At 36.4% G+C, this 72,089-nt stretch overlaps 1 long non-coding RNA gene across 1 annotated transcript; it reads right to left on the reverse strand.

Moving 5' to 3' along the window:
* Positions 1–1,825: 1,825 nt before the first annotated feature.
* LOC112626339 lies at positions 1,826–21,209 on the reverse strand. Its single transcript, XR_003119868.1, has 4 exons — positions 20,765–21,209; positions 18,139–18,202; positions 2,631–2,812; positions 1,826–2,040 (listed from the first exon to the last, which is right to left on the reverse strand). It is a non-coding gene; the product is annotated as an uncharacterized LOC112626339 (long non-coding RNA).
* Between the last annotated feature and the right edge of the window lie 50,880 nt (positions 21,210–72,089).

Here is a 72,089-nt window from a genome sequence, read left to right on the forward strand (position 1 = left end):
TCCCCAATAATCTGAGAGAATGTAGATATAGATTTGTCAATATATGAACAGAATCTTATAGAAATAACAAAATTTCCAGAAATAATTATAATCTGCTTAAAAATAAGAACCACCTCCTTATAAAAGTTCTCCCCACCCCATGAGAGATGGATTGAAGGAATGAAGGAGTCATGCTTTCATTCTGTAATTCTTCATTGATTATCTTTTTTGTCTCCACATCCCGGACAAGGTGGTGGGAATCAAAGATAAGCAATCCCTAGAGGCTCTCAATGTTTCCTAGGTGAGCTGGATACGCATGCCTAATTAAAGCATGTCTCTCCCCGTAACTCTAAGAAGAGGTGCGCCTCCCGGGATCTGCTAGGAATTGCCTATATTCTTCTCCGAATGTGGTCAACACTTATGGCTGTACCTTATAATTTAGCACTTAATGAAATATCTTGTCCAGTGTCTAGATGCATTGTTCTTTATTCTCAATTCATATTTTGTAAGGTGCAACCATGATTTATTAGTATTTTTTTATTTCTTTAAAATGCCCAGTATGATAAAAGACTGACAGTGGACACCAATCAAACAAAAAGATCATGATATATACAATCTAGGTCATAGTACAGGGGAGTCACCCTTTATATTAGAATATCAAAGGAAGAATTCTATATCATATCATCTTTGAGCACGTACTTAAAATCAAATATCAGAATTCCAGATTTCTTTTAAAAGAGAAAAGTTCTCTACATTGCTTATCATTACCAAGTTCTTACTTTACTTATTCATTTTGTTTATTGAAATCTTCCCTCATAGAATGTAAGCTCCATGGGACAGGGATTTTTCTCCAGTTTATTTACTGTCCTATCCCAAAGTACTAAAAAGGTGCCTGGCACATAGAAGGGACTCAATAAACATCTGTAGAATGAATAAAGGAAGAAATAATTCCTATTTTCAAAACAAGCCAGAAGAACGTTATTGATGTAGTCTACATTATACATATGGAGAGATGCACACATAGGAAATACATATATATAGAGGATACATAGGGAAATATGTAAATGGGAGATATATATATATAATATATATGCAAATGAAAGAACAAACTCTTATAAGGTCAATAAATGAACAAAGCTTAATGATGATATCATAGGTCAATGGAATGTCCTGACATACTTCCTCAGTACTAACATGTGTATAAAATAGCCTAGTATTTTGGAAATCAGACTGCATTTTTAAATTCATTTGTACATGTAATTTAATGGCACTCTAATTGTTTTTCTCCCTATCTAAAGGCTATTAGTCATTTTACGGCCCGTGTGTCCCAATTGATGCTTTATTAGAATTGAGGACGTATGTTCATTTGCTGTGTATTGATAATCAGTATCATGTTATTATCATGCTATAACCATGATAAGCATCCCTGACACTGGCAATATGAATAGGTATGATGTCCAGAGGAAGGTACTTTCTTTGTAGAATTTTCTCAACAATTCAGATAGCTGCCCCTGGGTAGCTACTATATGTTGTTGTATAATGTAGTCCTGGGAGGTAGTTATTTTTACATAATATTAGCTAAATAGGAAAGACTCGACTCAAATTTTATTAATTTTATTGCAACACTTTAAAAAAAAAAAAGCATAAAAATGCTAACTAAATAGCAGAAGGGCAGTAATTTTCTTTCATATGACCATGCTAAATTTAAGTAAAACACCAGTAGGATAGCAAACAAAAGAAACAGAAATATCCAGGTTCAAACTACTTTCTGCTTTGATGGATACTCAATGTGTTATGATGTTAGATGGTGAACACAGTATTTGTTGAACACTCACTATATGGTGGGTTCTTTGAAAGGTGCTATTCATTTATTGTGATCCCTGCTTTGTGGATGAGGAGACTGAGACTGAGAGAAGTAACTCATCCAGGGTCATACTTACAGTCAGCAGTGGAGCCAGGATTGGAATTAAGATGCCCCTTCATTCAGCTTTAGGGTACTTGCTCTCTTCTTTACAGTGCTGGTTTAATTTGAAAGCAGCCTAAGGCCAGTCCAGGAGCTACCTGCAGGAGCAAGATTCATAGACATGCAACCTGTATAGACTCACTTAGAACCCCCCACACCGCCGATATCCGCTCCTATCCTCATTGCATTCCCCTCCCCCAACCTAGTTTAAGGCTCTGCTATCACTGTTTTGACAATTTGAAATTCTTAATAACTTTGAATAAGCAAACTTGCATTTTCATTTTGCACTGAACTTTTTAAATTAAATAACTGATTCTATTCAGTATAGAAATTTCACAGAATACTTTCACCTCGGTTATTGTTATTGAATTATTTTCCTTTTGAAAAGATATCCAAGCAGACTAAATTTTCCTCCGTATATGGGTATAAATTAGCAATTTGTTCCTGTAATTCCATTTCTAATCTACATAATTTCAAACTGACTCTACTAGGCATAGACTCTTTGGTCAGTTTTTTTGGGGGTCTTCAGTCCCTCCTAAGGTTGGCCTATGGATTAACCCTTTTATTTTTCTCCTTTTTAGAAGGTTTATCACAGAGTTCTTTCCTTCTTCAACTAATTTCCTCCCTCAGATTGTGACTGAGGCTATTAATTCAATTATTTATTAAAAAGTAATGAAAAAAATCTTACTGCAAAGGTTGCACACTGTCACCAGCACGCTCTTCAAAGAGCAGTTGCAAATTGACCTTTTGATCAAAAGAAATGCACCAACCTGATGCTGCACTTGCTCTTGCAGTTGTTCCTGTTATATTATTTATTTCATCTCTTTTTGGCCAGCTGGAGTTATAATATGCTTTGAGTCGCTAAAGGGGCTTTTAAGAAAGCAAGATAAATGCATTTATGTCATATGGAGGTTGCGTGCTAATTACTAATCTGACAGGGTGTAATAACAATACAAAAGCATCAGTGAAGAGAAAAAAATGAGCAGAATATGCAATTATTTTATGAAAGAGTTTCTTTCCTGGAGGGAGAAATCTGCACGTTTACCATCTGTAACAGAGGAGATGTTGAACTACATAAGTGAATTACCCCAGCTCTGAGTTCATGTGTATATGTAATGGGATGAACTCGAAATGACATTAAGTAATTTCATTATTGTCCAAAATACAAATAAAGAACACTAAAAGGCATGACTAACATAGTGAACTCCAAAGATGGATTTTCAAAGTTTTGCAAAGGGCTACAGTAATTTATATGAGAAATCAAATGTGATATAAAGTAATATACATTTTCCCAGATTACAAAAATATATATTGCATAAAGCTATCATTATTTTTCATAACGCATGTGAACAGAATATCCACAATATGCTGTAAGGAAAAGGAATCAGTCCATTAACACCGCAGCGTAAGAGTCAGAAGTTTCATTTCTCATAGCACATTTAGTAACAGAGTTAAATAATCTGGAAAATGGCTCTGGTTAATATTTAGAAAGAGTCTTACTTTAAATGACCATAGTGCAAAAGGGTTTTCATGCCAGCCTCAGACATAGCACTGAAGTGTTTACCTCAGTCTCTGTAAGTCTCTTTCAAGGACTTTCCAAAAAAATAAAAATAGTTACTCTTCCCTAAAAAGTTGCCATGTTAATGGAGAATAGAAATATTACTTCAACCATACCATGTAATACTTCTCCATCCTTAAAAGTACAAATTTTTGTCTTTCTGTTTTTAACATTCAGGGTGCTAAATAATCCATATGGCTATATGTTTACTCTTATAATGGGAACAAATGCACTTTAAAGATATGGAGACCCACACATGTATTAATCTTAACTGGCCTGTGAATCCTAACAGCCAGTAGTATCACGTCTCTCTTTTGGGAGGTCAGAACAACTCTACCTCTGTCCTCTTAGCATTCCGATTGGGTCTGAGAATGAAATTTACAAAAATTAGATTAACAGGAGAAAAGCAAAATGTAAGTTTTATATGGCATGGGAGCCCTCATTAAAAAAAAACAAAAAACTGAAGAGCTAAAGAAGCAGTTAGAATCTATTACTTATACAGAGTGAGTAAGACAAAGAGTAGTAAAAGTGAAGAAGCAACTAAATTATATATGGAGACTTCTGAGTTATATCAGCAGTGTCTGCATAGAATTCTCTCAGTTTCGACTTCCCGTCCTTGAGGATAAGGACGTTGCCTCTTTCTAATATAGGAAGAGCACCTTTCACATGGGAATTTCTTGTTCTGCTTTTGAGAAACAGCACAAGGTCAATGTGATCTTTTCACATCTGCTATTTTTCAAGTGTCTTTAACTTAAATAGTCAATATGCAGGAATAGCACATTTTAACCCCTTCACCATCCACCTAGAGCACTCAGACAGCTGCAGAGAACTGTTGAAAAGATTATGCTTTAGCTTGGGCTACATGCCAGAACTATGATTAAAAGATGGGAAGACAAGCATGTTTAGGAAAAAGAAGTGCCTTCAATTACCTATGCTGTTGTCGCCTTTACTCTTTCTTTCTCCTGAGATTATTTCATGACTTCAGGTATGCCTTGCATACTTATTTAATTTTGTGATATTTTTGTTTTGTAATTTTTAAAAAAACTTTTGAAAAAGAGTCAAATATTAATTGTATTTAGTAGATGTCTCTGATCTCTAATGTAAATGACTTGTGGCGCCTCAGAGGAGCATTCTTCCCTTACGGACTCTCCATACATGACATCAATTTATTAGGTTGGGGCAAATGTAATTGGGGTCGGACTGTGAATTTTAAATCATTACAACTAGGCTCAAACACGTCTTTATTAGTCAAAATAGCAACCATTACAATCAACACATTTTTGCCAGTGAGATTCTTGTAGCGTAAAAATAATGCTTCGGGATTTGACAAACTCTTGGAAAACATGTTCTGAATCCTGCTGGTTGTGGAAGCATTTTTCACAGTTGTCGAGATACCTGAAGACGTGGTAGTCAGTTGGCGAGAGGTCATGTGAATATGGCAGATGAGGCAAAACTGTGTAACCCAATTCATTCAACTTTTGAAGCATTGGTTGTGCACTGAACGTGTGGTCGGGCATTGCCATAGAGAAGAGATGAGCCCTGTTGACCAATGCTGGCTGCAGGCATTGCAGTTTTCAGTGCGTTTCATCAATCTGTTGTGCATACTTTTCAGATATAGTGGTTTCTCCGGGATTCAGAAACTGTAGTGGATCAGACTGGCAGCAGACCAACAAACAGTGACTATGACCTCTTCTTGGGGCAAGTTTGGCTTTGAGACGTGCTTTGGAGACTCTTCCTGGTCTAACCACTGAGCCGATCATTGTGGTTGTCGTATAAAATCCGCTTTTCATCAAGTCACAATTTTTTTTTTTTTAGTTTTTCCTTTCTTTTTTTCTTTTGAGACAGTGTCGCGTTCTGTCACCCAGGCTGGAGTGCAGTGGCCTGATCTTGGCTCCCTGCAACCTCCACCTCCTGGGTTCAAGCAATTCTCCTGTCTCAGTCTCCTGAGTAGCTGGGAGGGACTACATACGCAAGCGACCCCACCAGGCTAATTTTTGTATTGTTAGTAGAGACGGGGTTTCGCCTATTGGTCAGGCTGGTCTCGAACTGCTGACGTCAGGTGATCCAGTCACGTTGGCCTCCCAAAGTGTTGGGATTACAGGCATAAGCCACCATGCCCAGCCACGCATGTCACATCTGATCAAGAAATGCTTAATTGTTGTTGCATAGAATAAGAGAAGACAACACTTTAAGACAATGATTCCTTTGACTTTCTCTCAACTCATGAAGCATCCAATTACGGAGCTTTTTCACCTTTCCAGTTTGTTTCAAATGCTGAATGATCATAGAATGTTCGACGCTGAATTCTTCAGCAACTCCTTGTGTAGCTGTAAGAGGATCCCCTTCAACGATTGCTCTCAACTGGTTGTTGTCAACTTCCAATGACCTGCCACTACACTCCTCATTTTCAAAGCTCTCCTCCGTTTCAAAACTTCTTGACCCACCACTACAGTTTATGTTCCTTAGCAGTTCCTGGGCTAAATGTGTTGTTGACGTTGTGAATTGTCTCCGCTGCTTTATGACCCATTTTGAACTTGAATAAGAAAACCGTGGCTGGACGCGGTGGCTCACGCCTGTAATCCCAGCACTTTGGGAGGCCGAGGAGGGTGGAACCTGAGGTCAGGAGGTTGAAACCATCTTGGCCAACATGGTGAAACCTGTCTCTACTGAAAATACAAAATTAGCTGGGCGTGGAGGCGGGCACCTGTAGTCCCAGCTACTCAGGAGGCTGAGGCAGGAGAATTGCTTGAACCAGAGAGTTGGAGGTTGCAGTGAGCCAAGATCACACCACTGCACTCCAGCCTGGCGACATAGCAAGACTCTGTCTCAAAGAAAAAAAAAAAAAAGGGAAAATCACTTAGATTTGCTTTTTTTCTAACATCATTTCCATAGGCTAAAATAAATATGAAATAAACAAGTAATAAGTCATTAGTAGAAAAACATAAAGTGAGAAATGCACATTAAAATGATGTAACCATAACCACATTTATTTAAGAATGTGTTCCAATATCAAACAGCAAATTTCAGCAATGCAAAAACCACAATTACTCTTGCACCAACCTGCACCGTCTGCATTTTCCACAGTAAATATTTCTGAGAAGAAAACAAAAATAATAATATCTGAAAATAATTTATAAAGCAGTTTTTAAATTGTAATTCCATCTTTGGGTATTTTTCTTTGTGCTGATGTATAAGACATATGTCTAATTCTTATTCTAATATGACTGTACAATTCATAATTTGAAAAATTACTTAAATATATGCATTTACTCTAATAGCCCTGTAAGTTGAAAAAAAAAAGAAGTACGCCATATAGTTTATGCAACATGACATAAGTTTTATAAAAAGTACATGTAAACATGCATAAAGAAATCCAGAAACATGTATTATATATAAAAATATGTGATGTACCCAGTGGAGCTTAATCCTACCAGTGTTATCACCATTTGTAAACATTTGAAAGACTGGGATCCAATCTGCTTAACTAGATTTTTTAAGTGAGTAGGACGGATCACTGCTTATTAAGCACACAATATAAAAAAGGCACGTTTGTCTTGCTTGGTTGTTTTCATGCTCGTAGAGTAAGCAAAAAGGAAATGTACTATCAGACAGGTGAACAGTACCCCTCATATGTGAACCTTTTGAGAACTGGATGAGTTTTTAGTTATCCCGTACGTATTATGTTAGTCTCATGTTTCTTTACTTTTTTTTTTTTTTTTTTTTATTGAGTCTGGTTTCCTGAAAGCTTCTCTCTGAATATATTTAAGGATGAACTCGTTGACCTTTTTTTCTTCCATTCATCTGGATTATTCAACATCTTGGAAATAATGACAGGAAATAAGTGTGACTCTAATTTCAATATTGCTTTATTTAAAACTTCAAATTCATTTTATTGATGACAATGGATATTTCAAGAAGATGTACATGAGTCATCCCCTAGCCCAGTGATAAAGTGGGAGAAGGTGAAAATGCAATAATTTCCTTCCTCCTTTCCTTCTGCACCAATTCCCAATCCCCTTAGAATTCTCTTGTGCTATGTAAAAAAGGACACATAGGGCTTCACATAGGTGAGGCATAATTTCTTTTCTGAATTTTTGAACATTTGAAGTGTTTCATTCCCCAGAGTATTCACCGTGGCATCACTTTTAAGTCCCTAGCTGTCTCACATTGTGATGTTCCTTGCCCAAGCTCAAGTTTTGTATTATGCCTTATTTTCCTGTGATCATCTTCATATGAATGTTTCAAGGAGGTTTACAATTACATCAGAAATATGGGCTGAATATTATCACTCCTTCAGTCAAAACTATTTTTGAGCATCAAAAAAACTTGATTTATATCATGTATTAGTGTATTTATTTTGAACAATGGAACTGCTTAAATCTGAGAAATAGCTTTTTGTGTAGTATAAGCCACATTTCTGGTCATCATATTCTATTACTATAACATGATTTTTTGGTAAGAAATTACTTATTAAACATAATCGAAAGTCCATTACTGAGAGTTGTGACATAGAACAGTATTATTATTCTGCTCAGTATACTGCCACCTATTTTGTTGTAGGTGAAATTCATTAAGAGAATTAGAGAACTTCAACTGTCATGTCAGAAGAGAGGTAAAATTTTTTTCAGCTAAGACCTGATTTCCTTAAACATTTGCTATCTTTAAAATATCATGGTCTATCTCTGTAGATTGTGACACACATTCTGTAGACTCAGAATTTATCTTCCTTTTCAAATTTGAGTAATGCCAAAATGTTTTCCAATGAAAAGCAAGGTATTTAATAAGATTGTTGGTTAAGAACTGAGTAGTAATATATTCTAAAAGTCTTTTTAGAACTCTATTTAGAATTTTAGAAATAATGTAGTCAAAAGATTCTTTGCCTACATTATTTCATTTTATTTCCAATGGAATTCCATAGCAACTGTATTATTCTCCCCATTTCACAAGAAATGCAGATTCATATATAGTAAAAAGTAGGGCCAAAACAAAAGTATATGCACATCTTACAATTGTGTGATTATTAATGAGCAACATAATTGGTGATGCATACTTTATTTATGGTACTTTTTGTTTTCAATATAATGGAAGACATGTTACTCCAAATAAAATTGATCACAGCTTAGTTTAATGTTTCTCTCATGAGATCTTCCCTTCTATTTTTATCTTATCTATTCACTTTTCTAAAAACCCTTCTATATTCTCTACCCCACCTCAGGGCTCATCTCTACATCATAGTTTTCCAGGTACATTGCCCACTTAAAATATGTTCATGTTGTTATTAATTCTGAGTTCATATTCTCAAGAGAAGAAAGTTGATAGACTATATTCATATTTTAGTGTGATATCAGAACATAATGGCACTGGTTGATCTATTTATTTTGTTGTGGCCTCTGAGTTACATTTGTTTCTGGTACAATCAGCTTAGGTTGAATATAAAGGATCATGCGGCAAGCATTGTTACCTAAAATTTACCCCCTTCACTAGGTATCTATAGGACAATCATGGACACCTGAAATAAGCAATGGGAAAGAGGGGGTGAGGTGAACAGATGACGGGTGAATATTTTTCTTGATATTTAAAATGATAAAACTTAATCAGGAATGTCATATTTTAAAATGATAAACTGCATTAGAAGACATAGCACTGCTAGGAATGACAAATGGCAAATGCTTCATTCAAGGCTCAATTTTTATTTGATACTGAGAGCTCATACTGCCACTAGATAAGCTCAGTACAGAAAACTTTCAAAATGGAATCCTTTGTAATCCCTGGAAATTCCCTGGGAGGACCTCTGGATGAGGATACTCTACTGTTACCTAAGCCTTCTTCCATCTCTTCAATTTATATTCTTAGTTGCATTTCTTTAAGATTTTGTACTACAGAACACTTTAAAGTATAACCACAGCATTTTTGCTGTTCTAATACAAACTTGACTTTTTTATCTAAAGAGCAGAAATCGAGAAATGTAAGCAGTTTGTAAAAGGTCATCTAACCAAAGAGAGCTATGAATTCAAACACCTGTCTTATCAGATCGGTTAGTGTTCCTTAAACCACCCTTCTTCTGTCCAAAGGTAAATTTAAAAATATTCTAAATAATTGGACACACTTGTTATTCAATTTCTTTGGAAACAAGTGAACTAACTGAATACTCTGATTTCTGAAGATATTTTATATATCAACTCTTTGGATAGTTAATTTTCAATATTGAGGAAACAGTAAGCTATATTATAATGAAAACCAAAACTTGTTTGAAATCTTTCTTCAATTCATAAGGAACTCCGGTGACACTTTTATGAACATTTTTGCTGTGTTCAGAGTGCTGCTTCTTCCCTAATTTGTAAATTGAAGCCTAATCTCTGATGTGGCAGTATTAAGAGGTAGGGCCTTTAGGAGGTGATTAGGTCATGAAGGCTCTGCCCTCATAAAGGGGGTAGTGTTCTTATAAAAGAGGCTTGAGGGAGACCTTTTGCCCTTCCGTCATGTGCGAACACAGCTATAAGGCACCGTCTAGGAGAAGCAGACCCTTACCAGAGTCTGAATCTGCTGATACTTTGATTTGGACTTTCCAGTCTTCAGAACTGCGAGCAGTAAGTTTCTATTGTTTATAAATTACCGAGTCGAAGGTATTTTGCTATAACAGTCAAAACGGACTAAGACAGAAATTGGTGCAAAGAAATGGGGGTACTGTATTTGCTCTAAGAAATACCTTAAAATGTGGAGTGGCCTTGGAACTGGTTAATTGGTAGAGGCTGGAGGTACATACTAGAAAAAGCCTACATCATCATGAATGGACCATTAAGGGCGATTTGCGGGAGGGCTCAGAAGAGAGCTATAGAGAAAGTCTCAGTCTTCTTAAGAGATTGCCTGAGTGGTCGTGTGATCATGTTGATAGGAATATGGATAGTGAAGACCATTCTGGTGAAGTTTCAGCTGCAACTAAGCTACATGTTATTGGAAACTGAAGGAGAGGCCATCCTCTTTATAAAGTGGCGAAGAACTTGGATGAATTGTGTTAGTGTTCTAGCGCTTTGTAGAAGGAGAAACTTACAAGTGATGAAATTGGATATTTAGCAGAATAAATATCTAAGCAAGGTGTTGAGAGGTTGAGGGTATGGCGTGGTCTCTCTTGACTATTTACAGTAAAATGGAAGAAGAGAAAACAAATTAAAAATGGAATTTATAATCAAAAGGAAGCAGTATTTAAGATTTGAAAAATTCTTAGCCTGACCATGTTTAAAGTATGAAAAAGACAGTTTCAGAGAGAACACCAAGGATGTGGCCAAGCAAACCTTGCAAGCAACTCTTGAACAAGGAGATTTGTATGAGTAGAAAGAATCTAGGTGCTGCTCCTCAAGACAAAAAAAAAGAATGACCCTGGGCCAGGCACGGTGGCTCACACCTTTAATTCCAGCACTTTAGGAGGCTGAGGCAGGCAGATGACTTGAGGCCAGGAGTTCAAGACCAGCCTGGCCAACATGGTAGACCCTGACTCTACTAAAAATACAAAAAATTAGCCAGGTGTGGTGGCACCTGCCTGTGGTCCCAGTTACTCATGAGGCTGAAGCATGAGAATCACTTGAACCTGGGAGGCGGAGGTTGCAGAGAGCCAAGATTGTGAATTCTGTTACTGCATTCCAGCCTGGGCTACAGAGCGAGACTCTGTCTCAAAAAACAAAAAACAAAAAACAAAAATAAACACACACACACACACACACAGAATGACCCTGAAGGCATTTCAGAGGCAGGACTGCCTTTCCCATCATAGGCCCAGAATTCCAGGGTCTTCAGAGGCAGAGTGATTTGAAGGATCTACCCAACCTGTGACTCCAGCAGGTAGAAGAGCACTTCCAGCTGCCCCTCCAGAGGGCATAGTGTTTGAAAGGTGCTATTTCTGCTGGCATGCAGAGTACACAAGCTCTAGGCACATAGTTATCTCCACTTCAGTTTCAAAGAATACTCCAGAGAGACTTGAAGCTTAAAAATAATCTCTGGCTTGATGTCTTAACCTTCCAAACAAACTGGGGTGGTAAATGAGTCCGCAAGGCTCCAGGAAGCCATGGCCCCATGGTTTTGCTGGGCACAGCTCATGCAGCAGCTCTGATACATGGAAGTCACACTCCTGCATCTCTCCTAGGCAAGAGTTGCACACTGGTAGCTCTACTGGTCTCTTGTCTTGGGAATATCCTTCCCTCTAGAGTTCTCCTGGGCCTGTTGTTTGCCCTGTTGGATTTTGGACTTTCTTGGGACCAGGTACCTCTTGCTTTCTTACTATTTCTCACTTTTGAAATGGGAATGTCTGTGTCTGTTTCACCATTGTATTTTGGAAACACATCACTTGTTTGATTTCCCAAGCTCACAGCTGGGAAGAAATTTGCTTCAGAATGAATTATAACCTTAAGTTTCACTCATATCTTATTTAGATGATATTTAGATGTACCTTTGGACTTAGACTTTAAAGTTGATGCTGGAATAAGATAAGACTTTTGGAGTATTTGAATGAAGTAAATGTATTTTGCAAATGAGAAGGACGTTAACTTTGGGGGGCCAGGGACAGAATGCTGTGATTTTAATGCTTGTCCCCTAAAATTTATAGATTAACACTTAATCCTCAAGTGACAGTATTAATAAATGAAGCGTTTAGGAGGTGATTAGGTCAGGAGGGCTCTTCCCTCCTGAATATGATTTCTGCCCTAATAAAAGAGGTTTGAGGGAGACCTTTTGCCCTTCTGCCATGTGAGGTGCTGTTTAGAGCAACTGACTCTCACCAAACACTAAATCTGCTGGTGACTTGATCTTGGACTTCCCAGCCTCCAGAACAGTGAATAATAAATATCTATTTTTTTTGGAAATTACCCAGTCTAAGGAATTTTGTTATAGCACCCCACACAGTCTAAGACAATCTTTGAATCCAGAAAACTGGATTCAATCAATCTATGCATGATCCAGAAGCAGTTTCGGTTTTCAGTGAATACTTAAATACTTAAGTTTTCTCACTTGTCATTCATCCTTTTTGCATACAAGTGAAGTGCAGAAATTTTCAGTTGCATAGCCCCTGTATATCTGTTCAACTAGCTGGTTCTTAAGGATCACATAGGGAACAAAATGAAAGAATACAGAAGTGTGTGCCATCAGCTGTGCAAGTTTTCACTTTCCTGATTCTGGAATCTGCAGTAGGTTCCATGGGTCCCTGGAAAAGTTCTTGGTCACATCTGGGCCAGTAAATTGCTTCAATGAGTTATACCCTTCTTTGTTGACTTTGCATTTTTATGTCTCAAAGACAAGAGGTATATTAATTTTAAAAATTGTACTAGCACTGTCCAAAAGTAATATAACGGTGCCACAAATGCAGTCATCAATTTTCTAGTAGCAACATTTCAAAAATAAATCCAATTAAATTAAAGATGAAGATAATTTTTTAAAATATATTTTATTTTCCTAGTGTTCAAAAATATATTCATTTCAAATAAAATCAATATGACATGATTAATGAGATATTTTATATTCCTTTCCTTCATACTGAGTCATTGAAATCCAATGTGTATTTTACTCTTATAACACTATTCAGTTCGAACCTGCAGCATTTCACATTCCCAAATACCACAAGTGGCTCCTGGCCACCATATTGGATGCTACAGGTCTAAACTGTCACTTCTAATCATTTTGTGAGGCAAAGAAGTAGGGATGATTTTGCTATGACCAATTAATACATTATAGAAAAACTTTACAATGATCATTTTCACATACTGTAGTTTTATATGTTAAGATATGTGGAAATCTTTTATGTAAATGTGTATTACTAAATTATAGGAAATGAAAAAAATTGACTATAGGGACTAAAGTAAGTGGAAGTATATTCATAATACTAAATTATCCAAATGATATTATAAGCAAACATGAGTATATAAATATAGTCCTTATATTATTAATTGAAAAAAAAGATGACATCTGCATTTTCCATAGTAAATATTTCTGAGAATAAAACAAAAATCATATTAACTGAAAATAATTTATAAAGCAGTTTTTAAGTTGTAATTCCATCTGTGGGTATTAATTATTTTTGTGCTGACATATGTCTTATTCTAATTCCACATACGTCTAATACTTATTCTAGTATTGCTGTGCTATTCATAATTTGAAAAATTAACTAAATGTATGCATTTACTATAATAACCCCTTAAGGTGGAAAAAAAAGCAGTGTGCAGGATAGTTTATGTAATATGATCTAAGTTTTATAAAAAGTATATGTAAACATGCATAAAGAAATCCAGAAACATGTATCATGTTATTAGCAACTGTTTTCTCTTAGTATTAGAATTGGAAGATCAGAAAAGAAATAACACCACTTTTCTTCTGGTGTGTACTTTCTTTTTAGTGAGAAATTTATGGAAGATTTTTAAGTTTTTGTTTTCATATCTTTCCAATTAAATAAAAATGTAAAAGGAAAGCTATCTAAAGTAGATACTTACTTGTGTCTTTATTAATTTATGTTGCCATCATACATGTCATTTTGGTGCTCTGTCCTGTCTTTCTAAGGCTATCAGAAATTCAAGCAGATGCTACAATTGTTCTAGACTATTTAGATAGTCCAAATAGGGGAAACTGAAAACATTTATTCATGCAAGACACTAAATAATGTAATAACCACATTAACATTTTCATTTCTGACAAGCTTCTGAAGGTCTAGGAACTACTACAATGACAATTAAAATAATAATAATTCAGTATTTGATTGTGTTCAACCGGAGTAGATTCACTCTCCCTCTCGGAGACTAGAGCCCTTGATTTTCTGGAGAACCAAATGGGACTATTATATTCATTTATTGATAAAGAATATGTTCATGATGGTTTTTATTTGTTTGTTTTTGTCTTTAAATAGTAAGTTTAGTGACCAAGGGTGATTTAAAAAAATTAAAACTCCTTAAGAGGCCAAGTGTTGACAGGATTGGTGGGAATAACCAGCTGTAATATAAAAGAGAGTGGAAACCCAGCAAAATAAAGATCACAGGAGCATTTAACTGTTTTTCTCCCTGAGTATCCGCTAATCTAAGTAAACCAGGCTTTGAGGTTTGTTGTTCTGCTGGGCAGAAGGAGGAAAGTCAAAGTCAGTGCCTGCCATCTGGGGCTGGGAACCCCATGGGAAACCAAACCCACATTAAATAAGAACCACAAAATAACACACTGTCAGGAAAGAGAGGAAGTAATCATGATTCCCATTGTCAGAAATGGGGATGAAGTTGGAGGGAAAGTCTCCATCTACCATCTAGAGAACAAGAAAAAGGAAAACAAGTAAACAAAGCAATCTTGAGTTGTGGCTGTGGGCTGTAAATTATTATAACATCTTTGTCTTTTACTCTGAATGAATTAGTGGCCCTTATGGGGCTTGAGGCAGAAAAGTAGTAGGATCCGAATTAAGTTCTAGAAGTATCCCCTGGGCTGCTGTGTGGCAGATGGTCTATAGGAGGAAGGGTGGGTGCAAAGAGGACAGTTAGTTTGCTGGTGCAGTAACTTATCAAGAGGATGTTCAGACCACAGTGACAAGTAGAACTGATAAAAAGAGTCATGCCTAGACATTTTTCACAGGTACAGCAGTTTGGATTTTCTGACTATAAATATGGAATGTGAGCAAAAGGAGTCTGACACCAAAGTAGTTGAAAACACATACACTCTTAAATCCAGCAATTTCACTCCAAAGTATATTTGTTAGAACTATTCCTACTTACATCAGCAAGGACGTCTGTACAAGAATATACTGTTAAACATTGTTTATTATTGTTCATTTTGTTCCCATTACCAGGGGAATAAACAAAATACAATATTTTAAAATCATGTAATACTATTCGACAATTAAAGTGAAATAGATCTATGTCCATTACGTGGCTAATCTCGAAAATGAAATGAAATAAAAAAAATAATAGGTACAGTATAACACTCTTTAGGTAAAGAATAAAATCCACAATTTAATATTATACATTGAGTAGAAATACATAAATTTTAGGAAACATATAGAAACTTGAACTAGACAGACAAGCACAGATTCATGGAAGCAATAATTTTTTGACAATGAAGACAATTAAGAAAATCAAGATGAGGACCTTGGCATTTGTTATAATAATCTGCATTTCTCTATATTTTCTAAAAAGATTCATTACATTTGTCAAAGTCTTGGTAAGAAAAGCTGTTTAAAAGAGAATTCTAACCAATAAAATTGCAAGTCACTTGATGGCGTGGATATAATTTTATATAGTTAGTTCCCAAGCTTGTAGCTACTCAAATTATGTTCAACAATTTTAGCAAAATTCATCAAAAGCTTACTGTGATCAGAGGATACTCAAAGAACAGGATTCTGACCCCAAGAAACACAATCAGGTTATATTTCTTGTTTTTCTTAAAATAGATACGTTCCTCAAATGAGGTAAGTAAAAGTGTAGGCAAAGTATGGGAGATGTGTATTTATTCTGATTGGGAGCAGTTTTTGCTGGGGGAAAAATGTGTATAATATTAATTTAGAAATGTATTACATTGTTAGAATAAAAACAGAGGTTGCCAATTCCACAGAATCGTAGAAAGCCATATTTCAAGTGAGTAAGTTCAGAATGTAAAGCAGCAAACTCTTCAGAACTGAATCTCAAACCTAAAAAAAAAGTGTATTCTGTGTTTTTTCCCCCAAAAGCTAGTTGAGTTGCAGCACCGGAATATTATATGTCATTCTTAAGCCTTACAATCGCGGATGTTAAGCCTATCTTAATTAAACATGATATAAAATGTTAAATAACATATGTATGAATATTTTATGCGTGAAAACATTTTGAAAGCTCTGCTATGCCACACAAATCTAAGGTACCCAGTTTTATAAACATAGGTATATGAATCTAAGAATAATAATAAAAACTATTTTAATGCTCACTTTCTTAGGGTCATGCATAATCGAAATTAAACTATTAAACTACCTCTGTGCATTACATTATTAAATTACTACTTCAGACCTAAGAGGTTGTAAGTACTAACATGAATGCCGCATTACAGATAATTAGCAGGAAGTTTAAAGAGAATGAATGACTAGCTCAGTTAGTAAGTGGTTCTCTGAAGTTCTGTAACCCAGTTACTGGAACCTCTGTAGTTACTGAGTAGGGTATTTGTGGTCCTTTCTATAGATGGCCGTATAATCTGATCATTAAATTTTTTTATTTGTAATCACTGGGATCTGGGTTCAAACTCTAGCTCAATGACTTACCATCTTAATTGCCTCAAAGGTGTTAAATTCTTAAGCTTTATGTTTCTTATTTATGAAATTATTGATTATACTAACTATAATAGACATGTTGTATGTTGTAAGAATAGTGTAAGAATTAAAGTAATGCCTAGGTTTAAAATAGTTGCTAGTGTCTAGTAAACATGTGTTCAATTTCTGTTATTATATATTTTTAAACATTATTATAAAGTAGATATGAAGTTAATGTTCAGTCTCAGGTTAACAAATTAATTGAATAACAATTAACACATGAGAACAAATTAGGAAACTTCCAATAATCTCAGATTATTCTGTCATGAATAGTTTTGTCATCATTTGGGATAAAGTACTTTGTTAAAACATTCAACATGTTGAGAATCATATTCAAAATCTAAGTACTAATAATATTCTAGTATTAACCATAGATTAAATTTTGATTATTATAATTTTCTTTTTGTGAATTTTGAGAAATCACAATAGCATTTTTGTTCATGTGCTAAATCATTCATGGCATTCCATTTGAAGCCCAACAATATTAGAATGTGAAAACTGATGATTTAATTTTTATGTAATTAGTTCTCATTTTTTTCTTTTCTTCCTTGTTTTATATTGCTTATCTAATCTTAAAACCTCACATTTTTTTGAGAGAGATACTTTGAGAAAATTCACAGAATTTGTTATGTAATGAAGAAAATAGCATCTTTGTAGGATACACTATTCTAATGTTTTATTGGATGAAAAGTAAATCTTATTTTACTGATGATTATCACCATGTGCAAAAATAAGTTTGTGAAGTATTATATTTCTGTTGGCATCCTTTCTCATATTCATGTGATAAAACATTGATTTCCAAATATCCTTTCACAAATCCCTCAAACAATAACCAGTTTACACTTGAAGTGCACATGATCGCTCTCTGTTTCTCCCTCTCTCTTTCCTTAATGGCTTCACCTATCCATTAAGTATGCATATAATTAGGCCTTAATTGCATTTTCTATATCAATTTATCTTTCACTATTTCTTATGAGAATTCTCTATGAAACTAGACTACATATACATTGCTGTCTTCTCAAAATGGCCACAAATTTGGAAAAACTACAATCTACTCACTTTTACTCAAATGTGTAAATAATCAGCATAGTCTAAAACCACCATTGTCTTTTGTAAAATACACTTGTTCAAATTAAAAGCTAAACTTTTCATAAGTTCAAGCAACAGAGCGCTCTTCTATGAATTTAATTCACTTTGCACTAAAATTCTCTCATATAAGCAAGCAAGCCACATCATGACCTGATTACAAAAGTCAAATCTTAATGCCCCTTGGAAGAAATTATCTCATGAAAATGAGACTTGAAAGAATGAAAATAACCAAGCTAAAAGAGCATTGAATGTGTATTAACTGATGGTTACCTGATCTCTCATTAATTCCTTAGTGTTCAAGCCCTCACTACTATCTTCTGTTCAAGTAAAATTCCTGAAAAACAGACAATAAAAACACATTGTGTTTATAATAGACGAATTCTATCAAAACTGATCATGATATTAAAAAATGCCATTAGGTAGAAAATATAGCATACTAGATGGAGATATGAACTCTGACATTTAATAGACATGGATAAACACCCCATCTACTAATTTAATAGGTCTCTTGTATTCCAATCTAATCTAATCTATTTCAAGATCCAACTCTAGTGCTTTCTTATCCATGAAGCTCTCATACAGAACACTACAGACCATCCTCTTCTCCAAATAAGTTTTTCTCAATTCATTTTTATTTCATACATATTGTTCATCTCTATGGGATATATAATTATACATGTAATTTAAGTTTAGGCTTCCCATCTAGACTATGAGCAACTTGATGAAAGTGGGGTGATATTCCCCACAGTGGTGCCTGGCACTGTGCCTTTCTCAAAGTTTGTATTCGTAAATATTTCCTTTCCGTATTGCTTAAAACAGCTATCTAGGTTCAAGATAGAAGATTAAAAATTTTGATCTCATAAGTTTATGAGAAGCAGAACAAAATGTAAGTCTTTAATCAAAAACAATTTTAACATTTATTTTCATGATTGCTAAAAACAGTATTTAAACCATATTCAAAAATAAGCAACTTTACCAAAAAAGCAAATAAATGGAACAGAGGAAGGAAAAGGAGATGAATTTTACTTAAGAGCTACATTAATCAACATAGGAGTGGTTATTTGATCTAGATCAAATAATCCTAACTATGTGTGTTTAATTTTAAGACCCAATCTATTTCAACCCAAGACTTAGATGTATAACTGATCTTTCTTTTGTCTCTGGGTAGAAAGAAAAAAGGAGTGCTATTTTCAGGCAGAGAAACATAACAATTTTTAAAATGGTCTAGTATTTTCAAATTATTTATACCTTACCTACTTACATTGCTTGTGCCAGATGTACAGATTTTATATCTGAATAATAAAGAAAACCATGTGTCCTTGTCTGTGAAGCTGCAATTTTAGTTCAACAGTAGGAATTTGAGACCATTAATGACTACTCCAAATGTATCTTTCACATTTCAAATAAATTCACAAGCTAGAATATTCTGTTCTCCCTACAGGGATTTGTATATGCTACTTCTTCAGCCTGGATGCTTCTTCCTTACTCAGTCCACAACACGTACCTGCCTTTTGCCTCAGCAACATTTATTTATTTTTCAGCTCCCTTTAAATCCCATTTAATCAGAATAAAACCTTCCTTAATGTCTTCTACTCCTAAGCCAGCATCATTTATGATGAACTCTCCTGGTGATTGCTTCTGATTTGGAATTCTTATCTAGTTGTTAAATGTGGGGGTCATTGTGTGATAATTTGATTTACTCCTTGCCTCTTCTATTAGACTGAAAGCTAGGGAGGTGATGATGAGTCATAGATGCTTTTATTCACAGTGTCAGATACACACTAAGGTAGGTACCCTTATTAAATGATAAACTAGAATTATTTACTTGAAGATATCAATTCATTTTTAAAGTACTGTGCAGCCTCTTCAGTGTGGCATGAATATCAATTATTTTGGGATCAAATTACATTAATAGAATTTGTAAAAATTGTCTACAGCAATGATTTATTTAATGCATTTGGTCTTTTTTCACTTATTCACCTAAGATTATGTTATGCTCTTCACAAACCACCTATTATCAGTATGAGATATATATATATATATAGTATATAAATATATATATATATATATATATGGGGGGGTTTTTTTTTTTTTTTTTTGAGATGATGAAGTCTTGCTCTGTGACCCAGGCTGGAGTGCAGTGACATGATCTCGGCTCACCGCAACCTCCGCCTCCTGGGTTCAAGCAATTCTCCTGCCTCAGCTTCCCGAGTAGCTAGGACTACAGGTGCGTACCACTATACCCAGCTAATTTTTGTAATTTTAGTAGAGAGGGGGTTTTGCCATGTTGGCCAGGTTCGTCTCTAACTCCTGACCTCAAGTGATCCAACCACCTCGGACCCCAAAGTGCTGACATTACAGGTGTGAGCCACGCCCCCAGCCCAGATAAATGTTTTCTTATTTCTTCCACTCTTCTCCAAACTATCTACATTTTTGCCCAAAGCTACCAATAGACCTTTCCCACTATTTTTAACACTGATTTTATCGAGGCCAGTCTCTTTAGGAGTCAAGAGCTTGTGGACACTATCCCTGCTTCAGTTGGTCACCAAAAATACTCAGTCCCCTCAACACCCCTCTTCCCCATTTAGCCAGGTTCTGATTATTTCAAACGTTCAAATTCCATCCCTCCTTCCCGATGACTCCCCCCCACACTCTGTTCATTCGCTTCAACTCTCAATTGCTATTGTACTTTTCTGCTGTTCCACACAATTTAGCAGTTACTCATAAGATGTCTTGTATTATTAATGGATATTTTACACATTCTAGCTTGCATCCCCTAACTAAAACACAAGCTTGCAGAGTCAGGAATTGTACAAAAACACTTTTGTATCCCAAGGCAGTTCCAAACACTTCATGGCCAGAGTCCAAATCTCCATCAGGGCTGATCGTTATTCACCTATCAAGTCTTGGTTTCAAATACATTCGTGAAACCTTCATCCTCTCTCAGTACCTGGCACATACCTGTATTATGGTCATTTCAGCCCGTTGTGTTGTCATCTTTTTCTGCTTTCCTTTTGTCTCCCCACTAGGAGCACAGCCTGATGTGGTAAAGGATTATGTATCTTATCAACTATATCCTTAGTATTTAGCACAATGCCTAGTGGAGGATAGGGGCTCGCGATGTATTTGCTAAATTAATAAGTCAATAATCTTAGTCTCCTTTCATTTATGCAGGCATAAGGTATTTTTCTTTTATAAGAAGATTCAGAAAATGTGGATAAACTTTGAAAAAATTATCTGCTTAGATCTTTAAAACATAGGTAAAACCAAGTAAAAATTTTTATTGACATTTTGTTCTGTGCACAGAGTATAATACAGTTGTTAAATAGACTTGAGCTTTGCAATCAAACATATCTGTGTTCTGATTCTGCATGACCTTGAGGAAGTTCCATAGCCTTCATAAGTCTCAGTGACCTCATAAAAAGTGAAAATTGACTGACTACCTCACAGTGTTATTGTAACAATTAAGTAGTGTAATGCATGTAGAACTCCTGGCAAACTGACTAGCACAGAATGAGTCTTCAGATCATTTTAATCAATTATTCTTTATTAAGGCAACTTAATAGGAGAAAAGACTGAATGTTATTTCTTGTGCTTCACAGATATATTCTAGATTAATATACATTTAAAAATATACAAAGCATAAACACAGACAAGTAGAATACCTTTGATTACACAGCTACAAAAATCTGACTACCTTGAAATACTATGTCAGGGTTAGCAAACTTTCTCTGTAAGGCCAAATAATAAAAGTCTCAGGCTTTGTGAACTATATGATTTCTGCCACAACTACTAATCTCTGTCATCATAGCATAAAAGTAGCCACAGACAACACATACACAAATGAGCATAGCTATGTCCCAATAAAACATTATTTACTAAAACAGGTAGTGGGCTAGATTTGCCAACTATTGTAGTATAGAGATACACTCTCTCTCACAAGATAATTCTACAATAGGTAATAATTTTATATTTGTATATTTGCTCAATGATGCCAAAATTTAAATGAACAGAAGTGTTTAAAAGGTAATGTTTAAGAAACTTGAATGTATATTTCATTCTTTAAAGGCGTTTGAATACAGTACATGAAATTCCTAACCTCAGTTGTGAATTAGTTATTTACCAATGACAAGGTTTAAGTTCTTCAGTGGCCATGAGTAAGTTAAGTTTGTTATCACTTTTTGCTCTGGTGCAGTATTTTCCAAATAGTAAATGCTCAATTCACATATACATTAAAGTAAATACTAAGAAAACCCTCACATGTAACTAGACACAATTCTGGTCATGTATCTTTGAAATCAACTGGAGACATTATCAATTAATACAAAGTTCCTGGGCTTTATCCAAACAAGCTTACCTCTCTGCTCCAGATGCTCATCTTGCCGACTGTGTGTCTCCAGGTAAGTTCTGTAATGGAGGAGAAATAATAATATTTGTCCTGAAGCAATGGTTGTCAGCCAGAGTGCAGTTTTGCCCCCATGGCACATTTGCAATGTCTGAAGATATTTTCAATTTTTTTTTGAGATAGAGTCTTGCCCTATTGCCCAGGCTGCAATGCAAGTGTGCAATCTCAGCTCACTGCAGCCTCTGCCTCCCGGGCTCAAGAGATCCTCCCACCTCAGCCTCCCAAGTAACTGGGACGACGGGTGTGCACCACCACGCCCAGCTAATTCTTGTATTTCTTGTGGAGATGGGCTTTTGTCATTTTGCCCAGGCTGGTCTCCAACTCCTAGGCTCAAGTGATCCTCCTGCCTCAGCCTCCCAAAGTGCTGGGATTACAGGTGTGAGCCACTGCACTCTGTCTTATTTTCACCATTTGGGATGAGAGATGGTACTGGTTTCTAATGAGTAGAGGCCAGAGATTGTGCTCAATATCTTACCATACCCAGGACAGTCCCTACCCTGAAATAATTATCCAGCCCAAAATGTCAATAGTTCCAAGTTGGGCAAACTCTGCTCTGAGGTTTTTGTGAGGATTAATTCACATAGTGCTCTAAAAGTTTAGCAGAATACTGAGCTCAATAAATCTTAACTGTTAATAAGACTGATTTCTATCGACTGGTAGAAAATATACCTTTATGCAAATTTCAAGTGAACACAAACATGTAGAAAAATAAGTGAACTCTCTATTTTTTGTGCTAGATGCTTATTGAAGCATTTATTTAGATTAAATAATAAAATTAATACCTAGTCATGTATGTATTGACATCTAGAATCCATATGCTCTTTGTGAGCCTTGAAAGGTTTTGAATGATACTTGACTATTCTGTCATTGCCATGGTAAATGTTTTATCTTGTTGTTAATATCTGACTTACTTAAAATTCATGTGGGAAATTTGAAAGTTCTATTTCCTATCTTGCAAATCAATGACAACTTAATCAATGCTGCTAAAACAAGCCCCAGTTCTTATGTAGTAGAAGAGTAAACAAGCTGGAGAATTAAAAGTGACAGCGTCTTCACATCAAGGACAGAGAGCATATTTCTATCTTGTTCTTCTATGTCTGCAGCGCGAAAGGTTCCATCTGCTTGCCTCTTTCCTCAGGGAATTGAAGCACCTTGAAAAGGATAAGGAAACTTCAACATTACAACAATGTTTCATATCATTAGGCTCAAATTAGGTAAATAACAGAATCCTAAGCTGATGACACATCCCGGGTTTGCACTAATCGTAATTTGCAATCTCCATCCTTGTCATCAGAACCTTTTTGCCTAGCTGCTGCTTCTGTTCCCACCCTCTGGGTACAACTGAAGGAGGAGGCAGTCAAAAGGAAAAACAGAAATATCTCCAAGATGGCACTTACAAAAAGCAACAACAATGACAAAGTATAAACGCATACACACACGTCGAAGTTTATGTTCTTACTCAAATGCAAGCATCAACAATGGCCTGCTGTCAGCAAGTTAAAATGACTGGGGTTGTGTCAGTCTTCCATTACATGAGGGTATGCAAACTCATGTTAATACGTATCAGTTAGTACCAAATGAGTGAATGAGTCAGGAGTGATGAGTGAAGTGTGAGGGAAATTGGACTGTTCCTGTGCCATCTAAAAGGGTAATGGATATTCAATTCTGCTTATTTTTGGTCACTGCATACGAGTGCAGAGTGGTTAAGTCTTCCAATTTTTTTCTAAGACAGGAATCTGGAAACATTGACATAATTCCATCAAGGAATGAGATTGAAATAAATATACAAACAATTAAAAAGTAGTGTAAAATAGTACAACCACTCTGGAAAACTGGCACTTTCTAATAAAGTTAAATGTACACCTACCATAGACAATTCTACTTCTAGATCTTTACCTTAGATAAATGGAAACATATGTCTATGAAAATGATTTATATAAAAAATTCACAGCAGCTGTTTCATAATAGCCCCAAACCGGAAACAACTACCACTTCTCTTCCAGTCATTATTCGGATGGCATGCTTCCCCGTGCTTTGATTACTCTCCTTTGAATATGTTTCCTTTTGTCTGACTTCCATTTATAATGTAAGATTTTCAGTGTTGTTAGACAGTACAGAGCACAGTGAAGCTGGTCTCGGATTTATATTACTTTCCATATTTTCACAGATGTAGTCAAAGAAAATACTAGGTATTTTGTTAGTTACATGTTTTCATCAATTTATGTTTTTTAATAGATTCATATTGAACATAGTTACTTAAATGGTTCAAACATTTATATATCTGCCTCTGATTATCTGCCTTTTTAGTTCTATTCCTGTACCAAAACATTACTTGTTCTCTTATATTTTTGCTCAAATGGCATATTGCAATTCATTTTAATCTTGTTTGATTTGATTTATCCACTTCCGTAAGCTATTTAACTTTACTGAAATGCTCTCCGTTGTGAGAGACAGTTTTATTTGAAACAACAGCATTGTAACTATCTCCATCCTGATGGACATATACTATATGCTAGGTGCATTTATGTTAGTTATCCCACATCATCCATACAATGGGTAGATGGCCTTTTCCAAATTATAGTTTTATAGATGAGGAAATTGAGGTTTAGAATAGTTAAATCACTTGAATAAAGCTACACATCTGATAAATGGTGAAGCCAGAGCTCTCTTCCGAGTCTTAACAATTTCAAAATCCATATGCCTAATCATTTTGATTTTATTTATCTTTAATTTGAAAATAATTCCTTCTGATCATTCTATCCATTGCTAAAATTTATAGTAAGACTTGGGTCAAAGTTCTCATGCTTTAAGAACACTCTTCTTGAGTAACACACACATTTCTCACTTAGCTTAAATAAGATAACAACCAACTAAATTTACAAAAATGCATCTCACCCACCCTGTTTCTAAAACTTAGTCCAAAAAGATATAATTAAAGACTTGAATGAACACTTGGACTTCAGCATAACAATCATGTTTATTCATCTTTTCCAATTTTGTTCTAGTCAACTCATGTGTGTTTAGCCTAAGACACTTCTCTTGCCTGCACACACTGTCTTATTTCTGAAATCAGACTGCTTCTAAAAATTGATGTATATATTAAATGCAACAGCATTTGTAAGAGTGATGTCCCACTGAGGAGCTAGGGTAACCTGTCATGAATCTTTTGAATGCTAAAGATTATGTTCCAGTCTATAGTTATCAATATTCTTCTTTGAAAATGAGAGCTACCTTTTTCTTCTCAACTTTCTTGTGCCTCTCCTATTGGTCTTTTATTCTATTTGATTAATTCAATATCAAGTTTTCAATCTCATTGGCAAGTTTTCTCACTTTGGGACTTAGACACCCAAAGCCTGGCCATAAAGCCATTTATTCAGGGCAGAATGGTTCTCCCCAACCACTTTACCTGCATGGTGCCTCAACCACTTCTCTCAAGTGTTTGTTCCACTCTTGAGATGCTATGCTTTTGGGGGGATAAAAAAATGTAGCTTGTTAACTTCAAGCACTTTTTTGTTTTCTTCTCGTAAATGTGAAAACCTTGAAAGATCTTTTGTTTGTCCTTGTGTACTTATAAACATCAGGTCTTTGAATTTCAGCTTTCCTGAATTTGTTCTTAACTCAAAACTTCTATTTGTCTTTGTTCTTTATATGCATGCTTTAAAAAATCTAAGGCTAATATAGATTTCCTTATTCAACAATTTTTAAGAAAAATAAAACCTAGCATTTTAGAGTATTTATGAATTAGAAATTCTAAGTGTCTTACAAACTTACCTAATCTAAACCTTCTAAAAATTGTAAACAGTTACCTCCATTTGACAGATACTGAAATTGAGACTCAGAGAGTTTAAGTGACTTAGCCATAAAAATGTAGAACTAATCCATTTAATTTTAAACCCCAGGCTCATAACTAACATTCTTGACAAAAGTCTCACCTTCTGTCAAGTCCTGTATTCTTTTCTTACCATCTTGCTTTCCATCATTCTTACCATTGCCACAGAACAATGCCTACTTTTTCTCTCAACATTTAAAATTATATCTGAAGACTTTGAATTATATCTTCCTGGGCCAGGTGTGGTGGCTCACGCCTATAATTCAGCACTTTGGGAGGCCAGGTGGATCACAAGGTCAAGAGATCGAGACCATCCTGGCTAACATGGTGAAATCCAGTCTCTACTAAAAAATACAAAAAATTAGCTGGGCATGGTGGCGGGTGCCTGTGGTCTCAGCTACTGAGGAGGCTGAGGCAGGAGAATGGTGTGAACCTGGGAGGCGGAACTTGCAGTGAGCCAAGATCACGCCACTGCACTCCAGCCTGGGTGACAAAGCGAGACTCTGTCCTCTCCAAAAAAAAAAAAAAAAAAAAATTATATCTTCCTTATTTATCCAGGTTATATTTGTCATAAGGAACAATTCAATCTAACAGAATGATACTTAATAAATATTCTTATAGGAAAGCTTGTGTAAAATGTAGGATTTATACATACTTTTACCATTCCTCTACTGCATTGATCTGATTTATGTACTTTGGAATAAGTCAGACATATATTACAAAGAAATAGGATACAAGGTGGAATATTATAGTTTACATAAGAGATACATGTTCAAATAAGAGTTGGCAGGAGGGAAGCATGACTTCCCTCAGGGGAGTCATGGAGGAACCAGACTCTTCACTCTGTGGCACATATCACAGTTTTCTACTAAAACTTGTTACCTTCCTCCCTGTGGTAATAGGATTTTGCTGGATACCTGTTAGACTACATTTCCCAGGCTCCCTTGCAGGTTTTTGGGGGCACCGAGGGGACTATGTAACAAAGTTTTCTCCAAGGGAATGCAATAAAAATGAAGGAGCCTCCAAGCCACTTTTTAAAAATCAAATGAATCTCTTGAACATTCTCTTTTACCTTCTATTGTCTGGATTTGAATTAGAAGGGCCTGGTAGTACAGCAGAGCCAGGAGGTGGTAGGCACCAGGGTCCTTGAATCAGTGTGGATGAGAGTTACCAGTAGACCAGAAATACCAGCCTTGTATTGTAAATGATCAAGAGATAACCTTCTGTTATGTTAAGCCACTGGTATTTGGAGAAGGGAGTCTGTAATGGCAGCTTCTCTTACTTTATAACATACTTTTCAAGCATCTAACAAAATATATCTACCACCTTTCACAATTTTGCAACTGGAAGGGTTAGGGAAAAGTATATCCTGGGGCCTCGGGAAAAAAAAAAAAAAAAGGAAAGAAAAAAATTACAAATGGCTTAACACAATAATTCTGTAGAAGATATAGTCAATGAAAGCACACGTGAAGGAGTAATCAGTTCTGCCTAAGAGAGTGTTTAAAAGATTCACAGGGGAGGAAACTTGAAGAATGAAGATATGTTTTTGGAGAAGTTGGAAAATAACGTAGGAAATGAGAACAGCATGAACAAAATTTAGAGATTAAAGAATGAACACTGACCACTTCATGGGAAATTTAGTTTGGCCGAAACACTTGACACAAAAGAAATGAGAATAGACCCCGGAAGGGGCTCAAGGATGGAAAGTAAAACTAGGCCAGATCTTGAAGCCTTTTGGATACCTTGTATAGTAGGCAGAATAATGACTTCCCTAAAGATGTAAGTATGATAGGCTACAAGGCAAAGGGAATTAGGGTTGCAGATGGAATTACAGTTGCTCATCAGCTGACCTGAAGACATTAAGATAAGGAGACTATTTTAGATTACCTCAGTGGGCTCAACGTAATCACAAGGGTTTTTAAAAGGGTTAGAGAAAGATGTGACTATGAAAAAGCAGAGAGATGGCAACAGGACAGGAGTTGGCCTGATAATGTTGGCTTTGAACACAGAGGAAGGGGCTACCAGCCAAGGCAAGCAGGTGGTCACTAAAAACTGGAAAAGGTCAGGTAATGGGTTCCTCCCAGAGCTCCTGAAGGTAAGCCAACCCTACTAACGTTTTGATCTTAGCTCAGTGGGATCCAAGTCAGACTTTTGAGCCGCAGAAAATAAATTTGTGCTCTTTAAGCCACTCGGTGTGGTTACTTATTGTAGCAGCAATAGGAAACTAATACTTCTTGCTCAACCTGATCTTGGAGAACAGATGAATATTGGGATCAGAATTGCCCCCAGGAGGGTCCACCTGGGAGCAGTGTGCAAAATGGGTTAATTGGGCAGGACCAGAAAAAGAAAAATAGAGACCTATTTTTAACAGATTAGGCCCCCAGTAAGATGTTGGAAGGCAACTAATGAAGCAGAAATAAGGAAGCTGAGAGAAAAAATACGCTATGCAGTGAGAATAAGCTTGTTTTCAGATTCTGTGCTATCCAGAAATTTGCGGATGCAATGTATTGTTAAAGCGATGTATTGTGTGAACTTACACAGATATAGGAGAATAATTCCAGTTTGGCGATACATTTCAAGATATCATTAAAAATACTGAAAACAAAACCAAGGTTTCTTGCTCCTGTTCATGCTTCTGAAGCATTTGTAAATCTTGATGCTTTTCCCTTCACATACTATTTTATGCACAATGCAGATGTAGCCTTATGCTGCAAATGCAGGCCTGTGTAAAAGTGACATCTTGTGTTGCTCTGATGCATTGCATTTCTTGTTCTCCCTGTCACAATTCCTCTGGTCTGGAAATTCTTTTGCTTTTATTTTGCTAAAGAGCAAAGAAAGACTAAACTAAAATTATTGCAACATAAAGCATATGACTCATGGTATTAAAAATTACATTGTTTTCTATCTTATTTATAAATTATATGATAGTGACAGGTAAATCATTCCAATGACAGAATTTATATCTGCCCTTGTACTGGATTGTAAGCCTGAGACAGAAGAGTTTGATTTTTTTAAATTAAATTTAGTAGTTATTATGAAGATGTCTTAGAACAAAAAAAAAATCCACTGGTTTGAAATGTCTGGAAACTAGCCTGTTTTCTATTTTCAGGAAATGTTACTTTTCATGGCTGATGAGGTCCTTGTGGTTTCAGGTGTGAGTATATTATCCTATCTCTTGCTGTAAATTCACTTCACTGCTAAGTTTGAGGCTCGATGGCAATTATATCAAAACTTGCCAATTCATTTTAGGCCACAGATAGGATACTCACACACTTGAGTAAATAAAAAAGTATGCAAAATTCTGGAAAAATATCAATGTGATCAATAAAATTAATTATGAGGATGTCAAATGTTCCCTTCTTCCCCATGGTTAACAGGCTGGTATCAGAAATACTAGAGAGGGAAAATCTTTCCAGCAGGTTAGTAAGGATTAAGGTGACATAATGCAATCTAGAATAATGGGGAACAGAAAAGAATATATGGTTGAAAACGAAAAAGAAAACTAAATGAAAGAAACAGCATGCCATATGACCACCACAGATAGAGAGGGAGAGAAAAGCCCAAAGCTTAAAGCTAAAAGAGAAAGGAAGGTCTGAAATCTCGAATAATAAAACTAGGGGACTGCTGGGAAGAAACACTCTGGAGAAGAAAGAAAAGGTGCCTAGATCAAAGATAGATGAGACAGAATCTTAAACGAAGAGGAATAAATGGTTGTCAAAGGCAGAGAAAACCACAGAAGCTAGAAGCTGGCTGTTGGAGAACGTGATTACAGATCCCACCCTTAGATGGGGATGAGACTGAAGGATATGAGGGAAGGATATAGCTTCACTTGTATCATTAAACAGTAAATTGCCGCTGGTACAAACTCATCATTCCCTCAAAGTTTACAGCCCCCCAAAAATGAAGGCAAATAACAACTGTTAGCTATGGTAAAGACAAAGTGGTTGGTCAAATCTGACACCTAGGTTTGAAGCTTGGATTTCACTTGTTTTTTGATCTTCGCAAGTTCCCTAACTATTCATCTTGTTTCCTCATCTGTAAAGTGAAGACAGCTGCCCCTTTTTCCTAAAGTTATTGTGAGGGAGAAGTGAGATGCGAAACTCTCCTTGTGCCTAGTGGTCAGTAATCAGTAGATACTAAAACTTCATTAATGATTGGTTGGGAGATTGGCTTTAGCTCTTTCTTGCCTAAGTAAATCATGATGACACACACACACGCGTGATCAATAAGAGAAATAGATTTCTAAAATTGTTTTTGTATTAAATGTGGAGATGGGGAAGATGATTACTGCCCTTTCTTGGCAAAAAAGAACAGTCAAGGACAACAGAGAAGTTTGGGGGCAGGCCACTTGTCAAAGGTAGAAGTTTTAATCTCTTTGTATATTGTTTCCCACATTAGCATATAGAGGTTGTGGTGGGAAGAATGTTATATAGTTGATCTTTGAATAATGCAGGGGTTAGGGGTGCTGACCTCCATGCATTTGAAAAATCTATATATAACTTTTAACTCCACCAAAATTTAACTATTAATAGCCTATTGAGAAAGCAAGAGAAAATACAGCAGTATTAAGAAAATCAGTGTTATTTTAAAAGTCATAATAGAAAATACATTTACTATTCACTAAGAGGAAGTGGATTATCATAAAGGTCTTCAACCTCATCTTCAACATTGAGTAGACTGAAAAGGAGGAGGAAGAGCAGGGGTTGGTCTTGAGGGGTTGGCCTTGCTGACTCAGGAGTGGTAGCGGGTGAAGAAAATCTGTGCACGGGTAGACCCACACAGTTCAAATTTGTGTTGTTCAAGGGTCAGCTATACAGTTCACTGTGTTTTAATCCCACAAGATCAGGGATAATTTACCTGGGATAAAGTATGGTCTGTGGGCTGCCTGCAACATTACCCACCATGATGCCTGTTCAAACTGCAAAGTCCTGGAGTCATACCCAGACTTTCTAAAACACATCTCTAGGAGTGGAGCTCAATGACCTAATGTTTGTAGCAAGATCCCTGGGTAAGACTGGAGAACCCTAAAATTTGAGACACTTTCAGCTAAGAGAACTTGCAGCACCTTCATGTTTACATGGAAATTATCATCTTTTTTAGTGTGATTAACATACCAAATATTTTCTAGTTGATGAAAAGCAATCTTTAATTTCTCAGAAACATTCCCAAATTATTCAACTGATGGCATCTTCCTTTTCCTGAGCATTATTTTGAAGTTCAGTTAGCAATTTTAAGTTTATCAAGCTGCATTCATTGACTTTCTGAAGCATTTAATATTTTGGGAGGAGTAGGTTTCAATGGTGATTGGGTGGTATTTTTTTAAAAGAGGGAAGTCGGGTCGACCTTGTGCCACTTGATAATATATCTCCTAGTGATTCTGATGACTGTACTGCCTCTGTCCTGGCTGAGAACATTGTTTTCAGCAGCCCTTACATCCTATAGCAGAAAACTGGATTTGGGTTGTTGGCACATTTCCTCAACCCACACAATTATATAAGTTGGTAGAGGAGGATCTACTTCAGCACAGTCCAAATACCTGTTTGATGTGGCTTATTATGGCACTTCCTATTGGAAATAATGCAACTACTATAGAGCACAGGGCAACCAGGGTGAGTCCATAGAACAGTGGCAAGGCCTGCGTGAATGAATTGAACAAACTGTAGTGTGGAAAGGCAGTCAACGGTAGGAGAATCCAGATAGAGGATATGTGAAAACTTTATGCAGCATTCAGAAAACTAAAGAGAAGTAAGAAAATAAAATAGAGTTTGTTTTCCCAGCTTCAATTTTACAAGCTGCATTAAGATCAATTCAAATAAGTTGGTTAAATGGAAGGAACTAAACATCTACCATGTCTGTAAAATCTCCTACCCATCTCTTAAGCATTTTACTTAATTGTCTCTAATCATTCTAATATCTTTACTCACCACATCCGGCCCAAACAGAGATGATCATTTATTTGTTCAACCCATCACTGTGACTTGTAAATGCCTCCAGTATAGCATCTGCTGTGTTATTCTACAACCACGTCTTTAAGTGTTTGTTTAATGCCCTGGAAAACGATGACCTACTTAAGACAGAGGCTAGGTCTCCTTTAGCTTTATACCCCCAGTACTTAACTCAGGGCCTGGCACATGATAGGAGGCAAATGTATATGTGTTTAATAACTGAAGTTATGGTAAGGGGTTGAATACGTTTTTCCTGTCTTTAAGGAGGACCATTTTAGTAAGGAGGTAAAGGCGAGCATACAAATTACTATGTTGTAAGGTAGAGTAAGGTTAGAGTCATAAGAGATTTCATCTAATTAAGGGGATTTCAAAAGGCTTGGCAGAAAAGATGGTGCTCAAGATAGGACTTAAGGAATTAATAGGTTTTCAACAAATGGAGTGTGTTTGGAGGAAAGTAGCTATTTCAGATAAATGAAACAGCACGAACAAAAGATAGAGGCAAAATCTCAGGGAATATTGAGTGAACAAAGCGAAGGCCATCCTGAATAGAATTCATTGTAGCAATGGCAATTAGATTTTATCTCATAGGCCATATATTACAACTGGTGGAAGCCGCCTGTATTGAAGATCATTTCTGGGCGCAGTCTGAGTTCAGCATGCAAGAATGTCATAGTCAATTAAAAAAATTGTGGCAATGGATGCAGGAGAATACTATCTCTGATTTAAGGCTCTTAGAACCCACCATTTCTATATAAATGGAAGAATCCTAATGTTTTTCCAAACATTTATTTTGGCAGATACTACATTGACTGTGCCAAACTCCAAACTAGATGCTGAACAAATGTCAAAGTAGCAAAGGCAATGACGGCACCTAAGAAGATTAAGCTTCCAATAGGGAATACAGTCATTAAATATTTTCACAAATAATTGTATAATTACAATTGTGATTGTCATCATGAAGATCAATGATCAGGTGCTATGTCTTTGCAAGGGAAACTGTCCTGATAAATGGGGTCAAGAAAACTGCCCTGGCTAAGTGATCTGTAAGCTGCTACTGGAACGATCCCTCTCCCTAGGTGGGATATAGGGAAATCAGTGCTCCTTGATATCTGTTGGATGTTTCAAGTTTTGAGAGTCTCACATTTCTTCTTATTAATATAGCATTCTCACAATTAGTTAAAACATCTTAGAGAAGTGGACAAAAGAGGAGCGTATTTTCTTAAATTAGTAGTTCTCATAGTGTGGGCCCTGGACGAGCAACATCATCCTCCCTGGAAAATTGTTAGGAATACATGTTCTTGGATCCTACATCACACCTACTGAATCAGAAGTTCTAGAGTTGGAACCTAGCAAAGATGTGTTTTAGCAGGCCCTCCTGGTGATTCTAACGCACAGTAAGGTTTGATAACCACTGCCCTGAACTCAAATGCACACTTTCAAACAGAAGGAGGTTTTCAGGAAAAGGGAGAAGTTTCTTTTAAAGAGTTTCTTCCTCAGTAACAACAACAACAACAAAAACTTATAGATATAAATGAAATTCCTCACTAAACACTTAGAAGGCACAAAGAGTTTGATGTCAAGACATTTCGATATTTAGATATTCTAAAAAGAGACATAAACATTTGTTGGTGTCTGGTGGTCCATTTGCTTCTTGTGGGATCCTAGAAAATACGATTGGTGTTTAGGAAAAATTGACTCATCGTGACTGCTGTCTGTAAGATGAAACAGGCTTTTACCTCCCCAAGCTGTAGTATGTTTGTATATGCTCGCTTTCACAAGAGTCTCAATGAAGATTAAAGAACAAACATATTTGAAGAACTTCTGTCACAGTGGAATAGAATGAATCACCACAGTGCCCTGGACTGAGCTTCCAAAATGCTTTGGTCAAATGGCAAGCTAAGACAAAAAAAGATTACAAATATCTTACAATTTACAATTATAAATAGAGGATACAGTGAAAACTCCTGAAAATATCTTTCCAGCTTGGAAAGCTGTACTTTAGGAAATCTACTGTATTTTAGGAATATAGAAAGAGAGATTTCTGTTTTTACTACAGTACATTGGTCCAACCGAAGGTGCAGTTTATGAGTAGAAAACTCTGGTGGCCAGAAAATCTGTGAGAGTTGCAACTATTAAAGACATCATATTACAGTTACTCTTGGATTATCAATGTCATCTAAACCCTTGCTACTCAACGCAGCATCAGCATCACCAGGAAGCTTGTTAAAAATGTAGAATCTCAGACCCCACCTCACATCCACTAAATCACAATCTGTGGATTACCGTGATCTTTCAGTGTATTAGTTCACTCTCAGGCTGCTAATAAGGACATACCTAAGACTGGGTAATTTATAAAAGACAGAGGTTTAATGGGCTCACAGTTACACATGGCTGGGGAGGCCTCACGATCATGGTGGAAGACGAAGAAAGAGCAGGGGACATCTTACCTGACGGCAGGCAGGAGAGAGTGTGTGCAGGGAAACTCCCCTTTATAAAACCATCGGATCTCATGAGATTTATTCACTGTCACAAGAACAGCACAGGAAAGACCTGCCCCTATGATTCAGTTACTTCCCACCTGGTCCCTCCTCCAACACGTGGGAATTATGGAGGCTACAATTCAAGATGAGATTTGGGTGGAGACACAGCCAAACCATATCAGCCAGTTATGCAGATGCCCATTAAAGTTTGAGAAGTACTGATGAATTTACATCATCCAAGTTTGAGAAGTACTGACAGACTTATGTCATTCTTGAGTTGACGCCAGATTTCCATCACATATAGGAAAATTTTCCTGTTGGTAATTTTCCTGCATGGAATTCTGGTGTCAACTCAAAAATCTGTTACTGCATGCTAATCTAAAAATGGTTAATTGCAAATACTGGCAATAGAAGATATCCTGAGTTTCAACATAAAATCATGAGGAGAAATTTTTAAAAGTCAAATCAATATAAATAAAGGTATTTGAAAATTGTTTATTGAGGAAGAGTAAGTGAAAACCAATTGGTCTATAATGTTGCAATAGCTCAATGATAAGGTCTATTTTATATGACACTTCCCAGGAGATTCCATTAGAGCAGAAGTCAAAACAAATCCCTTTTGCTAAAAGGAAAAGCCTTAGAGGAAGATAAAAGATAATTAATTATACCTGAAATCTGCACAATGAACTGAGAGCAATATACCATTGAAAACCAAAGGATTATTGCAGCCTATTAACGGTAAGAATGTCTACTGTACTAGGAAAAAAACCTTAATTTTTATAGTTTATGAGCATGTTAATTCCCCAAACAGATACTTGGGCGACATTTATGGTAACTCTGGAAAATTTTCCCTCTCTTTTAATACTGGAATTTGCATTTTCTAATGTTGCATACGTGGTAAAACATTGTCATGGAGGGAGTAAGTTATTCAGAAGTAGATTTACCCTACAATAATATCAACACTTGCATTTCCAAGCTCATTGATTTTTTTTTTTTTTTTTTTTTACCTTAATGAGTACTGGAATTAGTAGAGTACAAAAAGCCCTATATCGGTTGAAAATCTTCTCACAACTCAATTTAATTTAATTTGAAAATAGCTGTTTTACTGTCTCTCAAACTAAATTTAAGAAATCAAACAGAGCATTAACATGTTAATTAATAAGAGGTTCAGTGGGAAGGTAGGAAATGATTAGTTGCATTACGATTCCTTCAGAATTTCTCTAGGAAACTCATTAAAGGGCTCTTCAGAAGTGCTTTCCTGAAAAGATGACAAACACATGGCATATGTTCTCCAGGAATCTCGAGGTGCATGTATAGCCTGTGTCTGGCTTCTCTCCACAGTGTGGAGACTCACAGCTGTGTTCAAAAGGGGACACTCACCACAGTGGCATTTAATGAGTGACGCACAGCATGTCCTAGGTCAGACATATGCACCAATTTGGAAGGCAAGAGGTCAAATTCAATGTTTCCAATGCAAAGGGGAGCGGTTTTCTTTGAGTTGGCCAAGCAAGACATATTCTATGTTTTTCTTCTAGGAATCAGAGATGAGATGAAGAATTCCCTAAGTAACCTACATTTTATAGCTCTTTACATTTAAATTTTTCATAAATATTAACTCATTTGATCTCAGCCACTCTGATAATTACATTTGGTGGGCATAATTCCCAGAGGAAGCAAAGTATTGTTAAACTCACTTTACGTGCCCTGTTGCAGGTGGTTAATAAGCTTCAGGTTCTGTCTCTGCCTCATTACCTTTCTTCCCACATTGAAGCAGACAGGTTTCCAAAAAGTATTTTAGATGCTTAAATGAATATGTAGAATTTCAGATAAAATATGATTTAGGTATCAGGATAAAAAGGTAGAGGTTATGAAACTAGTACTGATCATACAAAGTCTTATATTCTTGCTAGAGGAAAACCCCAGGGTTGGATCTCACCCTGTGCCAGCCAGTGGAAGAAAAACCCAAATGTCCTTTTAGCAGTGGTTCTCCAAAGTATGGTTCCCAACCCATAGTATCAGCATCACTTTGGAACTTGTCAGAAATGCACATGCTGGGGCTCCACTCCAGACCTACTGAATTAGAAACTCTGGATATGGGGCTCATCCTCTCGGATTTAACAAGTCCTGCAGGTTATCTGATACATGCTCAAATTTGAGAACTACTGTATTATGGAATTAGCCATAAGAGAAAAGTTGAATAGTTGCTAATGAGAGGATTATCTACATGAGATGGGGTCTTTTCTATTTCATTCTCCTTTGAGTTTCTACCACAGAAACCATCATATAGCACACATGATATAATTTCTTGAATCAATACACCATTCCTCAAAATATGTTCCGAAAGTTCTTTTAGAATATGTACTGTTTAATGTAGCAAACAAATTTTTAATAATAAACAGAGCAGCACAGTTCACTGGATTTTTATAATAATGATAAATGGAGTCATGACTTAAACTAATTGCATGAATAGCCAGTACTACATAAGCTAGAACAGCTGTTCTCAAACTCAGCTATTCAGACCTGGCCTGATCATCAGAATTACCTGGAGTGGTCCAATAATTCTGATACCTTCAGTAGTTCTAAAGCAGGACCCAGAAATGGGAATTTTAAAATGATGCTCTCGGCCGGGCGCGGTGGCTCAGGCCTGTAATCCCAGCACTTTGGGAGGCCGAGGTGGGTGGATCACAAGGTCAGGAGATCGAGACCATCCTGGTTAACACGGTGAAACCTCATCTCTACTAAAAAATACAAAAAAAATTAGCCGGGCGTGGTGGCAGGTGCCTGTAGTCCCAGCTACTCGGGAGGCTGAGGCAGGAGAATGGCGTGAACCTGGGAGGCAGAGCTTGCAGTGAGCCGAGATCGCGCCAGTGCACTCCAGCCTGGGCGACAGAGCGAGACTCCATCTCAAAAAAAAAAAAAAAGATGCTCTCTAAATCCTTATATGGACGTATATGTATATAAACACATACACTCCCATATACCTATATTACTGTTTTCAAGAATTGTGTTACTGTTTCAATTAAACATATAATTAAATATACACACACATTTTATTGGAAAATTGGTGCTTGTTCATTCAAAAACAAGCACAGAAATTTATAAAAGTGAAACTCCCTCTGTCCCATCTCACTCTGAAGAAGAACCACAATTTATAGTCTGGTAGCTTTTTCTGAGCACACATTTTTATCTGTGTTAACTCAAATTATGTTTTTTTTTTTTTTTTAACAGAAAAAGGATAAGAATTATTCTACTGTCTTTCAACTTGCAGTTTTCATTTAATGTATTTTGGACAACATTGCATGCTGATAGAAAGAGGGCTAATTTATTTGTTTTAATGACTACACAATATTCTAAAATATAAATATATTTAGTCATTTCTCTGTGGACAGTGAAAACTACAAATAATGTTACAATAAATATCATTTAGAATTTTTTACTGGAGAAATCGTAGAAATGGAATTTGGAAGTGAAGGAAGGAAGTCTGCACATTTAATTTAAAAATAAAATGAATTGAATGTAAATGATTTTAAGTGAAGGTATATTAATGAGAACAACTCAGAAAATAAATGACCTAAGAACCACAATGTTTGTGCAATTGGCCCAGGAGGGTAAAGGGAAGGTAAGTTTTCTGGAGGTTGATCATGAATGATTTCCTCCCATGTCCCTCATACCCATGCTGTGAGCAGCTGTGTTCCAGAATCTACCTGCATAACCTTATTTAACATCCAAAATCCCCATTCAACATAAATGTAAAGGTAGGATGCTTACATTTATTTTGAGATAACAAAAATTTTTACACAATAACTTTTATAACGTCTTAAGTTGACTCTTGTATCTTCTATTTGTGTATAACAAGACAGCAAAAAACAATGAAAGAGCAAAGCAGAAATAGAGTCTGGCAGTCCTTGAGAAGCAAGAAACTAGATTACTCTAGTTATTTCACCCAACATTTTCATAATTTGATTTATAAAATTTCTTCTTATATCTTAATACTACTATGTGTTTTGTGATTTCTTCTGTAAATTTAATGAATAAACCTTAGTTTAATGTTCATAACTTTGTGTTACTTTATAGATTTAAACTTACTGTAATAATTCATTTTTAATGAAACAGAATCGTCAATGTCTTTGTGTAGGGTAGTTTAGACAATCAATTTAGAATTAATTTTAGTGTACCTTTTTGTGTTCTTCTTAAAAAGTCAGTAACTGATATGTTCTTTTATTCTTTTAACCATGCTTTAGATAATTTTTTCAATTTGATTATCTCTATCAATTAGAGAGACACATATACAGTTACAAAGACTGGCAAAATTTGATCATAAATATTTATGCCTCACTTTTACAACTATAGATAATACTAATAATAAGACATGGCTTTTCTCAAAGTTTTGAGACTCAGCTAGAAAAAAATGTGTACAAGATAGAGATAAAGTAAATTGATTACACACATCTATGGTGTTATGAGATTATGTAAACAAATTCCTTTAATTTTTCAGCACTTCCATAGTACTTATTCTGTGTCATGCTCTTTCTAAAGAGATTAGTCAATGTATTCCTCCTAACACTGCCGTAAAATAGATGCTATTATTAATCCCACTTTATTAATGGGAAAACAAAGAAAAGATGTTAAGAACATTGTTGTTGAGCAAATAACAAATCTTGATATTTTAAAAGCATGCTAGAAAAAAAAATTCTCAGCAGATTACCTAAATGTTTAAAGGGATAAGAAATAGGGAGGAAGGAAGAAACCCCAAAGAAATTAGGGCAATTTTGCCCAGGAAAAAATGTGATAATCTATATAAAAAGGCATAGCACAGAATAATAAGATCCAATGAATGGTTTGATAAGCCATAATCGCAGCATAATCCCATAGTTTGAGGGACGATGTATAAAGATGACTTGGTTAGAATCAACAATGTTTAAAAAAAAAGGTTTCTTTTAGCTCCATGTTTTATGAATGGTTTACATGTAATAAACTTGATTAGCCTTTGTTGCAAAACACATTCTTTTTCCACCTTCTTTGGGGGATGCCATGACATCAACTGCAAAACATATAATGCAAATTTAGAATATAAACAAAATACTCCTTTTTGACAAATCTAATTTCTCAGGTTTATATAAGTAGGAAAACCAGAAAGAGCTGACTTCTCTGCCATTATCTTCCATCCACATGTTAGAAAGCTTTGTCCGGCCGGGCGCGGTGGCTCACGCCTGTAATCCTAGCACTTTGGGAGGCCGAGGAGGGCGGATCACAAGGTCAGGAGATCGAGACCACGGTGAAACCCCGTCTCTACTAAAAATACAAAAAATTAGCCGGGCGCGGTGGCGGGCGCCTGTAGTCCCAGCTACTCAGGAGGCTGAGGCAGGAGAATGGCGTGAACCCGGGAGGCGGAGCTTGCAGTGAGCCGAGATCGCGCCACTGCACTCCAGCCTGGGCGACAGAGCAAGACTCCGTCTCAAAAAAAAAAAAAAAGAAAAAAGAAAGCTTTGTCCATTTTGCTAAGGAAGTTTCAGCCATCTATCCTCTGAAAGTATGAAATTACTGAGTTCAAAGTGGAGAACAGTGTTCAAAGCAAACGTCATGGTATTAACTATTTTCTACCTAATAAACTGGAACATAGTTCAAGCTTGAGGTTTACCTAGTTTGGAAGGTGTTTATCAATATCTTGAAGTTTTAAAATAAAGTATTTCCCCACAAACTGATAAGCTTTCCATTTATAAACAGCCCAGTAAGATAGGCTGCTCTTCAGTGTTTATCCAAACCGGCAGTTTTGGTGTAAAACTTTCACTTGCCACAAATGACTGGATTAAGGATAGGTTTAAAACCTGCTTTCTCCAGAAACTGTAATTGGCTCAAATGGAACAATTTGATGCTATCTTATCGAGAGGGAAACGTCAGAAATTAGGCCTAAGGGGAAAAGACAAGTGAGTATGTGGGCAAATAGAAGGCTTCTGAAAACCTTGCCTTGTATGACCTGTGTTGGTAAATAGTATGCCACACTCCAAAAAAGGAGGACATGGGTTTTATTATTTTACACAGATGCAAAATTATGAACACTCATCAAGGAAAACTTTCAAGTATTAGATAGTAAATTAGCGTCTTTCATGTTTTGAGCAAGCAGCACAATATGATGCAGCTGATCACTCTCCTCCTTGAAACTCCTCCTTCACCTACCTTCCAAGGCATCACATGCTCCCAGACCTCACTGGCACTACCTTCTTCATCTCCTGGGCTGGTCACTCCTGATTCCCCCAAATTCTGCAGGTTGGAGTTCCCCAGACCTCAGTCTTCTTATCTTTCCTCTTATAAACCATATTGGTTTATTTAGCTTAGAACCAGTCACACTAATATTAAAAGTATTCTAGTTTCTGCCTTTTCTTCTACCATGATTTCAGAAATGTATATGAAACTTAGTTAACTTGCTTTATATATTAGGAGACATGAAACCTTTAGTAGATAACGCTTTAGACAATCAAAGAATTATAATGTCAACTAATTTATTATCCAGATTATAATATATCACACTCTGTGCTAGACACATAACATACATTATTTTATTTAACATCAGAACAATCTTTTAGGGTAGTGAATGTTGTCCCCATTTAACTGATGAGCAGTTGTTCCAAGGTCATGTACCCAGGCATACAACAGTAGATGACATTTGAGTGCTTACTCTGTGCTCTCTGCTACCTTAGCTTCCTAACTTTTGCAATAATCCTATTAGGTAGCTGGTATTATTTTACAAGTGAGAAAACTGATTTAGAAGGATGGCACAACTAATAGGTAGAATATTTACAGTTTAATTTTTTAAACTCTAAAGTTACTGTCTCTTCATGTCAGCACAGTATCTTCTGGAGAGGGAAAGAAGAAACAATGTCTAGACAAGGTGCTGGAAAGACCCAGGGAAGACACAGGTGAGCTAAGAAAGCAGTAGAAACTGGGTAATTAAAAGTCAACATAATGGCTGGAAACTTGGCCAAGGAGATAGAAAAAGAAAGAAAAACCAAAAGAGAGACTGTGTAGATGAACTTTGTCTGTTTACAATTTTGTCTAAGGCCAAATCTGCAGGCTGCTCCCACCGCATGTTATTTAAGTTATTAATGTACCAATACTAATAGCTACTGAAATTCTTTCATAAAAATGAAAATCATTTCCCTTTTGATTTGTTAGTTTTTCCTCTTGGTAAATAAAGATTCATTTTTTAGTAATAACTGACCTGCCCTAAGGGTTCAACACTTTCCTCTGATCTCAAATCTTGTGCTAGGTCTTTAGGTTACAATTCATGAAACTAAAAAATAAACAACAACAAAAAAGATTCTCTTACTGTGGTTTCTGCTTTTCTCTTTTAAAGATATATTTTTAAGGTCTAATAATGTTAACATGATGAGCTTAGCTAACTGTGTAAGATTGATTCTAAAAATTGTACACTGAAAATATCTTGTAGATATCTAAGAAAGCTCATGTTCTAATTTCTTCATTTAGTCATTTTATTAGTTCACTCTCACACTGCTATAAAGAACTACCCGAGACTGGGTAATTTATAAAGGAAGAGGTTTCATTGACTCACAGCTCTGTATGGCTGAGGAGGCCTCAGGAAACTTACAATCATAGTGGAAGGGGAAGCAGGCACATCTTACATGGCAGTGTAGGGGGCTGAGAGAGAGAGAGAGAGATTGAGAGAGAAGCGAAGGGGAAAGAGTCCCTTATGAAACCATTAGATCTCATGAGAATGCACTCACTCTCAGGAGAACAGCATGGGGGGAAACTGCTGCCAAGATTCAATCACCTCCTTTCCTCAACACACAGGCATTACAGGTCCTTCACTCGACACATGAGGATTACAATTTGAGATAAGATTTGTGTGGGGACACAGAGCCAAAGCATATCAGTCGTTAAATGTTTATCAAACACCTATATGACAGACTCTGAACTAGACACAAAGATTTTCAGCATCTTATTTCCTGGTTTAGAAGTTCATGGCCAAACCAGTATGTAACACACACACACACAAAGAAAACTAACAGAAAAACATGAGGAAATGTATAATTTCTCATGAAATGAAGTCCAGGGTAACAAGTTTAAATGCTGGTTGAATCAGCAGTTACAAGATATTGCTCATTAGCAGGCCAACAGACTTCAACACTCATGCTTGGAAATAAACTTGACTGATGGGGTGAGACAACAACTCTGCTAGGTGAAAGGAAAATGATGGTTGAGAGACAGGACACAGATTGTAGCCAACTGGTCACAAGCAGTCAAAGACTTTGGGCATGAGTCACTAGTTTTCACAGAAAAGATAGATATGACTCTTTCATTCAAAAGGCCTGTTAGGGGACCTCAGATAAGAGAGTGGCTACTGTCCAAGAGATCATTCAGGCAGATTTTGTAGAGCAGAAAGAATACAGGACTGGGAAAAGACTCATTTAGGACATTAATATGTAAGGGGCAAATCAACAGGAGATGGACGTGAAGTAAAAGGCTATGAGACAACTGGAGGTATAAGAGGTAAATCAGGAAGAAACATTGCCCTTGAAGGTAGAGAGCACTGCTTCAAAAAGGAAGAAGTGCTCAGCATTGTTTGAAAAATCATTTAGATAGTAAGAAGATGTAAATAAATGGATAAACCACTGGATTTGTCAGTCAGAAGGCCAGAGTTGAACTGTTTGCAAGGCCAGAGGTCATAGTAGTGACAGCAGGGCCTCTAGAGCTAGATTTCTCGAATTAAAACACTGGCACCACCACTCACTGTGTTACCCGAGGCAAATGATTTAATCTTTCTGTGCCTTGTGCTTAGCATCTATGAAATAGATATAATGTAGTACTTACTCCAAAGGATTATTGTGAAAATTAAGACAATATTATTAAAGCTCTTAAGACACTGATCTAAGACTTACTGGTTGTCAGGGTTTGATAATACAGTACATATTTAATGTAGAATAATGGTAGCAGAAACCAATTGGTAGTGAGTTGAAAAGTGAGTAAGATATAAAATAGGAGAACAGTGGAGCTTCAAGAAGTTTTTCAGTGAAGGGTAAGGAAGAAAAGACAGCAGTCTGATGAGACAGAGGCTTACAAGAACTATGAGCTTTTGTTGTTTTTGTTTATTAAGGATGACAAAGATTTGGTCATTAAAAAAATATCCTAGCCTTCCACAGGCTCACGCCTAAACCCCTGCTCGTGGAAGAGGCCCCTGCTAGAACATGGACCCTTCCATGCCAAAGCGACTGGGCTGCCCACTGGACAGAGGGCTAAGATCATTGTGGGGTGCTTGGACATGTGAGTGGAGATGTCAGGCAAGGCCAGAATTCTAGGGGGAAGACATGGATTACCAAGAGTATAACCCAGAAATTCACATGCACGTGAGCTGAAGCTTCAAGCCTCCAGACACAAGTCCCATCCTCCCATTGAATATCCTACAAAATAGTTTCAAAGATAAAAGTGTTAAGAATCTCAAGACAGCCACCACAGAGCATGGAACCCCAAATATTGGGCCTTTCTCAATAGAAGGCCCTTTGCTACTGCTTTGGTGCCATGGCTGTGAAGCCTGCCTGCTCTGGCAGATAAGTATATTAATCACCTTCCTCCCTTTCTCTATTGGTGCCGTAAATAAAGTGGCAACCAGCTCTCCACTGAGCCAGTAGTACCACAGTGTGCTTAGCAGGGGGCCTCTCACTCACACCTTTACTGGGTTCCAAGTGAGTCCGTCATGAAGACTGCAAGACCTTGAAGGTTGCCTCTCATCCTTGGGTTGGGGCAATGGCTTCCTTGGAATGGGAGACTGATTTTCCTGCCCCCAGCCGGGGACCTACATTTTTATTTTGAACTGGGCTCTGAAAATTCTGCAACTGACCCCATGTTAAAGGCTAGGCAAGGGAAGTGAACATTAGCTTTTCAAAACCATTGGAAAACCTCTTATGATGGACTAGAGGTGGCAAAGAAGCAAGCTCACATGTTCATGCCTCAGGTATGCAGGGGCATTTTGCCAGTGAGGTAGGGTTTTAATATTCTTGTCTTAATCCATTCATGCTGCTATGGCAACATACCTGAGACTAGATAACTTATAAAGAACAGAAATTTATTTCTCACAGTTCTGGAATCTTGTAGTCCAAGATCAAGGTCCTGGCAGGTTTGACATCTGGTGAGAGCCCAAGTCTCCATTTCCATGATAGTGCTTTGCTGAGGCATCATCCAGAGGGGAGGAATGTTATATCCTCACATGGCAGAAGAGATGAAAGAGGCGAAAACAGCACCAAACTCCCTCTGTTAAGCCCTTTTTAAATGGCCTTAATTCATGAATGAGGCCAGAGCCCTCATGACCTAAGCATCTCACAAAGTCCCCACCTCCCAACACTACTGTATTGGAGATTATAGTTTGGTGGACACCAAACTATAACAATTTTTTCCCTTAAAAAATGAAGACAAAACAAATATGATGTAAGTAATAGAACATGAAAGCATTTATTTAATAAATAATTTCAACTAAATCTCTTAGGAGCTTGCAGTGTATGTATTCATCATATTGACTTTTGACTTTGTGTGGTATGGGCACGCCTCTACCTCATTGTTTTTTCAGTGTCTTACCATAGCTAAGGAATTGCCAAAGTACCTTTCCAATGTGTCAGCTTTCATTCACCCATTCATTTACTCCACAAATTATAGAGTTTCTGTATATGCAGATATCATGAATAAAGAGATTTTTTCAAAACCAAGATTATTATTTCTAAATGCCTGAAAATATGTAAACTAATGCTTACAAAATAATATGGTAGGAGCAGAAAATTCCACTATGCCATGAAACTAGAGAGGAGTATTCCTAACCCACATGGGAGAATACAAAAATTGGTCCTGGAAAAGACAGTGATTAATGGAGCTCTTAGGCTTCACAGGATGAAATAGCAAATAGTTGTGCATAGAGAAGAAGGAAGGGCATTTCCAGTAGAAAGAACTACATGTGCAAAAGAAAATGGCATGTTCAGAATGTTGCAAAAAGTCTGGATTACAGGAAGGGTAGGTTCCACGCAGCAGAACAGTCGCAGGTAAGTTCAGAAAGGGAGGAAGGCAGCAGAATACAAGAGACTTTATATATTCTTCATGTATATATATAAAGACTTCATTTTTTAAGAGCAGTTTAAGCTTCACAGCCAAACCAAGAGAAAGATATGGAAGATTTCCCATCTACCCCCGCTCTACATATGCATAGCCTCCTTCACTATCAGAATTCACCACCAGATTGATACATTTGTTACAACTGATGAACCTACATTGACCATCCTTATCACCCAAGGTCCATAGCTTACATGAGGGTTCCCTTGGTGTTGCACATTCTATGGATTTGGACAAATGTATTATGACATATACAAGTCATGATAGTATTATACAGAGTATTTCACTGCCCTAAAAACCCTCTGTGCTGTCCTGAATATTTTCATAAGTCCTTTTCAATCTCCTTGGCACATAAAGCCTGTCATCACGTGCTGGCAGAAAAATTATAAATGGAAATATTTTTCTGAGCAATATATAGGCTGATATAATGAATTCACCAAACAACATTCATACATGCTTTATTCACAAAATGGAGGAAGTGTAACTGGACCTTATATAAATCTAAAATTTTCCACAGTTTGAATAGGAAAAACTCAAAGTTACTCAGCTCTATCTGGATTAGATCAGCAATCTGGATGAAATACTTTTTATTAAACTTCTCCCATACCAGCCTATCTTCTCATGATGAAATTCTCCCTCAATTTGTTCTGAGTTACTGGGAAGGGCACTTCTCCAACACACAGAATGAATCTGGGAAATCAATCTTCAACGTATTTTGCCCTTGAGCTACCCACATAATGTGTATGTATTTATAAAAGAGACAGAGTATTAGAGGTTTTCTTCAATTGTTTATACCCCCAGGATATACCCAATGTTATGGCAATCATACATATTCTTAATAATTTCCAGAATAATTGCCTTCTACTTTGTTTGCAAATTTGGATTGCTATTCAAATTTCCTTGAAGCAAGGGGATAAGCTTGTGTATCTTACAAACACATACACTTACACCAAAATATTTGAATATACAGATTCGTATCCATAGTGTCAATTCAAATTCAAAAGATATGCCAAAGTGAGAACTTGTTTTGAGAATTAGAAGCTGTGATTATCAAATGTAGCATACACAACTTTTAAAGGAAGTAATCACTTGATCCTTAGCAGTCACTACTTCTACTTGTCCAAATATGATAGGATGATTTTTAGCTCTCAAAACATACTCTTTGGAAGAAGGGAAACAAATTTCTGTAACGATCTTAAATAAGCGTATTTGTGAGAACAATTGCTTTGTCTTCTCAACACACTCATACTGAAAATCTAAAAAAGCTTGATTCTCTCTCTCTTAATAGTCCTTTTAGACATATACTTTACCAAGTAGTAGTAGCTTCAAATGCTGTCTTCAGGACTGTCAAAATAAAAAAATATAGTATTAAGTGTGTATGCACAAAAATGATGGTGTATGTTTCTTTTGTTCTTAAAAATAAATTCAGCTGGGCGCAGTGGCTCACACCTGTAATCCCAGCACTTTGGGAGGCTGAGTTGGGTGGATCACAAGGTCAAGAGATCAAGACCATCCTGGCCAATACGGTGAAATCCCGTCTCTGCTAAAAATACAAAAATTAGCTGGGCATGGTGGCACATGCCTGTAGTCCCAGCTACTTGGGAGGCTGACGCAGGAGAATTACCTGAACTCGGGAGGCAGAGGTTGCAGTGAGCCGAGATTGTGCCATTGCACTCCAGCCTGGTGACAGAGCGAGACTCCATCTTTTTTTTAAAAAAAAAAAAAAAAAGTTAAATTCCTTGGCAATTTTGCTTGCTATTGCATTCAGAAACACAACTCTTTTGGTCCCATGTCACTGGTCAAAGCAAACCACAGTCCATTCACCCACCAACAGAGTAGGGAAGCACAAATCTATCATGTGCTCTAATGACAACTCAAATCCCCTTTTAGATTAACTGTGAGTCCAATAAGGGGAAAATAACTGTTAGGTATTATGAGCACATACATCCCTATTAAGTAGTGTCTTCATAAGTGTCTTCATATTTAGGGAAAAATTTGCTACCTATTCTTATAAGAATTACAAAGTTCCTCATAGAGGGATAAGGCTAAAATTCAGATTTATAATTCCAAAGGAATCCTAAATGAACTGAGGCTAAATACCCAGTTCCTTTCCTCCATTTTCTAGGAATTCAGGAAACTTTGGAAGGATAAGATGCCACAGCACATCAGTTTGATAATAAGGCTTGGAGAGATGTGATTTTCAAAGCTTGAACCTATCAAACTGATTCTAGTGTTTGCCACCTCCAGTCTCACATATAATTTTTCAACCAGGACAGGATGACAAAAAAAACTGCAGAAATGTGTCTGAGGTGTTAATATAGAATGCAGGTTCAGATTGCAGATGGGCTTTGTTTTAGAAGCAATGAGATTGCCACACACAGACATTTAAAACATTACCTTAAGCTAAACAAACACCACATTTTCAAGGTGCCTCATCATTAACCTTGGAATGTTAATATGCCCGGGGACAGAAAACAACACAATGACAGGCTATAGAAAAGGCAAAGAATATTTGTAGAGGATGGGGTGTGTGTGTGCGTGTGTGTGTGCGTGTGTGGCGGAGAGAGAAAGAGACAGAATAGCATGACAGAATGGAAATGCATGTTTAATCTCAGATTTTCTATAGCATATGGGGTTCTTAGTAATACGATCTGAATGGGTAGGAAGATGCATTTTCATATCACTTTATACTAATTATCCAAATCAAAGAACAGAGATAGGTGGACATAATGGGGGAGATATAGCCACCCACTTAGTCCCCGCCTAAACACCAACACTGATTGTGATTCTATACATTCTATTTTGGGGTCTTTCCCCTTTCCTATCCCAAACAGCAAGGTGGTCATTGTTATGATAGTCCAGATACTGCTCCAGTTTTGTTCTAAAACACTTAACATCTGGGGCTTTTTAATTTCAAGACTATTTTGCATTATTTAGAGGTCGTAAAATAGCTGAGTGCTATCTTTTCAGGTGAAAACTAGTAGCATGTTCATTCCCACATGCGATATTGCCAGCAGGTCAGGCAAGTCAAATACCATTGCAGTCAGACCACGCTTTCCTGCTGTACATTACATCAACAATTTGTATATAACAAAAACAGATTTCCTAGCCTTGGCTGATAGCCCATTTACTCCAAGTAATAGCTGATAAAACACAATTGAGAGACAGCAAGAGAATTTGGACAGTCCCTTGGTGTTTGCTAAAATGGATTTGGCCTGTGGCTCTGCTCCTGATAGCCAGCTGTCTTTCCACTACTACATTTCTTCTTCGTGAATGTTATTTATAGCTTTAAAATGTTTTCAAGGATAAAGTGGTGGCACACACAAGGCATTTTCTGTGGTTTGCCGATGATGGAAGCACTCAGAGAAATAACTGTTGTAGTAAGATAATCACTTTTTCATCCTTATGGAAGCCCATTGTGAATGAGTGAGCTGCCACTTCTTCCTGGCTATTACACATTGCTGACAATGCCTTTTCCTACTGTTCTTTTAAAGAGGACCTCAAATTAAACCTATTACACCTTAGATCCCAATTACATGGAAATCCACAACCTTTCCGAAATGTGTCTAAGCGCTAACATAAAGACCCACTCCATTCAATATTCCTCCTAACTGGTTTAGGGTCTTGACATTGCCTAGTAAGAAGATTATAGAAATGCCTGAAGGACAATTTTGGGTATAAAACCAAATGTCCCCCTGTGCATTACAATTGCCCAAAAAAAAAAAAAAACCCTTTCATCTTTTTATTAATTGTATAATTAATGCATTCTGTGTACTGATAAGAATAATGCCATGTAATTAATTTTTAAGAATTAAAAACTTGCCTTTATCCAGACTCATGGTCTACTTTCATGTTTATAGCTATGAATATAAATCCTCTTATCTAATTAGAACATGACTGGTTTCATTGTTGAAACAAAGTGGTTCTTTGTCATTTTTTATTTGATTATGTAATATTTATTTTATTATATCAATTATAATGTTTCCAGAAAAAAAAAATAAGACCCTAGGACTTAAAATTTTAAGTCTTCCGAAGCTTATCAGAAAAATGTCATGCTGCTTTGGATAAGGTATGATATATCATTTGTTTGCTGTGTCTGTTTTTGTCTTCCATGATTACCCATTCTGTTTACCGAAAGGCTCAATTAGCATTTGAATAGTGAGCCAGAGAGCAGACAGGTTGAGAATTCTTATAGAACTAATTTGGCAGTCCTTCTCATTTTCCCCCTTCTCCCTTCATAGGCTTTTCTTTGCCTCTAATCAAGCTGCAGTTATTAAAGCTAGAATAAAAGACCTGATTTTCCATTACATTGATGCATGCTGAACAGAGCCTTGATTTGCTTTTTCTTTCAGCAATGCTAATTGGACTCAAAGGAAATATTTAGTTTATAATAGCAAATGAAGAATTCATTTAATTTTAAGGAAAGAGAAAATCAGCAATGGAAGTAGTCTACACACACACACACACACACACACACACGTATATATGTTTTTTCCAACTGTTTCTTTCCTTTAAGAGTATTTATCTTAATGCTTCTCACACATAACAGGGTTATTTAATTACCAGTGCTAGTAACCTTAGGTTGGAGAAGTTAACAGCTGACAGAAAAATTTCTAATCCTCACTTGGAAGAAAAAAAAAAAGTAATATATTGGGAAATCTCACTTCAAATATACCTGATCAATATATAAGAAAGAATTAATGTGATCACAACTGTTTTCAAGTACTATTTGTACTTCAGATCATTAGGTATCTTCCAGACTAAGTTTCCATCACCAATCACTATTTTCATTAGATAATGGGCTGGTATTGTTCCCTGGACCATGCTGTTGAATTAGAATGAGTGTAGGACTTTACACATGAAGCATGGTGAATATTACATTCAAATGTCATATCATGTGCTGGTACTCATCACCAGAAAGCCTTAAAACCTCACACTAGGGAGGGAGTTCTTTATTTAAAAGTGGTAATCAACAAATTTTAACAGAGTTGCAGCTCAAAAGAAAAAAAGGAAATTGTCAAGGGAGTAGAGGAAAATTTTGATACACCAACTTATATATAATGTGCTATTATATCCTATATGAAGATTCAAAGCAATTTCAGAGAAATGTTTTTCCCTATGTCAACGTGCAAACCTTTCAGGAATGTTGAATCATTATAAAGGTGTTTTTATTTTCATTTGATGCCTCCTTTCCAACTCCTTGCCAACTATTTAAAAGGGACAATAGAAGGTTTTATTTGAACATTTATGATTTAAAATTGATCCACTTCTTGAAATGAAGCATTTCACTCACTCTAGTCATATCGAAGTGCTTTTGTTTCTGAGAGAGAGCATCATGGCCTTGACTCTGGGACTTTGAGTGCACTCTTCTATGCTCTTGGAATCCTTCCTTTCCACACTATACTTGGCTTCCTTCTATTCAATCTTCAAGACTCTGCTTAAATATTACTTCCTTTAAAAGTCTACCCTGATTCCTTCTGCCAAATTCCATTAAAATATCACACAATATCATCCCTCCTATATATAACTCTAGGTTCCTTAACACATGCAGTCTAGTGCTTCCTCTACTCTGTGGTTACACTTTTACTTGTAGAATCTCTAGCTACAGCCCCTGGGAACTGGTTGGAGCCTGTCTTACCCACCCTTGTACTATCAAGTATGTGCAGAATAAATTGATTTGCAGCAACCTAATTCAACACCTAGTCCAATTAGAAAATGTCAAAAATGTAGGAAGAGAACTTTTACTCCATGTATTGATTTACTTTAAAAAATGATTCAGGTTTTGATAATTCATAAGGTAAAATCACTTAAGGATTTTAAATCATATATTTGACAAACGACAGTTAAAAAATTAGTTGCCATTATTTATTATGTATCTAATATTGGCATATATTTATTTTAATCCTTAGATCTCTCTTCTTTTTATATGTAGTTGCTAGAAATGATTTTAATCACATTAATAACCCCCATGTTAGTAACTCCAATCTAGACCTTTCTTCTGGACCCTAGATCCCTTTTTCCAGCTGCCTATGTACATATTTAACATGGCCCAACTCTTCCTTACAAAAAATTGGTCCCCTTCCCATGTCCCTTTTTCAGTCAATATTGCTCATATCCAATTCTATGGATTTCACCCTCAACATGTTTTCTGATCCAAACTAGTCACTTGACCTACTCCAGTGGCCCCTCAAATTGGTTTACTTAAGTTTACTTTTTGCCCTGCTCCAACTGAATTGCAACAAGAAGGAACTCTCCGCTGCCAAATCTGTGCATTCTATCTTGCTTAAGAAGATTTAGTGAGATCCTGTTACTCTTAGATTAAAAATAAAGTTTGAGACCAGCCTGGTCAACATAGTGAAACCCTGTCTCTACTAAAACTACAAGAAATTAGCTGGGTGTAGTGGCAGGCACCTGTAATCCCAGCTACTTGGGAGGCTGAGGCAGAAGAATCGCTTGAAGCTGAGTGGCAGAGGTTGCAGTGAGCCGAGATCATGCCACTGCACTCCAGCCCGGGGGGCAGTGAGAGACTCCATCTCAAGTAAAATAAAATACAATAAAAAATAGAAAAATAAATACAAGTCATTACCCTTACCTGCATGACTCCACACCGTCTCGCTCTTCTCTACCTCTTGAGCCTCATGTTATACCACACTCCCGTCGCTTTTCCCTCTCTAGTCACACTTTTAAAAGTCCTTCTCATGTGTCATAGGTTCCCTTTTGCCTGTACATTCTGTTCCACCCATAGCAAGATTCCTTCACCCTCTTCTCCTGGTTAATTCCTTTTCTCTTCCAAGTTTATTGTTGATTTTTACTTCCTTAAGGAAACAGTCTGCAATTTCTGGGTAGGTCAAAATTACTCCTAGAACACAATTAATTCTCTTGTGCTATTCCCTGTCATGCCTGAGTGCTACATTTGCATGATTATTTTATTAACTGTTTCCTTGACTAAGTGTGGCTCAATGAGAGCAAGGCCCAGGTCCAGCACAGTATTGGCATGTAGTAATCATATGATCCATGCTTGTAGAAGGAAAAATAAATACATGAATATATGCCAAGTACTGTGCTAAGAGTTTTAGCTGTTCAATAAATATTTGTCAAATAAATGAACTGTTCAGTAAGCTGGGTGTTTGGTAACATAGAAAACAAGTAGGTATTGGACATTTTTTTTCTGTCTTAGAAAATCTATTAGCATAATTTCTATGCAACTATTCTGGATAAATCATTATTATGATGATGCCTGAAAAATACTCAATATTATCATTGTATGAAATAACAAACCAGCAGAAATTTGTGTGCCCTCAAACGTATGGATGCATTTCTATTGGAGGAAAGAGACTAGTACTTGAAGAAGTGAAAGAAAAGAGGATAAGTAAATTAATATTTATTGTGTCCCTTTCTCTGCCCTTTGCCCCCACATGTCCTCTAAGAATTCCAAAGACATCATTATGAATTCAGTTTTGTAAATTAATAAACAAATTCCCAGAAGGAGTAAATAGCCTACATTGCACCACTAATGTGTGGTAATGCTAGAATGTTAGTAATAACCCTCAGTCTCCATACAACTTTTCTTTCTGTCATATACAGGTACAATTTGAATGGCACAATCCTAATGCAGTTATCCAAACGAAATCATTTGATCATTAGCGGTGAAATGTGTCAGCCAGTTTGTAAGTCAGCTTATTGGTGTAGCCACTAACTACTTTTAGTTCTGTTTCAACTCCATTAATAAATGGGATGGGCCAGGCGCAGTGGCTTACCCTGTTATCCCAGCACTTTGGGAGGCCAAGGCCGGCGGATCACCTGAGGTCAAGAGTTTGAGACCAGCTTGACCAACATGCTGAAGCCCCATCTCTACCAAAACTACAAAAACTAGCTAGGCTTGAGGTGGGGTTTGCCTGTAATCGCAGCTACTCAGGAGGCTGAGGCAGGAGGATTACTTAAACCCAGGAGGCGGAGGTTGCAGTGAGCCGAGATCACACCATTGCACTCCAGCCTGGGCAACAAGAGTGAAACTCTGTCTCAAAAAAATAAAATAAAATAATAAATAAATAAACAGTGTGTAAGCCCTTGCTGGGAGCATATTTGTGTTTATTTTCCTAAGTACTTACTTTCTCATGTTTTAACTCTTTAAGGTCATCACAGTTTTACTAATTTGCCGCTCTTTGTTATTTCAATTAAAACCAGTAACAAGAATCTTCACTTACCTTTACTTTTGCCTATAATGGGTTGAACAGTGTCGCCCTAAAATTCATGTCCACTTAGAGCCTCAGAATATGACCTGTTTTTTGGAAATAAGGTCTCTGCAGATGTCATTAGTTAAGGGTTGAGATGATATCATCATGGATTTGGGGTGGGTCTTAAATCCAGTGATTGATATCTGTATAAAAAGAGGGGAGGACATCGTGACATATAAAAGAGGGTGATATGAAGATGGCGGCGGAGATTGGAGCAATGCACCTAAAAGCCAATGAATGACAAGGATCACCAGCTACCAGTACAAGCGAGAGAGTAGCAAGGAAGGATTCTTCCCTAGAGCCTTTGGCAGAACGTGGTCCTGCTGACTACAACTTGGTTTTGGACTTCTGGCCCACAAACTATAAGAAAATAAGTTTCTGTGATTTCAAACCACTGAGTTTGTTAGTAATGGGTTACGGCAGCCCTCGCAAACTAATACAGTGTCCTGAATTATAATAAGTCATTTCAGTTTACAGGGAGTTTGCTTGACAGATGCCTTTAGATATAATTGTCCTATGGGCTGTCACCCCTGCTACCATTTCAAAAGGAAACTGGGAGTCCACTCATTAGTAATGTCTTAGTAGCTTTAAAAGAAGATGGGCAGGTTTCTTGGTGTCCAAGTAATTTTAAATAAGGATGGATCTAGGAGATGTAAGTTCAGTTCACTGTGCCTACACCTAGTCATCTATTTTAAGAAAGAATATAAATAGGAATAAAACACATAGTAGACCAGGCACTGTGGCTCATGCCTGTCATCCCAGAACTTTGGGAGGCCAGGAACAGTGGATCACTTGAGGTCAGAAATTCAAGACCAGCCTGGCCAATGTGATGAAACCCTGTCTCTATTAAAAATATAAAAATTAGCTGGGTGGTAGCAGGTGCCTGTTATCCCAGCTACTCGGGGGGCTGAGACAGGAGAATCACTTGAACCCCGGAGGCGGAAGTTGCAGTGAGCTGAGATTGGGCCACTGCACTCCAGCCTGGGCGACAAAGCAAGACTCCATCCCCAAAACAAAAAAAAAAAACACACACAGTTATTTTCAGGAGGCAGCCTAAACAGCTAAGAAACTAGTTGCTTATGGGAGGTAGGAGGCCACATTATTATGGAAGAGTTGATGTGTACATTCACCTACTCTGCCACTTGTCAGTTGCATCTTTGCCAACTGAAACTGTTTTGAAAAATACTTGTATCAACAATTAAATAAACCACCTCTGATATTTAGAAATCTTTCCTTAGCTTCCTACTTGATACTTCGCACATTTTCTCCCACGTCGCAAGTTTCTCCTCTCAATTAACCAAAGGCAAGAATGAATTTTTTCAAAACTCAAACCTATACATTTAGAAAGAAAAACACCAGCCCGAGGGTAAATTCATTCACACTGGTGTGTAATACAGACCACTTCTTTGCAAAGCCCAGAAAGTGCTGATCACGCTCCTGGCCTCAATAGAAGATACAGATCATTAAAGCTCATCCCAGTGTCTGTAGCTAGGTTGTTTATTACGAAAGTAAGAATCACTAACATGTCCTCTTTGTTAGAACCATAAATCTGAAACCTCTCTTTATTAAAACTGAGATTTGACAACTGCAATACCATAGCTCCCCCTGCTGTTCTGATGCATATTGTCAGCTGCCTTTGGCAAAATCATTTTATGCCTTTCCCTTCCATTCAGCCCTCCTCGGAGCTGTTTCTGATATCTAAGTTTCCGTTTGCTTCTTAATTCTTCATCTCACCTCCCTGTGCTATTTAGCAACCCAATGGCAATTTGGAAATCGATTTTTTATGATCCTCACGTTAATATCATCTTTCACACTCAGGCAGTGTTGGAATGATTCTACTTTTATTTAAGATCATTTCAACTGCTCTGCTAGAGCAGCTTGAAGCCTCAGAAATGGAGTTTCTACTTGCATGGACCCCTCATACATACCTCCCTGCACACACATACAGTAGTTAAACAAACTGGAAACAAAGGAAGGGTACATAACAGCCAAAAATGTTGCTAAGAACTTTATAAAGCAACGACAGAGCAGCATCAAAGCATTTGCAAATGCTTTCTCTTTCCAAATTAATACTCTGTCAGTATAAAGGAGGCCACTCCCCACTGGCTATATTTTCATTTTTATAAAGTATTTTTATGACTGTTTAGGGAAAGCCTGTATACACACATTCCCTCCATTTTGTGTATGTAGTTTTCTTGCTCTGAGCCAACATTCCATCACCTTGGCCAAAGTTATATATATATATATATATTTTATATATATATAAAATTTATAAATGTATTTAATTTTTATATGTATTTAATTTATATATTTAAGGTTTGGCTTGACATATATTTTGGAAGGTGCCTGGAGTATAAGTTACGGGTGACTGCAGAATCCTGATCTGGTAGGCTCTAGATCCTGAAGGCATTTTTCCTAAGTTAAAATTATGCATATATAGAAGATAAGGAACATGTGTGTACCCCTTGTCAGGGATAGATGGCAGGCTAAGGAACCAATTTTAAGAAGACTAAGTGGGCCTGCTATCTGGTATTTGTAATCATCAACCTCCATGTATGCCTCACCACTGGACTAGAAGCTACTTGAAGACAAACATTGTAAATTGTTCTCCAGCTGTTTCAGCATCAGTACAGAAAGCATTTTATGAATCTTGTGTGGTTGAGAGAATTAATGCATGAATGAACACTGCAGACCCTTACAACCCTGTTAGGCAATATCGTTCCTTTCTAGACTAATCTTGCAGGCTCTATTCAAAAATAAAGCCAGAGGAAATTAGGGTTTCAATCATTAGCTTTCCACAGCATATTTAGTTTGTTTTGTGTACATTTTCTCAAGCAACAGGCATTGTGTGAGACTTTGCTTTTGTAAAATATCCTACAGAATTATTGGGGGAGAGATATGAAATATGTTATCAGATTCAAAAAGTACATAAGATAACCTGGAAGGCAAAACCAAACCACAAAGGAAACCATATATAAAACATTTAATTTCCAAATTGTACTTTACAAATAAGCATTTTACAATTTTGATTAATCAATAGTTATCAGCCAATCTTTGTGGCTTGTTTTATTTGAGCAAAGCACAATGCTGATGTAGTTTTTAGGAACTGCCGACCTAGATGGGTGAAACAGTAAACCCTGGGGCTGATGCTATCAAAGGGCTTGTAAAACAGCATTTTCTGGATAGCCCATCATCTAATATGGTGCAATATGCAAGGTCTGCTTTCAGCTAGAACCAAATGTAAAAATTACAATTTTTATCAAAGAGCAAGCATGCCAAAGCCCTCTCCTGCTGCTGCAGCACTGGGCAAATGCAGGCCATGAGACCAAAAGCCAATGACCAAGGAAGGTTAAGGAAACACAGAACAGAACAAAAGCAAAGGCTATGAGACAGAGTAAAATCACATTGACAAATAGTTAAAGCTAGGAGCCCTCTTGTGTGATAATACCTGGAGCACATTGAAGGAACGTGTGCAGTTGTTACAGTATGGCTTTAATAGGTACTTTCCAATCATGGCAGATGAAGAATGCATATTCTGCTGTTATTTTGTTGTTTGTCAAGTAGTATGTCAAATATAGGATGATAGTAAAACAAAATTAAATACCGTATGCCCCCATGCTTTTTTATTCCCATCGCTAGATAGAACTGCTGAGAACAATTTCATACATTTAATTTTAAGTCATTAAAAAAATAAGTTTAATAAGCTTAAAAACATAGAATCATTGTGTAATCATTTCTCTTGCTCCCTCTGTGTGCATACATGTGTAGATGTGGTTTTTTAAATATAAAAGAGAATTTGTGACATTGATATTAACATCCATAGAATTAAGTCACCATTCTTACAGAGGGATAAAAGACAAACATACTGATTATGAGGGACACAAAGAAGAATTAGCAGACCCTAAATTATAGAAGGTAGCAAAAAGGGAGATAATTTCTTTACCATGAATGTAATTAGGAAATACACAAATTCCTTAGTGAATAAGACTTTAAAATGCATGTTAGATTTAAAACTCTATTGGCTTTATCTATAATGTATCTGTTTTATTTTCTATATCATAATCATGTTTTATATTGTATATCATATGCTATATACACACATACACACATATTCCTTACTGTAAATTTAGTCATTCTCAATCTTAAATTCCCAAGTTGAAATATTCTTTAACATAGTATTAGACTCAGAAAACCCCACCTGATCATTACTGCCAACATTCTGGTTCCTAATGCGATGCAAACTAGGAAACCCTCACCTGTCACAATGTTTCTCTAACAGAGTTTATTCTTCTAAATATACTTGAATCATAATTATGACAGCATTTCCTCCATTGTTGTTCCTTGGAAGATTTTACCTGGGGATATTAATAGGGCAGCTATGGGGAAAAAGGTGTTTCATGTACAAATAAGTTTGGGAAAGAGGGGTGAAGCAAATTTTAACAGTGGTTCAGGAATTCTGAACCTCAATATGATACTAATACTCATTATACATGCCAAATGTTTATTATGCATGCCAGAGGAATGCATAATATACCCAGTCTTCAACGTGATTATTTGTCCGGGAGCCTTATTTTGAGCCATGGACCTGTTTGCATCATCTAGTGTTTGTGTTTGATGGAATCCAGTTTGGGAAATGTTTTAGTCCTAATAGTATAGGGTGCATTAAGTTTTTAAGACTGGGGCAATCCATCAGGGAGTATATTCTGGGAAAATTCAAGCTGAGACATACTTTAAAGGAAGTAAGAAAAACTCTGTAATTTGTATATTTATAAAAATAAGACCATCTTTAAGTTGCAGTAAATTTTGTTGTTTGTTCCTTATTAATACTAGAGCACCAATGACTTTTACCTTCAGTATCAGTTTGGAGACAAACCACTAAAAGTTGCAAGAGTTCAAAATGTAACTTGGCAGTAATGCTAACAATGCAATGCCTACTGCACAAAGTTTATGTCTATCTTTGTGAATCAAAATAGCTTTTGTATGATTTTCTTATTTCAAAATAACTAACATTTTTATTTCATTTTAAGTAGAGCTTCTTCTCTTTCAAGTATATGTTAGTTTCAAGAAAAGAGCTCACAGCTGAGCCCAGATTTAGTCATTTGAATCCTTTTTATCCATCGGTGATAGAAAACTTTCATATTTTTACAATATATGTAGTATTAAATACTCCTCTGAATATTTTGGACCATTTCTATTTGGTGATTATCCATCTAGCAGTACTCGTTAAGTAGATGTGTTTTTACACCTTTGTCCACGATTACTCTAAAAAGAGAAAATCTGTTAACTGGTAGCAAATCTACTTAGAATAAAAGCATGTTGCCATTGAAATCTATTTCATTGATTTCAATGGATAGTATTTATTTTTATTTCATAAATTCCACTAGAATTGAACAATTTGTCAAGTACAAAATGGTAAGGAACATGGATTTATGTAAAGGCTACATTACAAAAATTAAATGTAATCCTTTCTCAAAGTCATGAAACTCACCATTTTACATGATTAGCTTCTAGACTAATAAAAATGACTTCTGAAAGAAAAAAAAATGTTTGTTTTCCATTCATTTGATAATAAATAAATGAATGAATGCAGAAAAACAGAACCGAATTCATTATGTTATGCTAAAGACAAACTTATCTATTAAATGATTTAACATATGTAAAGCATTAACATTTCTCATGCAATATTATTTCTGTTCCTCTGTCTTCATCCTTATAAACAAAAATAAATTCTCAAAGCTTCAGTTCACAAATCTTTTTTTTTTTTTTTAAAGTGTCAATAACACCAGTAAATCATGATTTGTGTGAATAGAAACAATGGTGTAATACTGGTAATAAAATGTCAGCTGACATCTATTGGGCACCTATTGTATATTGACAACTGTAACACCCTGTTTTTCCCCTTGTTGCATGGTGAGATCTAGGATTCACATTTGTTGCCCAGGAACATTTTTACATCAAGCCAGAGTGTGTGGAGCCAGCCCAACCTGAGCTATAAGGATTAAAATGGCAGAGAGGTTGTTTCCTCAAAAGAAATATTGGAAGTCCATTACCAAAATGAGGATAATTTATACTTTGCAGGAAAATCATGATTTTACACCTGCCAACATTTAACAAAGAATCAGTAACACATATATTTAACAGAATTTTGTTCCTCAGTTTTCTCCCACTTACGGTAATGGTATGCTAGTTTATTTAATATCATTTTTCTTGAATTCTCAACTGCTTTTGATCCTCTTCCCCATCTTCTTTGTTAGTTTTTAAATCTTATGTCTACCGTTAAAGGTGGGTACTTGCCAACTTTCTACCTCTTACCGTTGTCCGCTGCCTCTTTCTCTTAAACAACTATTCTGGGGCAGTCAGATTGTTGTTGATGACAATATGGAGAATGGACTGAAATCTACAACAGTTTTCAAAATAAGAGCAGTAAATGTTCTTTCCAGTTCTAACCTTTGAGAGGAGAGTTCTGATCATTCTCCTAGCAAAATGCCCAGCACCGAATCTGCATCATGTTCTCTGAAAATGGGCAAATAATATTATCCATTGATGTTAAAACGTTTAAGGAAAAATAGACCATCAGGAATGTTTTTTGTTATTAATTAAATTTACAAATGCATCAATTAATTTTTAACCTAACAGATTTTCTGATCACTGGTTTGGAGCAAAGATTAATGATGATTCTTTGCACATAGATATTTTCTCTTACAAAAACAAAGTGAGAAAATCTAGTATCAAATGGTTCCTATTTAAAGGTTTTCAAAGAGCCTTACTTACATTACCAAGTGAAATTAAGTTAATATTGTTATTTTCTGTTGTCAAAAGAGCAACTACTCATACAACATGTTTATTAAAAAATTCAATGAAAACAAATTACAAATGAGAAAGAAAAGATGGAAATTTGTTTTGGAAATGTATTTTCATTGAATACTGTCATGCTCTTTTGACATTAGTTTTATTTTACCAAGCAAATTAAAAATCAAGATGTTCTGAAGAAAGTAGATGCTCATATAAAGTTGTACTACATATGCAATATAGTTTGAGCAGAAAGTTAAATTTTAATATATTGAACAGTTTTTATATCCACAGCAATATTCCTTTAATGGTATATTCAAGTTTGAAATCCACAAATATCAGGAAATACTATTTAAAATTTTTTCAAGTATTTAAATAAAATAACTTGTGGAAGAACTAAGAAAAAATATTGAGTCAACATTTTTTGAATTAAGAAGACACAAGTAAGCACGCTTTATATCTAGCTAGTAGAACCAGTCATCAACAGAACACGTAGTAGCTACCTATCCTTGCAGTTGCTGCATTATATAAGGACAATTGAATTTTTATCTCCTGGGACTTACAATTAAAGACCAGTAATGATGAAGAGAAATATGGGTTGCTGCTGAATATTGGGATGACACATTTTATATCTCAATGTCCATTCTCTAAGAAAGTTACAATACATGCATTTTTGATAATGACAGATTTCTTAGGTTAGTAATCTGCTGCTACTTGTGTTTCTATTTTTTTCAAGTGCAAGTATTTCTGATGTGTCCAAAAATTATTAAATCGATAAATATTTTCAGTCAATATACCACCATTGACAAATGTGATATAAAAAATTAAGATTGCCAAAGGCTCTTAGCCTATAATTTCTTTAATAGATCTTAGAGCTAGTGAGTTTATTTGGCTCTCTACTCCTACCTTTAAAAGATTTTCCATTCTGGGTGATCATTAAAAAGTCAGGAAACAACAGATGCTGGAGGGGATGTGAAGAAATAGGAATGCTTTTACACTGTTGGTGGGAAGGTGAATTAGTTCAACCATTATGGAAGACAGTGTGGCGATTCCTCAAGGATCTAGAACCAGAAATACCATTTGACCCAGCAATCCCATTACTGGGTATATACCCAAAGGATTATAAATCGTTCTACTCTAAAGACACATGCACGCATATGTTTATTGCAGCATTGTTCACAATAGCAAAGACTTGGAACCAACCCAAATGCCATTAATGATAGACTGGATAAAGAAAATGTGGTACATATACACCATGAAATACTGTGCAGCCATAATAAAGGATGAGTTAATGTCCTTTGTAGGGACATGGGTGAAGCTGGAAACCATCATTCTCAGCAAACTAACCCAAGAACAGAAAACCAAATACTGCATGTTCTCACTCATAAGTGGGAGTTGAACAAGGGGAACACATGGACACAGGGAGGGGAACATCAGACACTAGGGCCTGTTGGGGGGTGGGGGGATAGGGGAGGGATAGCATGAGGAGAAATACCTGATGTAGATGACAGGTTGATGGGTGCAACAAACCACCATGGCATGTGTATACCTATGTAACAAATCGCACGTTCTGCACATGTATCCCAGAACTTAAAGTATAATAATAATAATTTAAAAAAACAATTTAAAAATGATTTGCCATTCTGGACTCCCATTCTACGGATGAGGTTAGTGAGGCCTGAAGGTGTTACACAATGTGCTCGGTAGCATGATGCTAGTAAGTTTAGTATAGTAGGATGAGAAAGATTTTTGTTTCAGTTCCAACTAGCATTGCACTTGCTACATCATGCTCTAAAACAAAAGCAAAGAAAAAAGAAGCATTATACACTGTTTAACTGTGTTTTCTAATAGCAGAGCTAACAAGTAAAATTCTACCTTTACCAAAGCCTTTAAAAATGAACAGGTTGCATGTAAGAAATTTAATGCTCTTTGAGCCATATTATTCGTATAATGTTGGACGTGTTCATGGTACATCATTCACCTGGATAGAAGAAGAAAACAGATTCTTTTTTGTGTGGAATTACTTGTGACAGAGCCTTATGTTGAATGAAGCATTAGTCTCACTTTCTACAATATTCCTTATTTCATTTTATATCTATCATGAATCTTAAGTAAATATTTAACTTGTTTTTATGGTTTTTATTATGTAAAAATGCACAAAGAAATGAGGAAGAAAACCAATAAAATTATAATGAATTAGGATAAACCATTCACAGATTGTCATATGGGGGAAAAAAGTCTCGTCAGAAAAACAAGTGGGGATTTTGAATAAAACCTTGCATTTCTTTCCTAATTTTTACTTTTAAATGATACTCAGACTTTTGAAAGATTTCTTAGCTGACTTTTTTTGACTGTATCAGAGGAAATGTTCCTTATAATGATAAGTAATATTTGCCATCTTTTAAATACCTTCTACGTCCTCAATACTATAGCATTGAGACTACCCTGAGCCATAATAAATACCTTTAGTGTTTCATCCCTGTCTTTAGATTTTCTTAAGAATATGTCATATGTATAAGATTAATCAAAGAGGCCGGGCACAGTGGCTCATGCCTATAATCCCAGCACTTTGAGAGGCCGAGGTGGGCGGATCACCTGAGATCAGGGGTTCAAGACTAGCTTGGCCAACATGATGAAACCTCGTCTCTACTAAAAATACAAAAATTAGCTGGGTGTGGTGGCAGGCGCCTGTAATCCCAGCTACTCAGAAGGCTGAGGCAGGAGAATTGCTTGAACCTGGGAGGTGGAGGTTGCAGTGAGCCGAGATCAGGTCATTGCACTCCAGCCTGGGCAACAAGAGCAAAACTCTGTCTCAAAAGAAGAAAAAAAAAAAAGATTAGTCAAACAAAATATTCTCATAGAGAAATATAGAATATGAGGGAAAATTCTTCTTTATAAGAGTAAGAATATAATTGGCTGTGTACCTGCCATCTTATTTGAACACAATATTTCAATATGAGAAAAGCATGTGGAAATAAGGCCAACAGTTTCTCTTCCATGAAGGATAACGTGCATGCTTTCTATTGTTTTAAATGTTAAATGTTGTGCTGTTATACAGAGTTTTCTCTTTTTCATTTATCCCTGATATTTAGAAAGCAGGGATGGAATTATTATAATTATTCATAATTACATCTTTTAGAAATTATTCTAAAAAATGTTCAGATAACTTTTCAAAGTCCCACTCCCTATTTTAAGCCTCACCCACATGTGATTATCTTCCTGAGGTTAGCCCATTTTCTCACTTTCAATAGAAGCAATATTTGAAAACAACCATGAACCAGATCCCATTCCACAATGCTTTAAGAAGAAATTGGTATTTTATTGAAGTACTAAAGGGAGATTCAGCCATGAGGCAAAACTTCATAAAAGTCACTTTTTTTTTTTTTTTTTGAGACGGAGTCTCGCTGTGCTCCCAGGCTGGAGTGCAGTGGCGTGATCTCGGCTCACTGCAAGCTCCGCCTCCCGGGTTCACGCCATTCTCCCGCCTCAGCCTCCCAAGTAGCTGAGACTACAGGCGCCCGCTACCACGCCCGGCTAGTTTTTTGTATTTTTAGTAGAGACGGGGTTTCACCATGTTAGCCAGGATAGTCTCGATCTCCTGACCTCGTGATCCACCCGCCTCGGCCTCCCAAAGTGCTGGGATTACAGGCTTGAGCCACCGCGCCCGGCCAAAAGTCACTTTTAAATTTCTGTATTCTCTACATACTACCCAGAATTCCCTTGCCCCCAAAACTACCTCATCCCCCACCTCCCATCTCCCAGTTTGGTGTAGAGGGTGGATGCAAGGACAGAGAGTAGGAAGTGTGAGAAGCTTTCAATGTCATATGCCCAGTGAAACTACTCCACAGAGGGAGCGAGCTTGGCAGTTTGTAAATTGCATCTTACAATGACATGGACAAGGGTTCAAATCCCAGTCCTGGACATTATCAGTACTAGGACCTTTAGAATGTATTTCATCGGTGCCCATTTCTTTCTTTCTTCTTTTTTTTTTTAAGTATTGTAAATCTGGAATTTAATCTCTTATCTCTTAGGATCACTATGAGGATTTAATGAGGTGAGGAAGATAAAGTGCTCAGCATATGTTAGCCTTTCAACATAAATTCGTTTCTTTCCCCATTTAGATTGCAGCAAGCAGATCTCTTATTTTTTTCTTTACATCCTGAGGATACTTGTTTCCTGATCCTTGTTGAGAAGTATGTTGTAACCCTTTTCTCTTTTCTCTGGTCTCAGTGTGTAAGCTTCTTACTCGTCTTGCAGATTCTGTGCCAGTGAGGGCTGAACGCAAACACAAATGCAGAAACACTATCCCCTGCCCTATAGTGCCAGACAAATATTTAAGAGTCATAACATAACGAAATTGAAGTTTTAAGCATTTGGCATTCCCATTCAATTAGGAATTAGGAGTTGAGTGAATAAAATTTACAAGTCATTCAACCGTGTCTGGGAGTATGGTAATAGCAAAGTCAGTGGTTTTCACTTGTCCTAATTTTATTCCATCCGTTATAAAATCCAAGAGAAAGTTTAATGCAAACAGGTCTATTCTGCCCTGTCTTTTCTTTCATATGTGTACTTTTTATAGTGGAGGATTTCTCTGTTATTTGTTTGTTTGTTTCTTATTAGCATTTATTTCCACTTATTTTTATGAAGGCATTCCATTTTCCTTCTGGAGATTCACTTCTCCCTCCCTCCAAGTTGATAGATTTGAGTGATGCAAATCCCACCCATGTATCTAAGAGCCGGTCCTTTAAAGAATTATTGCACTACGGAAGCCACCATGGTTGATTCAGGGATAGGCGTGTTATCCAAGAAGAGCTACTATAACTGTTGTAGGGCTAGAAGAAGGAAAGTCAGCCTACGAGTCTGCTTTCTCTTGCTTAGCATAATGCTTTATTCATGCTGTCTACCCTGAGATGATAGGAAGCTGGAGATGTGCTGGCAACTTTGTTGCCATGGAATAAAGACAGAACACAAATTTAAACAATGAAAGACTTTAAAATTCAACTCCAATGGCATTGTTTAAAGTCTTGGATCAAGCTGTCCATGAGGCTGCCACTTGACTTTTTTTGTGTGCCAGTAAATTCCTCTTTGTTTTTCCTTAAGCCAATTTTAGTTGGATTTTTCACAACTTATGGCACAGACATTCTTAATTAATACTTTCTTATCTCTATTTTTCTTGTGTGAATAGTGATTTCTAACTCATATTTTTCTGCTCTATTCTTTTAATTTTTTCTCATCTTGGCTCATATACCATTTTCCTCCCTCTTTGTTACTTCACAGTTTTAACTTGAATAACATTATGAAAACAGACCAATATGAACAACAACAACAACAACAAAAAAACCCTAAAAAGCATTTATTTATGATGTATTTCCTTCCTTGAGGTATTACTTGCCCTTTATATCTGATGTTCCTTCAAGGCCTTTAATTAATTTCTATCAAGCTTCTTAAGGGAACCGGCATGGCACCATGCACCCCATATGCACTCAAAGTATTAATTGGGAATAATGACAATGATCAACCTCATGAAACATTTTTAACTCTGTCCTTGTTCACCTGGCAAGCTGTGAACATGAAAGATGGGCAGAGAACTAGCCACCAGGAAGCAGAATTAATGAGCAGAGACAATGTCTAATTCTATATATTTTTAATCATGTCTATTACAGTTAGCACTCAATTTAAATTAATAACATTAAGAGCAGAATTGGCAGTTTCCTTGTAAGATAAGTCAGTGGGCTCCGTCCTAATAGGCAATGAACGATTAGGTCACGAAAGCCATATTTTTGTTTGTTCTTTTTCTCCCCTTTCACTTTACACAGAGATGTTCTGAAGAATTCTTTTAAATACTCTAGAATAATCACCATATTCTCATTCCTTGATGCCCTTCAAAAGCAGGTCACATGTTTGATTCTCTTCTTGGGCATTTAATTTGGATTTATAAAGCCATTTTCATATAACCTCCACCAACCATCTTTACTTTTATTTTGAGAGGCTTCTCACCTCTCTGAGATACACCTTCACTGGCAGAAATGTGAACATGAAACAAGCCAACGGAGCGGAAAGGGAGTGTGCAAAGTGTGGACATGGCATCCAAACCTTTCCAGGATCCGTCTGAGGGCTCAGAGTGGGGATCAGCTAAATCTTTGGTTTTTTCCTTTTCTCTTTCAGTCTTTGACAAAGCGTATAAATGCGCGTGAGGGATAAAAGTAGCTGCAGAGGTTGCTTTCTTATCTTAAGTGGATTTTCACCAGGAGATCGGGGAATATGAAATCTGCTTGGATTTTCTTAAATTCTACTTCAGATCTTAATTTTCTACACTCCCCTTCCCTAGGCCAGATCCACTGATGTAAATTACTCAATATAACTAAGATTTCTTCTTTACTGTATTGTGTATCACCAAATTATGCTTGTTTAAACAAAGAAATCACACAGATATATGGAGAAGAAAGACCAGAATAAAATATGCCAGATTATACATTTGGTTTCTCACCATGCTAAGCTGGGTAATAGTTATTTTTGAAAATTTACTCACTACTTTCTGTGTGTCTATACTTAGTAAGCATAAATTACTTTTTCATGATAACCAAAATTGAAAGAAGAAAACACAATTTTCTCTCTGGTTTTCCAATATTTCTTTCTTTTGTGTCCTAAGATTTCTAAATGAGTGTGATCAAGTTATACACAGAATGTTTTCCTGAATTAACTATAAGAACAGCACAGAGAAAAAATTTCAGTTTAAAGTTACAATAATGTTATATTGCTCTCTGCTAAAGCTATGACTTTTTTCTTTTTATCAAATAAACTTGATAAAAAATAAACATTTTTCCGTGTCAAATGAAGTTTATTTATGGGAAACAAGCCTTGGGCAAGGCAGAAAAGGAGTGAGACATATAAATAAAGTAAGAATTTTAGAGTGTAGGAGGTTCCTAAAAAGTGAAAGGATGTGACCTCACTTCCGTTAGAGACAGAAAAGCAAAAGATGAGAAATGAGGAAGACTGCAATTTTCTAGTAAAACATAGAATATAAACTACACCCTCTTTTTTTTTAACTGAAATGCACAAAGGAGAAAATAACATTTCATAGTTGGCTATTAAGAAGGAGAAAAGCAAAAATAGAATTCAAGTAAACTAATATCTTTGCTCAATTATTTCTGCTTTGAAAAGAATAAAGTAGGTAGGCACTTCCCCTCTACAGTGAATTATAAAATGTAGTAATGCCGTACAATCTGATCAATATACAGAAGTATGATAAAAAATAAAATTGATCTATGTAAACATACATCATATCTTTAACTGTTTTGTTAAGATGAGTATTCCAGTGAATCAACCCTTGCTAAAGAACACATCAGTCTGTATTGGTTGAAGCTGTGCTGAAATAACAAAGTGCATTTGACTTTAGCAACCTGAAATGATAGAATGTTTTATTTTACATTCTTAAACAGTTTTTGTTGGTTAATAGCATTCCCTCACAGAAGCAGATATCACATCATACAAAAATCCCAGAAAAATTTGTATTCTGAAAAAGAAGCAAACAATGCAAATCTTATTTGATGATATTTTTAACCTTTGTCATAGAGAAAGGCTTTCATGACTCTTTATTTAAGCTGTAGGAAAAATATCACTCCTAGCTTCCTAGTTTTAGAAAATGGAATCTAAACCAGTGAAAGCAAGTAAGACCTATTAATGATAGTAATACATAATGGAGAGGCCATCTGATTAAAAAAGATCTTTTCATTTATCATAAGATATATTGACACTCTACTTTAATCCTTGGTATACACCTAGGAAGTTACTATAAGACACTTTAGACATATGTAAGCCTAACTCTTATGTTTTTAAGCTCTTGTTACTACAGTAATGAAGTTCAAATACATCAAATAGGAAAGATCAGTCACAAGCTTACAGACTTAGAAGTTTCTCTGCTAGGAGCACGGACTGGACTTGTAGGGATACTTTATTACTGGTCTGTAGAGGGAATCTCCTCTGAAAAGGGATGAAATGTTAGACTCCTCTTTCTTTCATGTATTAAGGTAAAGGAACCATTTCAGTGAACTATGCAGTAAGTGACGATCCCCTATAGGTCACTAAAATTTAAACATCCCTGTGCTAGCGATACTGGTCACTTCTGAGCTTTCAGTTTCTTAAAACTTGAATGCATTAACATATTATGCCTTAGCAACAACAACAAGAAAAAGAAAAGAAAAAAGAAAAAAAGAAAAAAGGCTGTTTGCTCCTGAGACAAAAAGGACAACTTCATACCTAAATATGTCTTTAAAACAGACTGGTAGTGGCTGAAGGAACTACTACTAATCAGGAATGTTCTTTGTTGGTTTTTTTTTTTTTTTTTCTCCTTTCTAAAAACCACATCAACTGTCAGTTATGCTATTAATATTAATATGCATGATATTGAGAAAATAATCAGGTTACTCAAAGTACCTATTATACACCACTCTGATTCTTTGGTAGGAGTAGGTAAAACCCCTTCTTTTGTGATATGCACATTTATAAATTATGAACAGTAATTGTTAGCGAAGAATGAGAAATGTAGTGAAGAGAAGGAAACTTTTCCATTTGTGCTTTTAAAAGAATTTCTGAGCCCCCTCTTTTTTTTTTATCCTGACACATCAATCAGGAAATGTGATTATAATTCAGAAGGAATTATACACTTAACCATATACTTAAGTAAGAGGTTTGACTGGGCCACTGGCTTTGAGGTTCAAGTGGCAGTTACAAAATCAAAATCATGAGACAGAAAGAACAAGGTTACCATTAGAGCGGGCACAGAGAGACTCACACAAGTGCCTGAGGGGAGTTAATATGGTTAAGGTTACCCACGTTATGCACCATCTCATAAAACATTCTGTCTTGAGTATTACTTCTATTTACAAGAATGGGCTAATTCATTTATGTCAAATGTGGCTTTTGGATATTCAATTTTTTTAATGTCACCAAAATTATCTCAGAGGAGCAGCTCTGACAGGTCAATCATTGCAGATGGTAAGTGCTTTGTTAATTATACAGAAATTTAGAAACCACTGTAGAATGTCTTGCCTCAGGAGAAATTTCTCTCTTCCTGTTTGAGAGCTGCTTCCCTCTACCGAATTAATTTTATGTTTGTGAACAGATAGCAATCTCTGCCGCATGGCAGAACTAACTCCTTGCTCCTTGCTCAAATATGCAAGTGTAAATAAGCAGAGAGTATCACAAATAAACAATGCCATTCTTTTTTCAATAATGCAGTGTGTGTAATTAAGAGTATGCAATTACAACAGTGTACAGCTCTCAGTGTAACAATTAGGTTTTCAGTAAAATGTAATTTGTTCCAATGTAAATGTTTTTCCTCAATTCAGAAGATTCCCTTGAGTTGTTTCAATAAGCATATTTCTGCAAGTACATGCAGTTGTGTACTATGTTCCAATATACAGATCAAAGAGGACAGCTATATCATAATAAGCTACTGAAATTTTCCAAGTACGAGCATTCCAGTGCTATCTTGAGATAGGAAAGTAGAAGTAGCCACTTTCTGGAAACTGTTGATCTATAGGCTGCAAATGTGGGGGTTTGTAAACTATGACTTATTCCTGTATACATGCCCCTTTCAGATGTGACTTTGCCACTCCTTCCATAAAGAGAGGTAATCCTTGAATCTATGCTGGCCTTGTGATTTTCTTTGACCACGTGTAAGAGATGTGTAAGAGACATTATTTTGACGTCTTAAAGTCTGGCTAGGCTTTAAGAGACCTTGTTGGAACGTGGCATGTGGCATGAGACTGTCATGTGAAGAAGCCAGACTAGCCTATGGAGGAGGAGAGGCAAGGAGGGGAAGAACCGAGGCCACAGTGACAGTCGACACCAAGGACCAGACACACGAGTGAGGCCTCTTTGGTCTTCCATCCTCACTGACTGCTAGCTGAATTCAGCCAATAGAGTGAGCCCCACTGAAATCTATAGATGAATTATCTACACAACCAATAGAATTGAAAGAAACAATTTTTGTTTTAGCATCTAAATTTTAGTCTGGTTTGCTACACAGCAAAAGCTAACAAAAATAGTTCCTCTAGTATTTGGTGCTACCATTTTATCAATTTTCTTTACCCAGAAACTTAGACAATTTGTAGTTTCCTCTCATTACTGATGTATGACAATATTATCATATTTTTAATAAAAAAGAAAAATAAGAAAAACATAATTTAGTATATTAAACCTTAAAATAAATGAGATTTTAGATCATCTAGTTTGAGAGTTTGAAAAGTGTGCTTCTTGGATTACTGTGCTTGGGAACGTGAGGAAATTCTGAAGTGGTTATGGCGGAGGGGGATGGCCTGGATTTCCCATATTTGCCTCCATCATGCCAGCCCCATTTTTATTTATTGCACTCCCATGTGCAAAAATAATCCCAGAAACAAAAAGTAGAAACCCACTGCAGACCAATCATTGTATGTTCCAGAGGAGTATATTAAGGCTCAGTGTTAGTGTATCCAGTTGTAATAAAATAACTCATCATAATGATGGTACTGTTTCTGCTGCATCATAAGTGGCAACTAAAGCCCCTTCACGATCTGACTCCTATCTACTCCTTAGCTTCCTGTCTGTCTCAGATTCACGGGCCATTAGACTCCAACCCTGAACATTTCCTTCCCCTGACTCCAACATGGAGCTCTACCATCATGCACAAGGCTCTTCCTCCCCACCTCCCAGCCATAGAATGTGACATACTGCTGCACACTGTCTCTGTCATCTCTATTAGGAAACCTTCCAAGGACCACGCACCTCCCCATCAACCCATGCCTTGTTGGCCGTCCTCTTCGATATTTCTTTTCTTTTCTTTTCTCTTTTCTTTTATTTTATTTTCCTTTTTCTTTTCTTTTCTCTCCTTTTCTTTCTTTTCTTTCATTTTTCTTTCTTTTTTTTTTTTTGTTCTATTTTTTTTCGGGACGGAGTTTCACTCTTGTTGCCCAGGCTGCAGTGCAATGGTGCAGTGTAATCTCGGCTCACTACAACCTCCGCCACCCAGGTTTAAGTGATTCTTCTGCCTCAGCCTCCTGAGTAGCTTGGATTACAGGCATGCACCACCATGCCCAGTTAATTTTACTTGTAGTAAAAATGAGGTTTCACCACATTGGCCAGGTTGGTCTCGAACTCCTGACCTCAGGTAATCCACTCGCCTTGGCCTCCCAAAGTGCAGGGATTACAGGCGTAAGCCAGTGTGCCCGGCCCTCTTCAATATTTCTGTCATGTGCAGGGTACTAGCCTTGAATCTAATTTTCTATGGTCAAAGACTACAAGGATTTGAGAGTAAAAAACACGACAAATTCATCTTTGTGTCCCTGGGCTCTGGCATAAATAGAAGATATGCAACAAATGCAGGTGGAATTAATGAGCAGATGAATCAAACAATAAAAGTGAACAGTTAGTTTTCTTTTAACTCATCAAATAAAA

This window comes from Theropithecus gelada, chromosome 6 (genome assembly GCF_003255815.1).
Source record: "Theropithecus gelada isolate Dixy chromosome 6, Tgel_1.0, whole genome shotgun sequence".
NCBI lineage: Eukaryota > Metazoa > Chordata > Mammalia > Primates > Cercopithecidae > Theropithecus > Theropithecus gelada.